General features: G+C 45.1%; 1 protein-coding gene across 1 annotated transcript; it reads right to left on the reverse strand.

The window, feature by feature from the left end:
* Positions 1-32,630: 32,630 nt before the first annotated feature.
* POLR2M (RNA polymerase II subunit M) lies at positions 32,631-57,184 on the reverse strand. Its single transcript, XM_073586980.1, has 4 exons — positions 56,951-57,184; positions 54,300-54,830; positions 45,222-45,432; positions 32,631-35,508 (listed from the first exon to the last, which is right to left on the reverse strand). The coding sequence occupies exons 1-4, from the start codon at positions 57,061-57,063 to the stop codon at positions 35,371-35,373; spliced, it is 993 nt and encodes a 330-aa protein (XP_073443081.1). The 5' UTR covers positions 57,064-57,184; the 3' UTR covers positions 32,631-35,370.
* Between the last annotated feature and the right edge of the window lie 14,905 nt (positions 57,185-72,089).

Raw genomic sequence — 72,089 nt, forward strand, 5'->3', positions numbered from 1 at the left:
AGACGTAGTATTTTTCTCATTGGTACAGCATACAGTGAACAAATGTCGACGAAACACGTGTCGGGGTTGAGGGACGTGGCACAGACCCTGCATTTGCTAAGTAAGTTACACAAGTAGGGCTTTTAGCCCACATGTATTAAGCCTTATGCACATTTTTTCTCTACCAGTGTTTCATGCTGCACTGGTTGTATATATAGTTCTCATTAATTCCTAGTTCCAAGTCCTACTATGACATTGTTCAATTTAGGATGGACATTTGCATTAATCATATATTTAGAATTATGACATAGCCCTGTGATCAGACACTCTTTCATCATGTTCTCACCTATATGTACTTCAATTGTATATTGATTGCTTATATTATAACTCCCCTTATATGCACAGGCACTTTTGAATACTTCATAATCCTTATGGATTAATTATTATTCTTTCTTGGGAAGATATTTATATTTAATATTTTTGCTATTTTTTCTGTACATGTTCAGCACCTTATTTTTCCAATAATTAGTTCTATTTTTCTTATGACAGGCAAAATTTTATGCGTTGAAAGTAAAATATAATAAAAGCATAAATAGTTCAAGATCCAATGACAAAAAATAGAAATTGCCATTAATAACAGAATACGCGCACAAACAAAAATGTATCAATACATGTATAAAACAAGCACACAGAGGAGATTGTAATATACACTGGTTCCTATTCAGAGATAAATATTGTAAGCAATCTGTCAGATTGCTCAGGCATTTACCTTAAAGTAGATCTGCTACTAAACAATAGGTAAAACAAGTAATGGTCCACTTAGACTAGTGACTGGCGGCTCTTGACAGTCAATCAGTTACCGGTTTACCAATTGCTCGTAAAATAGCAAATTTCAACACCACTTTTCAGGTCCGCATGGAACAATCTGTACAAGATCGTTGAGTGGACAGAGGCTGCCATTTTTTTTATTTTTTTATAGCAGCACAGGTCCTGTTTACAGGACGATCTGCTGCTTAAACCTAGGATTTTTATGGAGCCCAAACGATCATTTGACTCGATGAATGAGAGACAACCTGTTTGGACTTCAAGATTATCGTCAAAGGAGCGTTGTTAGGAAAGTTCAATAATTATTTTTTGGAGATTTACTGACAGCTTGTGTATTCTTTAAACAAATGTTTAGTAGGGTCCCTATCCATATGCGTCCCTCAAATTAGAGGCCTATGTTGTATTTTTGTGATAATTGTTCATAAATAAAGATTGTATACTATTATTTTAATATTATATATGGTCATTGTGTTCATTTCTGGCCACTCTGTATCTCCCGATGTGGAGTGACATAGTGACTCAGACTGGTTTATAATGTCTTAAGTAATACAATATAGTGTATGGATCACATCCCTTGTGATTTAACCCATTTCCGACATGTGGCGTAATAGTACTCCCATGTCTGATTCATCCTGTTTGGTGATCCTGCACCTTTCCGGGCACATGACAGCTGATCTATACAGCTGACATGTGCCCGCAACAGCCAAGGGTGGAATCTCTGACAGCAGCATTTTACTCATGCTTATAGAAAGTGCATCACTAGCCCCGCTCATTGGTGACCTCGGCACATGATTGCGGGTCACCGATGGGTTAGCATGACAACTAGAGGTCTGTATCAGACCTCTATACTTGTCATTGCCAGATTGCTATGAGCGCCGCTCCCTGGTCAGTGTTTATAGCAAGTGAGTATTTCTGCTACACACAGGCTATCTGATCATCGCCTGTGTGTAGCAGAGGCAATTAAAGCATTGCAGCTTCTAGTCTCCCATGGAAACTATTGAAGCATGCAAAAAGTAAAAAAAAGTTTTTAAAAATTAAAAAAAAAAAAAAAAAAATATAAAAGTTCAAATCACCCCCCTTTCACCCCATTCAAAATAAAATAATGACAAAAACCCCCAAATGTACACATATTTTGTATTGCCGCATTCAGAATCACCCGATCTATCAATATAAAAAATTAACCCAAATCACTAAACGGCATAACGAGAAAAAAATTCAAAATGCCAGAATTACATTTTTTGGTCGCCGCTACATGGCAATAAAATGCAATAATCAAAAGATCATATCTAAACCAATGTGCTGTAAAAAAATAAGCCATCACCCAGCCCCAGATCATGAAAAATGGAGATGCCACAGGTCTCGTAAAATGGGGCCATTTTTTTTAAAACAAATTTTGAATATGTTTTTCAACACTTAAATAAAAAAGAACCTAGACATGTTTGGTGTCTATTAACTTTTAATGACCTGGAGAGTCATAATGTCAGGTCAGTTTTAGCATTTAGTGAACATGGTAAAAAAAACAACTATGAAATTGCACTTTTTTGCAGTTTCAACGCACTTGGAATTCTTTTCCCGTTTTTCTAGTACCCGATATGTTAAAACCAATGATGTCATTCAAAAGTATAACTTATTCCACAAAAACAAGCTCTCACATGGCCATATTGACTAAAAAAGAAAAAAAGTTATGGCTCTGGGAAGAAGGGGAGCAAAAAACAGAAATTCAAAAACTGAAATACCACTGGTCGTTAAGGGGTTAAAGTCATATAGAGTGACTGCAAACTTGTAGCTTAGGACCAGACAATCCCTTTAAAAAAAAGGACCTAGTGAGCCAGGCAAGGCCTGCTAGGTTGCATGTCAAAGAATTTTGTCATAGTAGTACTTTAAAGGGACACCTTACCACCTGCTTGGTTTCCTGCTATCTCCATCCTTCTCTGGCCCTATGAAGCCAGCTGTCAATCAAAAAAGAGGGGGGTGGAAATAGAGGGAAAACAAGCAGTTGTGAAGGTGTATTTAAATATTTGAAATACAGTATATACTCGTGTATAAGCCGACCCATGTATAAGCCGACCCCCCTAACTTTGCCACAAAAAACTGGAAAAACTTATTGACTCGCGTATAAGCCTAGGATGGAAAATGCAGCAGCTACTGATAAATTTCAAAAATAAAAATAGATACCAATAAAAATAAAATTAATTGAGACATCAGTAGGTTAAATGTTTTTGAATATCCATTTTGAATCAGGAGCCCCATATAATGCTTCATACAGTTCATGATGGGCCCCATAAGATGCTCCATACAAAATACGCCCCATATATTGCTGCACAAAGGTTAATAATAGCCCCATAAGATGCTCCATAGAATATGCCCCATATGCTGCCCCATAAGATGCTCCATAGATTATGCCCCATAAAATGCTCCAATGATTATGCCCCATATGCTGCTCCATATATTATGCCCCATATGCTGCTCCATAGTTTATGCCACCATATGCTGCTCCATAGATTATGCCCCATATGCTGTTGCATAATTATGCCCCATATGCTACTCCATAGTTTATGCCCCCATATGCTGCTCTATAGATTATGCCCCCATATGCTTGCTCCATAATTATGCCCCCATATGCTTGCTCCATAGTTTATGCCCCCATATGCTGCTCCATAATTATGCCCCATAAGATGCTCCATACATTATGCCCCATATGCTGCCGCTGCAAATAAAAAAAATGACATTCTCACCTCTCGTCGCTGGGGGCCCAATGCCGGTGTTCTGAGCAGGTGGGGACAGGTGCTGGTGTCACCGCTGGCTCAGGACCCGGGCATTGGCGATATTTACTGATCCCCGCTCCAAGGCTGCACGTCGCTCTGTCTTCCAGGTCCTCTGTCAGTGACGTTCAGGCAGAGGGCGTGGCGTGCACTAACTACATCACTGCGCCCACCGACCTGAACATCACAGACAGAGAATGCGGAGGAGAGGACAGAGCAGCGCACAGCGATGGAGCAGGGAAAGGTGAATATCGCATATACTTACACCCTCCTGGCGCAGTCTCTGCAGCCCCCTTGCTTCTCCCGGTCTCCCTTCCTTCAGCATGTGGTACCGCTCATTAAAGTAATAAATATGCACATATTCATGACTTTAATGAGCGGTACCATGTGATCGCTGAAGGAAGGAGCCTGAGACTGGGAGAAGCAGGGGGCTGCAGAGACTGCACCAGGGGGGTAAGTATGACCTGACACCCTCGCTCCCCCGCTGACCCCCTGGTATTTGACTCGTGTATAAGCCGAGAGGGGGACTTTCAACCCCAAAAAATGGGCTGAAAATCTCGGCTTATACACAAGTATGTACAATAATTATAATTATAATTAGCCCTGCCATGAATCAGTGAGTGTAGGGACTTAGTTTGAACAGTCCTTTAAAAAAAAGACACAAACATTCTACATTGCTGCAATTCTCATGGATAGTAGAGTAAAAATAGACAAAAAAATACTTTGTTTGAGCCCTAAATATGAGTAAGTTAATTAGAGAGTTATTTATACCTCAAAAATGTTGCCAATGAAAATAATATCGGATCTCGCAAGAACAAAACTACATGCAGAAAAAAAAGTGACTTTAATAAAAAGTTATTTTACTGTGGAAAAGCTGTAAAACTTAAATGCCAGGCCTCAAGTATGCTGTTTCATTCAGTACAATAATTAGCCAAAAATGTATCCAGTTACCACTGTAATGTGGAAAAACTATGAATGATCTCTGGATAGGAAACAATTATCAAGTATTTCTGCCATATAAAGTGAATGCTGGATTTTAGCATTTTTTTTAATTGCAATTGTTTACTCACAGCCATTATATGAATCTCAGCATTGGTTACTGCCTTTCTCAATGATGACATGCAGGGATCGAGAAAACAAGATGAGAATGTACTTCTTTAATAAATAGTTGAGCAGGCAGTTCACTTTGTGACATCAGCTCTTCCTAATGTTCATTCATAAATAGTAAAAGGTAACTGTAATTGAACTTTTTGGCCACAACCATAAAAGTTACATTTTGGAGAGAGGCCAACAAGGCCTATGAAGAAAGGAACATCATTTCTATTGTAAAGCACGGAGGTGGATCACTGATGTTTTGGGGATGTGTGAGCTACAAGGACACAGGAAACTTGGTCAAAGTTGAAGGAAAGATGCAGCACATTATCAGCAAATACTGGAGGCAAATTTGCAATCATCAGCCTGGAAGCAGCGCATGGGATGTATTTGGATGTTCCAACATGACAACGATCCAAAACACAAGGCCAAGTCGACTTGTCATAGGCTACAGCAGGACAAAGTGAAGGTTCTGGAGTGGCCATCTCAGTCTCCTGACCTCAATATCATTGAGCCACTCTGAGGAGATCTCAAGCGCGCAGTTCATGCTAGACAGCCCAGGAATTTACAGGAACTGGAGGCTTTTTGCCAAGAAAAATGGGCAGCTTTTCCATCTAACAAAATAAGAACCTTATCCATAACTACCACAAAAGACTTCAAGCTGTCATTGATGTTAGAGGGGGCAATACACTGTATTAAGAACTGGGGTAAATGAACGTTTGATTTGGATGTCTTGGGTTGTCATTATGATTTAAAAAGAAAAAAATACAGTAGTTTGACAATAAATGGCTTCACTCAACCACTAACCATGAAGAAAAAAGGCAAAGGAAGGAAAAATTCTGCCTGGGTATGTAAACTTTTGAGCATAACTGTATGTATGTATGTATGTATGTATGTATACATACACAGCTCTTGCAAAAAAGAAACCACTGCAAAATTTTCAGTTTGTCTGATTTTTCTCTTTATAGGTATATTTTTGAGTAAAATGTAAATTGCTCATTTATTCTATAAACTACTGACAACATGTCTTCAAATTTCCAAGCACTAAATTTTGTATTTATTTACAGACCTCAAATAATGCTAAAAAAAACCAGTTCATAATCATTTAGAAACAACAATACTAATGTTTTAACTCAGGAAGAGTTAAGAAATCAGTATTTTGTGGAATAACAATGATTTTTAATCAAAGCTTTCATGTGTCTTGGCATGCTTTCCACCAGTCTTTCACACTGCTTTTGGATGACCCTATGCCACTCCTAGTACAAAAATTTCAGCAGTTCTTTGATGGCTTGTGACTATCTATCATCCTATTGATTATATTCCAGAGGTTTTCAATGGGGTTCAGGTCTGGAGATTCAGCTGGCCATGTCAGAGATTTGATGTGGTGGTCCTTCATCCACACATCGATTGACCTAGCTATGTGGCATGGCACATTGCTCTGTTGGAAAAACCAGTCCCCAGAGTTGGGGAACAGTTATGAATGGGTAACCGAGGAGGAAAAAAAAGACAACAAGCTAAGTCTCAGAAAACCAGAGAAGTTGGTAACTATGCAGATTGCAGATCCCTGAACTTAACCGCACAGCTAGCAGCAGTCGTGGAGCGTTCCTACGTTGGTCCTAGATGCCTCGTCACAACCGGAGAACTACATAAGCCTAAAGCAGGAAAAGAGGAAAACTAACTGCCCCAGAGCAGACCCCAAAGGAAAGATAGCCCCCCACATGTATTGACGGTGAAACAAGATGAAAATACAAACAAAGGCGGGAAAATAGGCTGAGCAAATGATGGGGCCCGGCTAACTAAAAAGGAAAGAAAAGGAAAGACACTGTCTGCAATCTGCCAAGAAAACCCTACAAAAATATTGTCCAACACTTCTGATAGCAAAATTAACCCTGAAGTCACTAGACTTCTAAACCTATATCAGCACTCTGAAATATTCTGAGACAGAGCAAAAAAGAGGCCAATCTAATAAGGGACAAAAAGCAGATTGGCAAATACTGATTAATAGGAGTGGAATTTCAGCATAGCCCCAGCAGGGGAAGGCTGATTACACAAAAAACTGAATTGACCAACAAGCGCAAGTGTGAACATTAGCAAAAAACAAGCTTAACTTGAGAAGACTGGAAGAGAGCTGAAGTCCAGGACCTGAGAAGCAGACTGAATCACCAGCACCCGGATAGGCCATATGCTGTCTTATATCCAGTCTGATACTCCAGAGATCCAATCGTTATCTTCCTCATCAGGTGGCAGATCACTACCACTTAAACCAACCGCACTACCTCCTGTCACCACCAGAGGGAGAACGGAAGGGGAACTCTCAACTGGTGGAGCAGAAAATGAGTTCATGACAGGGAACATTGCCTGAGCAGGAGGAATCAAGTGTTTTTCCAGGATAACTTTGTATGCGGCTTGATTCATATGTCCTTCGCAGATTAACCTGCCCAATTCCAGCCTTTCTGAAGCATCCACAGATCATCACCGATCCTCCACCAAATTTCACAGTAGGTGCAAGACACTGTGGCTTGTATGCCTCTCCAGGTCTACATCTAACCATTGGACGACCAGGTGTTGGGCAAAGTTGAAAATTAGACTCACCAGAGAAGATTACCTTACTCCAGTCCTCTATGGTCCAATCCTTATGGTCTTTGGCAAACTTCAGCATGGCTCTCCTTTGCTTCTCATTGATGAAAGGCTTTTTCTACCTATACATGACTTGAGCCCTGCCTCTAGGAACCTGATACGAACTGTCCTTGCCGTGCACTTCACCCCAGCTGCCATTTGCCATTCCTTTTGTAGGCCACTTGATGTCATCCTGCGGTTGCTGAGTGACATTCGAATAAGGTAATGGCCATCCCAGTCAGTGGAGAGTCGTTTTCGCCCTCTGCCGGTCTGTAGCTTTGTGTCCCCATTGTCTGCTGCTTGATCGTGTTGTAATGGACTGCCATCTTAGAAATTTTAAGGATGGTGGCAGAATTGAGCCCTTCTTTTCCTTACTCAAGACTTTTCTTTTCAACTCCTTTGGCATGGTTAAAAGTTATTTTTTCATTGCTCTTACTTTTGGGATATTACTAGCACTTGTTTTGCCATCCAGCTTGTCCTATTGCAAGAGGATTGTGAACGCCACAGCAGGGTTTTCTATACTTTCCTTCTTTAAATAAGATTTGGTTCAGGTGATCACCTAATTAGAAGCACATTAAGTAGAATGAGGTGTACTCTGGTTGGAATTCAACTGACACTGGAATGGAATGGCTGTCAGACATGTAGAGAAGCTGATTTTTATAAAACTGTGCAGTGGTCTCTTAATTTTTGCCAGAGCTGTATAATATATATATACATATACATATATATATATATATATATATATATATATATATATATATATATACAGTTGTGGCCAAAAGTATTGACACCCCTGCAATTCTGTCAGATAATACTCAGTTTCTTCCTGAAAATGATTGCAAACACAAATTCTTTGGTATTATTATCTTCATTTAATTTGTCTTAAATGAAAAAACACAAATGAGAATGAAGCAAAAAGCAAAACATTGATCATTTCACACAAAACTCCAAAAATGGGCCAGACAAAAGTATTGGCACCCTCAGTCTAATACTTGTTTGCACAACTTTTAGCCAAAATAACTGCGACCAACCGCTTCCAGTAACCATCAATGAGTTTCTTACAATGCTCTGCTGGAATTTTAGACCATTCTTCTTTGGCAAACTGCTCCAGGTCCCTGATATTTGAAGGGTGCCTTCTCCAAACTGCCATTTTTAGATCTCTCCACAGGTGTTCTATGGGATTCAGGTCTGGACTCATTGCTGGCCACCTTAGAAGTCTCCAGTGCTTTCTCTCAAACCATTTTCTAGTGCTTTTTGAAGTGTGTTTTGGGTCATTGTCCTGCTGGAAGAGCCATGACCCCTGAGGGAGACCCAGCTTTCTCACACTGGGCTCTACATTATGCTGCAAAATTTGTTGGTAGTCTTCAGACTTCATAATGCCATGCACACAGTCAAGCAGTCCAGTGCCAGAGGCAGGAAAGCAACCCCAAAACATCAGGGAACCTCCACCATGTTTGACTGTAGGGACCGTGCTCTTTTCTTTGAATGCCTCTTTTTTTCTCCTGTAAACTCTATGTTGATGCCTTTGCCCAAAAAGCTCTACTTTTGTCTCATCTGACCAGAGAACATTCTTCCAAAATGCTTTATGCTTTTTCAGGCAATTTTTGGCAAACTCCAGCCTGGCTTTTTTATGTCTCGGGGTAAGAAGTGGGGTCTTCCTGGGTCTCCTACCATGCAGTCCCTTTTCATTCAGACGCCGACGGATAGTACGGGTTGACACTGTTGTACCCTCGGACTGCAGGGCAGCTTGAACTTGTTTGGATGTTAGTCGAGGTTCTTTATCCAACATCCGCACAATCTTGCGTTGAAATCTCTTGTCAATTTTTCTTTTCCGTCCACATCTAGGGAGGTTAGCCACAGTGCCATGGGCTTTAAACTTCTTGATGACACTGCGCACGGTAGACACAGGAACATTCAGGCCCTTGGAGATGGACTTGCAGCCTTGAGATTGCTCATGCTTCCTCACAATTTGGTTTCTCAAGTCCTCAGACAGTTCTTTGGTCTTCTTTCTTTTCTCCATGCTTAATGTAGTACACACAAGGACACAGGACAGAGGTTGAGTCAACTTTAATCCATGTCAACTGGCTGCAAATGTGATTTAGTTATTGCCAACACCTGTTAGGTGCCACAGGTAAGTTACAGGTGCTGCTAATTACACAAATTAGAGAAGCATCACATGATTTTTCGAACAGTGCCAATACTTTTGTCCACCCTCTTTTTTATGTTTGGTGTGGAATTATATCCAATTTGGCTTTAGGACAATTCTTTTTGTGTTTTTTCATTTAAGACAAATTAAATGAAGATAATACCAAAGAATTTGTGTTTTGCAATCATTTTCAGGACAGAGGTTGAGTCAACTTTAATCCATGTCATGAAAAAACGGAGGAATAGAGTCTATGCTAGTTTACAAAAGTACCAAATTTTATTAATCATAAAATGTGACATAAAATGTCAATATATGCATAAAAGACACCATACACAATACATTAGTGAGCAGACTATATAGAAAGAGGGTACATGTATAATTTAAAGTGACCTCAATACCCTAGAACATAGCATAGGTAACCTGCCGTCACAGTTAGTACATGTGGGACAAAAAATGTGTGCTGCCACTAGTCATAACAGTCTCATGTAAACAAAAATAGTCCCAGATGTAACAAGCATGGTGCTAAACCTCAGTGTCCTCATGTATCCATGTTTTACACTTCTATTACTATAGCCGCACATCCTAAATCTGTTTTCCTAAGATTTTTTCTGGCTTGATGTTCAAACCTGAAGTCAGAAGAGCATACTCTTCTCAATCTTAAAATTTGTCTGTGGGAATTGCCCTGACAGTGGCCTCTGGGTGGCAGGAACTGGCGTGCAGTAATGAATTTACCGAGGTGGACTTCCGATATATATCTGTTTGCAGCTGTAGGTGTTCATCTACCAGAATCTTAATATCTAGGAAATCCACCTCGGGCTTGCTATAGATGTACGTCAGTTTGATGTTATAGGGATTTTGATTTAGCCTTCCATGAACCCATGTAATTGTTGTTCCGTGCCCTGCCAGACTATGAACACGTCGTCTATATATCTTAGCCAGCACTGCACAGTCCCTATTGGTGGGACTGTCTCTTCCGCCCACGGGGATTGGTTAACATGACTAATTTGGGCTAGTGCGATGTTTATAGGTGGATATACTGACGCCCATCTGCGTCACTATATCATGGCGATTTCATTGGCAAATTGACAAACAAGCAGGGTATTTAAATGGAAACCCGGGCACATTAAAGCCACGCCCCTTAAGAAGGTTAATACATCGAAACGTACGTTGGGGTCTATTTCTCCTGCCCTCACGGTTGGAAGCATGACGGGTAATTACTCATTAGAGTTGTATTTCTGCTGATTTATTTATTCCAACTCTTCTGCCATGTATTTCTATATGTAATTACTGAACTTGAGTCCTATATTACGCCTCAGTGTACGGTGCTCCTCATTTTGCTCGATGTTCCCAGGTTTACGTATGTAAAATAGTTTTTATTATGATTACACCTGGGGGAGCCCTGGACACTGAGGTTTAGCACCATGCTTGTTACATCTGGGACTATTTTTGTTCACATGAGACTTATGACTAGTGGCAGCACACATTTTTTTCCCACATGTACTAACTGTGACGGCAGGTTACCTATGCTACGTTCTAGGGTATTGAGGTCACTTTAAATTTTACATGTACCCTCTTTCTATATAGTCTGCTCACTAATGTATTGTGTATGGTGTCTTTTTTGCATATATTGACATTTTATGTCCCATTTTATGATTAATAAAATTTGGTACTTTTGTAAACTAGCATAGACTCTATTCCTCCGTTTTTTCATGATTTATCTTTGAGTCGCTGCTGTAATGCAATTTTTTTCTCTTAAGAAATGTGGTAATTATGCCACCAAAAAAGTAACTAACTATGGTTTGGAGACTTGTTATATTATTTAATCCATGTCAACTGGCTGCAAGTGTGATTTAGTTATTGCCAACACCTGTTAGGTGCCACAGGTAAGTTACTGGTGCTGTTAATTACACAAATTAGAGAAGCATCACATGATTTTTCGAACAGTGCCAATACTTTTGTCCACCCTCTTTTTTATGTTTGGTGTGGAATTATATCCAATTTGGCTTTAGGACAATTCTTTTTGTGTTTTTTCATTTAAGACAAATTAAATGAAGATAACAATACCAAAGAATTTGTGTTTGCAATCATTTTCAGGAAGAAACTGAGTATTATCTGACAGAATTGCAGGGGTGTCAATACTTTTGGCCACAACTGTGTATATATACAGTATATATATATATATATATATATATGCATATTTACAGTGGGGAAAAAAGTATTAAGTAAGCCACCAATTGTGCAAGTTCTCCCACTTAAAAAGAAGACAGAGGAATGAAATTAATGTGGTAAAGGAAATTGCTGACCAATGTACAGTGCCTTCCAGAAAAAAATAGTCCAATTTGTAAGGAAAAACTTTCAGGCACTGATTTCATGCATAAAATGGTAATTTATTAGAAAGTTCCAATGTAGTCACCCTTTACATGTCAAAAAATCTCTTCTTAAATCCCAATTTTGCCGTATAGATATAATAGTATCTGATAGCTCTGTTCGTACTATTCACCTTAATGAGATGAGAAAAAATTTTAAAGATCGAGGTTGTTAGCGCCGCTCCCGCTGCCATACTCACCGCTCCTGCTTCTGCCCCGACTCTCTCCTCTGACGCGTCCTGCGCGCGCGCCTCCGCTCTCCTTGCTTTCCGGCGGCCGGCGTCCCGACGTTCTCCTCCACTTCCCTCGGCCGCGCGCACTGTGCCTCTGCGCACGCGCCGGAGGGATAAGCCGCACGCTCCTACCGGCAGCCACCTGTCTGCCGTGACCTGACCCGGACCGGCCCCCCGACCTATCAGAGGCCACCACCAGGTATTTCAGGCCGCCCTCCCTTAGTGGAGGCGCCTGACTATTGAGTTGCCTCTCGGTTGTCTAGGCCGCGCTCCCTGCTGCTTGTTCCTTGCTAGCTGAGCTCTAGTTTATTCCTTGTGTCTTGTGCCTCCTGTTAGTTCCTGTGTCTTCTGCCTGTGTCCTCAGTGTTCCTCTGTCCCTCCGGTCCGTTCCTCCTGCCTAACCCCTGTGTCTCCTTCCTTTTCAGTTCGCCTCTTCCTGGACCCCCGCCTTCCTCCGTCCTTCTTCCTCTTCCGCAGCCTCTGGACCCTGGTCACCCTGGTTCCTCTCTGGACCTTCCTCTGTTCCTCATCACTTGTTCACCCTCCTGAGCCGACCCCTGGTCCTGGCTGCCGTGGCGCTAGAACTTCCCGAGTCTGTTCCCTAACGGTCCCTGTATAGGGGTCGGTCCACTTGGTGCGCTCGCTCGGGGAGAGCTCAGCGCCACGGTCCAGTGGGTCCACTCTCGTCACCTGTGTCCACAGCGTAACAGAGGTTATCCAGTGTTGAGACCATCAATATCTCCTAGACAGAAAAGTACCACACCTAGAACTGTTTTTGTTAACACCTTTCACCCATTTTTTAAATGCTTTAATGGCATTATTAAAAAACATTGGCCTATCCTTAAAGGATCTTAACTGAACATTCCTGAATTCTTGAATCCTCCTTTAATATGTTACAACAAACTTAATAACCTACGCAACTTATTGGTTCAAGCTGATATTGGATCAACATCACGCAGGGATATACAAACTTTTTTAAGTACACCACGTAAGGGAACATACCCATGCCTACATTGTCTTCAATGTTCTAATGTTATTAAAGGGGAATCTTTTTTTTAATCCGAGAACCGGTAAATGGTTTTCTATTAATGGTTTCCATACATGTGATTCATCATATGTTGTGTACTTTATCAAATGTCCATGCAGTCTCGGATATATGGGTGAGACCACCCAGCATATTCGAGACCGCATTTCCCAACATAAATCCACAATTCGATGTAAAAGATTGATGTTACCAATCCCTGCACATTTTATCGCAGCCAATTATAATATAACTCAGTTATGGTTCCAAGTTATTGAATCTGTACCTATATTAAGGAAAGGAGGGAATAGAATTTTGAGATTAAAACAACGCGAGGCGTTTTGGATTTATACGCTTAATACTATGGAACCTTATGGTCTCAACAGAGAATATGAGATATTCTATCAATAAAGTCAGTGGAGTTGGTTATGTGCTATTTTCCTCTCCCTCTTTGTATTAAAACTATGGGTATGATATATTTTTTGTTCTTGATTAGTGATTTGTATTAATTTACATATCTTTATATTTTGCAGGTCAATTAACTGGTTGACAGATACGTATATGTCGCAGCTCTTCATTCACTTCTTTTTTCACTTTTTGCTATCTCTGGATATCTTTTACATGGAGTCAGCAGCACTATAGGTTTTATATTTATTTTTATTTTTATAATTCTTGATTATATAAGTATATATGCGTCCCCCATCATATAGTCATATAAATATTTATTATATATGCTCACATCCGATATTTATGTACCGTACCTGTTTTCCCATGTAACACTTTCTTTGTTACATTTGTCTTTAAAGACATGAAGTGTATTCTTAGCTCTTCCACGCAGGCTCGGTTGCTATAACAACGTTGCTGACTCCTAGGACTCACACATGATACTCACAGCGCATGCGTGTGAACTTTTTCCTTTCCTTATCAGCATCAGGGCTGGCCCGAACGTATAGGCGACCTAGCTAACCCAAAGGGGGCGCCAGAGAAAAAATATAAAAAATATAAAAAATCTTTTCAAAAGGCAAAAAGTTTTAGGGATGGAAAGAAAAGTGTACATATTTAACGGCAAATATGACGCAAGAGAGGTTGGTTGGGTTGGCAACAATTTCGATAGAATCTGAAGTTGCTAAACAAATTAATCTCGGTGACTTAGTGTCATCCTTTTCAAAAAAAAGGCAAGGAAACAAAAATTTTATTTACCTATGGTCGTTTTTGTTTTGTGTTATTGATTACTTTGTATATATTTGTCCTATACAACTTCTCAGAAGATTAAAGAGATAGGAGGGAGTTAATTAATCATTGTTGTTGTGGTTTATTTTGCTCCTAAATTTATATCCCAAGTTTTCATCTACTGCCAAGAATAGTAGGGGCGCAACAAAATAGTTTCGCCTAGGGCACCGTAATCTCTCGGGCCGGCCCTGATCAGCATTTCGTCTACCCTGCAGTGCGCACCTCCCACAATTAACATAGCACAGCTGGCACTAATATAGCTCTGTTAAATAGACGCTTGTAGCCTCCTCAGCACACACTTTCCTGGAACGCTGGCAAGAGAGACACACCCATTCCCTGGTGACTCAGGTATATCCGTGTAGCATATTTTATTTAGCAGCCTGCTGTATGAATCTCTGCTGCACATTTCATCTGTGGTTTTTCCTCTTCTTCCTCTCAGCCCCCCCCTTTCCTGGTATGCATGGTCCTCTCACCCCCCCTTTCCTGGTATGCATGGTCCCCTCACCCCCCCTTTCCACGTATGCATGGTCCCCTCACTCCCCCCTTTCCATGTATGCATGGTCCCCTCACTCCCCCCTTTGCTTGTATGCATGGTCCCCTCACTCCCCCCTTTCCTCGTATGCATGGTCCTCTCACCCCCCTTTCCTGGTATGCATGGTCCCCTCACCCCCCCTTTTCTGCTCTGCATGGTCCCCTCACCCCTATTAAATTGCACACATACAAAAAAATTATACTCACCTTTCTTCCCTGTGTTCCAGCGCTGTCACATTCTGCTGGAGGCCGGGGGAGGAGTGCGGCACCGGAGTACGCGCATGCCCATACTGCGTGGTCTGGCGCCATATTGCTGAAGACACACTGCAAATGTGTCTTCAGTAAAATGGCGCCGGATAGTGCTATGTGCATGCGCGATACTCAAGCGCACTCTGGCCCCTTTCTCCGGCCGAAGAGAAGTGCTGCGGCAACGCTCCTCCCGGTCAAGGAAGTATGCAAGTATGGCGCCAGAAATCGCGGTATGCAGCGTGTACGGTACCGCCATCTCCGGCACCATACACACTCCTCACCGCTGGATGCCTCATTCTGTCTGGAGCCAGATTGCGCAGGTGCATCGCGCTTGTGCAGTCTATAAAGACTTCAGACAGAGTGATGCTCCCACGGTTATATTATAGATTATAAGGGTGGAATTTTGATAGCTGGTCATATTTTTCTAACATGAATCATGAAATTCTTATTTTTTAGATGTTGGTCCTTGAGGATAGAGGATTCTTGTTTCAAATATCAAGATGTCTAACATATCTGGAATATCATTATTTTTTGATATCATAATTTACTTATTATTAATATTGTGTATAACATGTGCTTAGTTATATTATTTTCTTTATGTTTAGATAAATCGTGAACAAGGCTTTTTTTGCCAAAACGTTGATTGATTTTGCTGTCATGTAAGCCAAGCGTATATGTGTAAACACATGAAATTGACTACATTGGAACTTTCTAATAAATTACCAGTTTATGCATGAAATCAGTGCCTGAAAGTTTTTCCTTACATAGAGGACTGAAATTGACATCATAGGTAGACCACAACTGTGAGAGTCAAAATGAGAAAACAAATCCAGAAAATCACCTTGTCTGATTTGAATCTGCAATAGGCAAGCAGCTTGGGGTGATGAAATCAACTGTGGGAGCTATAATAAGAAAATGGAAGGCATACAATACCTCTGATAATCTCCCTCAATCTGGGGCTCCACGCAAGATCTCACCCAGTGTGGCCAAAATGATCACAAGAATGGTGAGCAAAAATTCCAGAACCACACGGGGGGCCTAGTGAATGACCTGCATAGAGCTGGGACCACTGTAACAAAGGCTACCATCAGTAACACACTACGCCGCCAGGGACTCAGATCCTGCAGTGCCAGACATGTCCCCCTGTTTAAGCTAGTACATGTCCGGGCCCATCTGAAGTTTGCTAGAGAGCATATGGATTATCCAGAAGAGTATTGGAAGAATGTCATATGGACTGATGAAACTAAAGTATAACTGTTTGGTAGAAACAAAACTTGTCGTGTTTGGAGGAGGCAGAATTCTGAGTTTCATCCAAAGAACACCATACCTACTGTGAAGCATGGGGGTGGCAACATCATGCTTTGGGGCTGTTTCTCTGCAAAGGGACCAGGACGACTGAGCCGTGTACATGAAAGAATGAATGGGGCCATGTATCGTGAGATTTTGAGTGCAAACCTATCAGCAAGGGCATTGAAGATGAAATAGGTCTTTCTGCATGATATTGATCCCAAGCACACCGCCAGGGCAATGAAGGAGTGGCTTTGTAAGAAGCATATGAACGTCCTGGAGTAGCTTAGGCTGGTTTCACACTTGCGTTTTTTGCGCATAAATGCACATGCGTTTTTTTTTCCTATACTTAACATGGGTGCACATTGTCATGCGTTTGTACACGTTTGTATGCGCATGCGTTTTTTTGTAGTGTGCGCCCAGGCGCACAAAATGCATCCTGTTGCATTTTTGTGCGTCCGACCTGTCTCAAAAACACATGCGCACGCAATTCACACGAAATTCACCCAAAATCACATTAAAGTCTATGGGAGCGCTGACATGCCCATGGTCATGCGCACGTCATCGTTTAAAAACGCATGCTTTTTTTTGCAAAAACCATGCTCAAAAAACAAGAAAACGCATTAAAAACGCATGATGCGCTTTCTATGCACGTTTGCACTGCGCACGCAGCGCAACGCAAAAAAACGCAAGTGTGAAAGCCTTAGCCTTAGCCAGTCTCCAGATCTCAACCCCATAGAAAACATTTGGAGCGATTTGAAAGTCTGTGTTGTCCAGCGACAGGCCCAAGTCATCACTGCTCTAGAGGAGATCTGCATGGAGGAATGGGCCAACATACCACCAACAGTTTGTGCCAACCTTGTTAAGTCTTACAGAAAATGTTTGACCTCTGTCATTGCCAATAAAGGTTATATAACAAAATATTGAGATGAACTTTTGTTAATGACCAAATACTTATTCACCATCGAAAAATAAGTCTTGCCAAATCAGACAGTGTGAATTGTTGGCTGACTAAATACTACTTTCCCCACTGTGTATAATAAAAAATATATATATACATACACACACACTGCTCAAATAAATAAACGGAACACTAAGATACCACATAGTAGATATCACTGAATGAAATATCGCAGCTGCAAATCTTTATTCATTACATAGTGGCATGCGTTGAGAACAAGAAAACATAAAAAATGATCAATGTAAATCAAAATGAATATCCCATGGAGGTCTGGATTTGGAAGGATACTCAAAATCAAAATGGAAAATCGAATTACAGGCTGATCCAACTTCAGTAGAAATGCCTCAAGACAAGGAAATGATGCTCAGTAGTGTGTATGGCCTCTACGTGCCTGTTTGACCTCCCTACGACATCTGGGCATGCTCCTAATGAGTCAGCAGATGTTGTCATGAGGGATCTCCTCCCGGACCTGGTCTAAAGCATCCGACAACTCCTGGACAGTCTGTGGTGCAACGTGACGTTGGTGGATGGAGCAAGACATGATGTCCCAGATGTGTTCAATCTGATTCAGGTCTGGGGAACGGGCAGGCCAGTCCATAGCTTCAATGCCTTCATCTTGCAGGAACTGCTGACACACTCCAGCCACATGAGGTCTGGCATTGTCCTGCATTAGGAGGAACCCAGGGCCAACCGCACCAGCATATGGTCTCACAAGGGGTCTGAGGATCTCATCTTGGTGCCTAATGGCAGTCAGGTTACCTCTGACGAGCACATGGAAGGTTGTACGGCCCTCCAAAGAAATGCCACCCCACACCATTACTGACCCACTGCCAAACTGGTCATGCTGAATGATGTTACAGGCAGCAGGTCGCTTTCTATGGCATCTCCAGACTCTGACACATGTGCTCAGTGTGAACCTGCTTTCATCTGCGAAGAGCACAGGGCGCCAGTGGCGAATTTGTCAATCCTGGTGTTCTATGGCAAATGCCAAGCGTCCTGCACAGTGTTGGGATGTGAGCATAACCCCAATCTGTGGATGTCGGGCACTCAGACCATCCTCACGGAGTCGGTTTCTAACAGTTTGTGCAGACAAATGCACATTTGTGGCCTGCTGGAGGTCATTTTGCAGGGCTCTGGCAGTGCTCCTCCTGTTGCTCCTTGCACAAAGGCTGAGGTAGCGGTCCTGCTGCTGGGTTGTTGCCCTCATACGGCCACCTGCATGTCTCCTGCTAGCACCTCCAGCCTCTGGACACTGTGCTGACAGACACAGAAAGCTTTCTTGCCACAGCTCACATTGATGTGCCATCCTGGATGAACTGCACTACCTGAGCCACAACCAACATTCAAAAGTGACAAAAACATTGGTAATAAGTAGAGTTGAGCGACTTTGGTCAGATCGGGTTTCACGAAACAAAATTTGTTTCAGATGAAACTGGTCCAACTAGGGCAAAAAAAGTCGGAGTTTCGTCCGAAACCCGACCCCAATGCAAGTCAATGGGAAATAAGTCGGCATTGAGCGGATGACATTCATCCACTCAATGCCGACTTTTATTCCCCATTGACTTGCATTGGGGTCGGGTTTCGGACGAAACTCCGACTTTTTTTGCCCTAGTCGGACCAGTTACATCTGAAACAAATTTTGTTTCATGAAACCCGATCCGACCAAAGTCGCTCAACTCTAGTAATAAGATGTGGTCTGTGGTCCCCACCTGCAGAACCACTCCTTTATTTAGTGTGTCTTGATAATTACAAATAATTTCCATTTGTTTTCTATTCCATTTGCATAACAGCATGTGAAATTGATTGTCAATCAGTGTTGCTTCACAAGTGGACAGTTTGATTTCACAGAAGTTTGATTTACTTGGAGTTAGATTCTGTTGTTTATTTGTTCCCTTTATTTTTTTGAGCAGTGTATATATATAATTGGATGAACTCATCCAAATATATTTTTTCATCCAAATACCATCAAAGGGTAAGACAGGTCCTGAAAAGCCTGCTCAATGGGAAGAATGTAGTGCCCAGTGTATGAAACATGAGTTTGCATCCTAGGTCATGGGTCTTACTGCAAGACAATGACTCCAAACACATTTCAATAAGCACCCAGAAATGGATGGAATGAAAGCATCGCAGAGTTCTAAAGTGGCCAGCAATGAGTTCTGATCTAAATCCCATTGAACACCTACGGAGAAATCTTAAAATTGCTGTGGGGAGAAGGCACCCTTTCAAATATGAGAGCACCGGAGCAGTTTGCAAAAGAAGATTGCTCCAAAATTCTAGTTGCGAGGTGGAAGAAGTTTGATTGTTAAGGGAAGCGATAGATTGCATTTGTTTCTTCCAAAGCATGTGCAAGCAAATATTAAGTTGATGGTGCCAACAATTTTGTCCAGTCCATTTTTCTGGTTTTGCTGGAAATAATGTCCAATTTGCCTTTTTTCCCCCTCAGTTTTTTTTTTGTTGTTCAAAAACCACAAAGGAAATAAATGTGTATAATAAAACATGTTAAGCTGCAATTGTTTTCTGGAAGAAATACTTCATTTTCCGTAACAATTTCAAGGTTGCCAACTAGTGATGAGCAAGTATGCGCTTCAGGTGTTATCTGGGCATCTTGGGCACACTTGAAAGTAGTGGACAACCCCTTTAATTAACCCCCAATGTGTCACCCCGGGGCCCCTAATGAGATTTTGTAAATACCTTATGTTGACAGTACAGCCCCTGAGCGGCGCTACGCTGGTTGCTGAGTCCGGGTCACTTGACCCCCAGGCTGCAGCCGCCGCTAATATCCGCCGACGTCAGAAGTTCCTGACTCTGGAAATTGATGTGACGTCAGCCAGGCATGACCCAGCCTCCACAGACTGCTGTCACTCATCAAGAGTGACTGGGCTGTGGGCGGTGCTGCACCGCACGTCACAGCCCAGTATGGAGCGTGCACACTGCAGCCTGGGCTTTGGGCTGTGCGGGGGGGTATGTGTATGCAGGTATCGTCCAAGGGGACTACAAGTCCCATTGGGCTATGCCTGCTACACTGACAGTGAGTGACACATTAGCCAATAATGGGACAGTAGTAGTCCCATCATCTGGCTAATGTGTTGAATGTAAAAAAAAAAAAAACATACAGAACATATAACATACAACACAAAGTACATACTTACCACCTAATTCCCCTACGCCCTCGTCTCCTTTAACAAAAATAAAATAAACCAACCTATACTTCTCTTTCCGCCGTGGTCCAGTTAATAATGAGGGTCCCACGACGAACTCCGGTGTAGAACAATGACATCAGCACATCTTATAGATGTGCCATTTCTGGGGCGGATGAGGGCTGGTATTTGTAGCCAGGGAAGGGCCAATATCGATGGCCCCTTCCTAGGCTATGAATATCAGCCCGCAGCTGTTTGCATAGCCTTTCTGGCTATAAAATATAGGGGGACCCTATGTCTTTTTTGGGGGTCCCCCTATTTTAATAGCCAGTAAAGGCTATGCAGACAGCTGCGGGCTGATCAACATAGCCTGAGAAGGGGCCATGGGTATTACCCCCTTCCAAGGCTACAAATATTGGCCCCCGGCTTTCCCCTCTGGCACAGAAAATTGCGCGGGAGCCCACGCCATTTTTTTTTTTTAATGAAACATATCGTTTATTAATAGAGTTGAGTGAAACGGGTCGATAAATTTCAAAAGTCGCCGACTTTTGGTAAAGTCGGGTTTCATGAAACGAAACCCGACCCTAGGGTGAGGTCGGCCACGAGCTTGGCGACTTTAGCGCCAAAGTCGCGTTTCAAAAGTTTGTTTTCCGCCCTTTTTCAGCCAATCAGGATCCACGGACACTGTGGGCAACGTGATGACATAGGCAAGGGTCACCACCATCTTTGAGAAGGGCATGCAAGTGATTGGCTTGCTTTGGGGGGCGTCACAGGGGGTATAAAAGGGCGTGCACGCCGACCGCCATGTTACTCATGCTGATCTCAGAATACGGAGAGCTGCTGCTGCTGCTGATTCTGTAGGGAGAGCGTTAGGCAGGGAAGAAGACACCAAAAACTGCTTCTGCTGCTAGCGATTTTGCCTGTACAACACACCAGTCACTGTGTGTGCAGTGCAAGTGGAGGCTATATTTTGCTGGATCAGCTGTGTTGTTGTTAGGCTGCCTTATAAGGCTTCCTGATAGCTGCATTGCTGTTTCCCACTGCTCTGCAAACTGCTTTTTTAAAAGCAATCCAAATTTTTTTTTTGTCCTGGTGAGGTACTGAGCGTGCATTTTTTCACACCATACAGCGGTGTACGCTCCTCACACAGTACCGTGTAACGGCTGTTATCACGGCCACAGTGAAGCTATCTGTGTGTGACTCTGTAAGAATAAGTCGAGGACATGTTCCGTTCTTACAGACCTCCACCTTCTAGTTTTGTCTGCTTTTCAAACAGTTAAGTATATTTTCTGTTTGATCACATTCAAAACTATAGATAGACAGCGTGTGTCAGTCCGTATAATTAAAAAACACGGAGCTTGACAATTTTACGGACACCGAACAGTGGTGTACGTGCACGCTCCTCTCTCAGTACCGTGTAACGGCTGTTATCACGGCCACAGTGAAGCTATCTGTGTGTGACTCTGTAAGAATAAGTCGAGGACATGTTCCATTCTTACAGACCTCCACCTTCTAGTTTTGTCTGCTTTTCAAACAGTTAAGTATATTTGCTGTTTGATCACATTCAAAACTATAGAGAGACAGCGTGTGTCAGTCCGTATACTTAAAAAACACGGAGCTTGACAATTTTACGGGCACCGGTGTACGTGCACGCTCCTCTCTCAGTACCGTGTAACGGCTGTTATCACGGCCACAGTGAAGCTAACTGTGTGTGACTCTGTAAGAATAAGTCGAGGACATGTTCCGTTCTTACAGACCTCCACCTTCTAGTTTTGTCTGCTTTTCAAACAGTTAAGTATATTTGCTGTTTGATCACATTCAAAACTATAGAGAGACAGCGTGTGTCAGTCCGTATAATTAAAAAACACGGAGCTTGACACATTTACGGACACCGGACAGCGGTGTACATGCACGCTCCTCTCTCAGTACCGTGTAACGGCTGTTATCACGGCCACAGTGAAGCTATCTGTGTGTGACTCTGTAAGAATAAGTCGAGGACATGTTCCGTTCTTACAGACCTACACTCTAGGGAGATTCCTATTCTGCCCAATTCTATATACACCTTGTAGTTTGTCATACACTAGCCAATTTCTGCCTGTGACATAGCGGTGTGATATTCACTGGGCCTCACACAATCCAACAGTGTCCACAAATGTGTTCAGAAATTCTAAATCTCCCCTGTCCTATAGTGACATTTTTCACACCTGCGACATTGAGCCTGTGTCATAGCGGTGTGATATTAACTGGGCCTCACACAACAGTGTCCACAAGTGTGTTCAGAAATTCTACATCTCCCCTGTCCTATAGTGACATTTTTTACACCTGCGACATTGAGCCTGTGACATAGCGGTGTGATATTAACTGGGCCTCACACAATCCAACAGTGTCCACAAGTGTGTTCAGAAATTCTAAATCTCCCCTGTCCTATAGTGACATTTTTCACACCTGCGACATTGAGCCTGTGACATAGCGGTGTGATATTAACTGGGCCTCACACAATCCAACAGTGTCCACAAGTGTGTTCAGAAATTCTAAATCTCCCCTGTCCTATAGTGACATTTTTCACACCTACGACATTGAGCCTGTGATAACGGTGTGATATTAACTGGGCCTCACACAAGTGTCCACAAGTGTGTTCAGAAATTCTACATCTCCCCTGTCCTATAGTGACATTTTTCACACCTACGACATTGAGCCTGTGACATAGCGGTGTGATATTAACTGGGCCTCACACAATCCAACAGTGTGTTCAGAAATTCTACATCTCCCCTGTCCTATTAGTGACATTTTTCACACCTACGACATTGAGCCTGTGACATAGCGGTGTGATATTAACTGGGCATCACACAACAGTGTCCACAAGTGTGTTCAGAAATTCTACATCTCCCCTGTCCTATAGTGACATTTTTCACACCTGAGACATTGAGCCTGTGACATAGCGGTGTGATATTAACTGGGCCTCACACAATCCAACAGTGTCCACAAGTGTGTTCAGAAATTCTAAATCTCCCCTGTCCTATAGTGACATTTTTCACACCTGAGACATTGATCCTGTGACATAGCGGTGTGATATTAACTGGGCCTCACACAATCCAACAGTGTCCACAAGTGTGTTCAGAAATTCTACGTCTCCCCTGTCCTATATACAACTTGTACTTGTTTTACATTACTATATAGTTTGTGGGATTTTGTGTACATTTTTACCAAAAATGAGGAAGGCTGGTGGAAGAGGCCGTGGAATTGGGCGGAGGTTGCCAGCTGGTAATGACGGTGTTGGTGGTGGATCTGATGGTAGTGGCAAAAGCAAAATAGGACCGAATGCAGGAGGTGTTGAGCCTGCGTCATCATCTGGCTCCACAAGGCCTCGAAGGCTTAGTTTTCTAGGAGTTGGCAAACCGCTTTTAAAGCCAGAGCTTGAGGAAAAAGTTTTGGCTTACATTGCTGACTCAGCCTCCAGCTCTATCGCCTCCTCTTCTGAAGTTGTAAAAAATAAAAGCACTGAGTCGTCATTGGAGGGTCATGTCCATGAAGCACACCTTTCCTTGTGTCCTTCACCCCAACCAAGATTGAAGGATGACGCAGGCCATACTACTGATTACTCCATGGAGCTGTTTTCACATACCATGCCTGGGTTATCAAGTGAAATGGTGAATTACCCAGGCCAAGATGAATCTGACATGGAGTGCACTGATGCACAGCCACTGATAGATGATTCTGCTGGTACATTCAGTCAGAGCACTACATTATCCTCGCAGTGTAATGAGCCAGATTCTGACCCTGATGAGACTCAGGTGCCCCTTCCCGCATACTATACCACCATACACGGTGAGACAGAGGAAGGTGCACATGACATTGAAGAGGAGGTGATGGATGACCCAGTTGTTGACCCAGATTGGCATCCATTGGGGGAAGAGGGTGCTGCTTCCAATAGCTCAGATGAGGAGGAGGAGCATCCACAGCAGACATGGCAGGCCTGGAGCACTCCAAAGACAGGTTCCAAAAATCAAAAGAGTTGCTGGACAGCTTGTCCAGACGGTCAAAATAGCACAGCGTGCTAGGCCACAAAATGTCTTCCAAAGTAGGTAGAGTGCAGTGTGGCACTTTTTTGAACAAAATCCTCATGATCAGGCCAAGGTTATCTGTAAGAAGTGAGCAAAGACCTTTAGCCGAGGGAAAAATCTGAAAAATTTGAATACCAGTTGCATGCTTAGACATTTAACCAGCATGCACTTGCAAGCGTGGACACAACACCAAACCTCAAGTACCACATGTGCAACTGATCACAAAGAAGGTAGTCAGCAACCCTACATTGTTTCCCCCACTGTAAGCCCACCGGTTAGCACAGCAGCAAATGTTGAGGTGTCGTTGCAAGGCCAAAGCAGTCAGGGAATCCCACTGTTATATCAACGAAAGACTGAATCTAGGCCATCAGAAAGAACACCAACTCCATCACCATCATCAACCCTCTCTCAGTCCGCCCTGTCCACCGCTAGTTCCACCAAATGCAGCTCTCAAGTCCAGCTCACCCTCCCAGAGACTATGAGTAGGTCAAGAAAGTACTCAGTCTCTCATCCACGTACACTGGGTTTGAACACCCACATTGCCAAACTAATCTCGTTAGAGATGATGTCCTATCGGTTGGTGGAAAGCGCAGCTTTCCGCAAACTCATGGCCTATACAGTACCATGCTATGACCTACCCAGTCGCCACTTCTTCTCTCGCAAAGCCATCCCAGCCCTCCACCATCATGTGAAAGACCGCATTGTCCATGCACTCAAGCAGTCAGTGAGCGGAAAGGTGCACCTCACAACTGATGCATGGTCCAGTCGGCATGGCCAGGGCCGTTATGTGTCCATCACTGCGCACTGGGTTAATGTGGTGGATGCAGGGTTCACAGGGGACAGCGGTGGTGGGACAGTGCTGCCTAGCCCATGGTATAGGAAACAGTTGGCTGTAGGCGTTCGACCCTCCTCCTCCTCCTCCAGAAGCGAAAGCTCGCCCACAGAGCACAGTCGTACGAGCACTCCATCTGCAGCTGCCACTGTTGCACACGAGGTGTCCCCCTATCGAGCAGCTAGTGGAAAGCGTCAGCAGGCTGTGTTGCAGATGATGTGTTTGGGCGACAGACACACCGCGGAGGTGCTGGCCGAGTACTTTCAGCGACAAACTGAGTCATGGCTGGGCAGTATACATCTTGAGGCAGGCAAGGTAGTTAGTGATAACGGCCGTAATTTTGTGGCAGCCATAGCCCTTTCAAAACTCAGCCACATACCTTGCTTGGCTCACACCTTGAACCTGGTGGTGCAGTGCTTCCTCAATAATTATCCGGAGTTAACAGCCCTGCTCCAGAAGGTGCGAAGACTGTGCGCGCATATCCGCCGGTCGCCTGTACACTCCATTTGTATGCAGAAGCTGCTGCGATTGCTCCACCTTCCCAACCACCGCCTCATTATCGACATTGCAACAAGGTGGAGCTCCACCCTGCACATGGTTGAGCGGCTGTGCGAACAGAGGCAGGCCATAATGCATTTGTGGGAGGATACACGGCCAGGCACTTTGAGAGCAGACATGGAGTTGACAGGTGTGCAGTGGTCGAAGCTGAAAGACCTCTGTAAAGTCCTTCAGTGTTTTGAGGAATGCACACGACTGGTAAGCGCAGACGACGCCATCCTAAGCATGTCCTAAGCATGAGTATCCCACTTATGCGTCTGCTCATGCAAACTTTGACGCACCTTAAGGAGCAGGCGTCTGCAGCCAATGTTGATGAGGAAGAGGAGGGAATCCTTGATGACATTCAGCCATTGTCTGCTCAGGGACCTCTCCTGGACGAGGTGGAGGAAGAAGAGGAGGATGATGATGGGGATGATTACTTAGGGGAGGAGGATGCATCTCATGGGGCAAGTGAAAATGTTGGCGTGGCAAGGTCTGGTACAGGGTTTGTGCGTGACTGGAGGGATGTGGATTTGCCAGAAAGTGCTCCTCCAACCAGCACTCGCAGTCCATCATTGACACCAGGAACATTGGCCCACATGTCAGATAATGCCTTACAGATCCTAAAAAGGGACCCCCGCATTGCCAAAATGATGAACGATGATGACTACTGGTTGGCCAGCATCCTGGATCCACGCTATAAAGGAAAATTACAAAACATCATGCCACACGAGAACCTTGACCTAATATTGGCTAATAAACAAGCAACTCTGGTAAACCGGTTGGTTGAAGCATTCCCAGCACACAGCAGCGGTGATGGTTCTCACACGAGCCGTACGGGCCGGGGGAAGCTTGGCAGAGGTGTTCGTGGTGCACACAGCAGAAGTGGCGTTGGAGACAGGGGCTTCATGACAATGTTGTGGACTGATTTTCCAAGTACCGCTCACACAACTGGTAATACTGCATCAATGGAAAGTGACAGGAGACAGCAGTTGTCAACTATAGTTACAAACTACTTTTCCTCCCATATCGATGTTCTCCCGCACAGGCCATTCCCCTTTGACTATTGGGCCGCTAAACTGGACACCTGGCCTGAATTGGCACAATATGCCTTACAGGAGCTCGCTTGCCCAGCTGCAAGTGTGCTATCGGAAAGAGTCTTCAGTGCAGCTGGCTCAATCCTGACAGAAAAAAAGACCCGTCTGTCAACCCAAAATGTGGATGATCTAACCTTCATTAAAATGAACCACGCATGGGTTTCCAAGGATTTTGTCCCACCTTCCCCTGATGACACATAGGGTGACAGAAAAATGGCTTGCTTTGGTCCTCCTCTTCCTGGGACTTGAACAATTTCGCCTTTTGCATCAGCTGAATGTCCAACATCAACATATGCCACTTTCTAAAACTCCCTAACTGTGCTGCCTCCCCCCCCCAATTGGCCAGGGTCACCACCTAGCGCACGAAACCGTGCGAGTGCCGTTGCCCTGGACAGGTGGGTAGGCCGACTCTTGGGCGCGGGCACTGGCACAGGGTCCCTCATAGTGCAATTAAGTGTCTCTGATGGTGGTGGTGCACACTCGCCGTCAGACACACCGCCGTACTATGAGGGGCCCAGTGCCAGTACCGACGCCCACGAGTGGGCCCCCCTTGCTTGGGCAGGGCCCCAGCATTTGCAATCTTTACCTCTCCCTGCTCCTCCGCTGTGTAGTCTGGGCCGTCAAATCCATACTGGGCCTGACACCGTCTGAGCCTGCCTCCTGATCTATAGACATATATTTTGAATGTGTACACTATGCTATCCATACATGTTATCCGGTGATACGGTACCCTTTCTCACCTTTGTGCAATCACGTGTAATCCATACTGGGCCTGACGCCGTTTGAGCCTGCCTCCTGATCTATAGACATATATTTTGAATGTGTACATTATGCTATCCATACATGTTATCCGGGGATACGGTACCCTTTCTCACCTTTGTGCAATCAAGTGTAATCCATACTGGGCATGACACCGTCTGAGCCTGCCTCCTGATCTATAGACATATATTTTAAATGTGTACACTATGCTATCCATACATGTTATCTGGTGATACGGTAACCTTTCTCACCTTTGTGCAATCACGTGTAATCCATACTGGGCCTGACACTGTTTGAGCCTGCCTCCTCATCTATAGACATGTAGTTTGAATGTGTACACTATGCTATCCATACATGTTATCCGGGGATACGGTACCCTTTCTCATCTTTGTGCAATCACGTGTAATCCATACTGGGCCTGAGAACGGCTGGCGAGCTGTTAAGTAAGCTACAGCACCTGTGGTTTGCACACGTAAGTTTTTCATTTTTTCTGGAATGATGGTTAGGCCTAATTCCGGAACTGCGGTTGACCTGCACTTACTGGGAAATCATCGTTCGCGGGTAATAACTGTAATCCCAGATCCCCATCACTAACGTTGTTCAGTAATGCCACTGTGGCGACCGTACTCCTGGGGGCGACACAAGTGCACTGATGCCCAGCCACTGCTCGATGAATCTGCTGGTACATTGACCCAGATCACTACATTCCCCTCGCACGCTACACGGCCTGAATCTGACCCTGATGAAACTCAGGTTACCCTTCCCATATACAATTCCATCTTACACGGTGACAAAGAGGAAGCTGCAGATGAAAGTGCAGGTTCGGCCCACCCGCCGTCAGACACACCACCGTACTATCAGGGGCCCTGTGTCAGTGCCGTCGCCAACGAGTGGGCCCCCCCTGCTTGCTCAGGATAACAGCACTTGCAAGGCTGAAATACTGTGCAGTGAGATGGAAGATGGGGACGACGAGGAGTCCAGACTAGTACAGGGATTCCCTAGCGAGACTTATTTCATTGTTTTCAATGTTGGGACAGCAATTTTTGGGGAGCACTATACTCTGGAGAATGATAGATGGGGCCCACCATACACTGGAACATTCCAAAGGTGGACATCAGACACTGGAGCAGAATTTACAGGGCCCATTATACACTAGAGCATTAGAAATGGGGCCCATTATGTTTGGAGCATTATTTGGGCCCATAAGACAGTGGAGCTTCATCCATGGGGACCAACATATACTGTAGCATTATGTGGAGCTCATCATATACTGTTTCAAACATTATATGGGACCAATGATTCTGTATGGAGAAATAGATGGGCCTCGTCATGAGATGTAAAAAGTGAAGTATTTTTCATTGTACTATACCGCTATTTCTCTGCCGTATCGGAGCATCATGAGTTGTGGTATGTGTTAAAGGGGCGCTCTTTTGTCCAGGGCACATGAAAACCTGGAGCCAGCCCTACCCCCCCACAACTTTAGCCAAATGACCCCCATTTTTCAGTGCGTAACTAGTATTATGAAGTTAATTAAGGTTGACAAGCTTATGTAAGAAGAATTGATGCTTTTGGCATTCAAATGGGCACTGTAGGTGTGTTTCCTGTCCTCCTCTCACTGCCGATTTTAATTCCCCATTGACTTACATTGGGTTTCGTGTTTCCGTCGGACCCCCGACTTTTCCCTGTAGTCGGCCGATTTTGCTCGACCCGACTTTTGGAAAAGTCGGGTTTCATGAAACGAAACTCGACCCTAAAAAAGCAAAAGTCGCTCAACTCAATTCATTAATAATCATGGATATGGATCTATCCATCCCATATCTATCTGTGTGTGTAATGGAGTTTGGGTTGAACAAATGTAAAAGAGGAGGTTGGACAGAAATGACATCACAAATTTTTTTTTTGTTATTTTGTTAAATAACATCTTTATTTAGCTTACAAAAACGCATACAAATCCGTATGTAAAAACCGTATGTAAAAACCAACTGAAAAACGCATCAAAAACCCACCTGCGTTTTCTGCCAAGAGATGCGGATTTTATGCTGAAAAATCCGCACTAGAATCCACAACATGTGCACATACCCTTATAGCTTTCAGCACTATAAAGGTATGTACATGAGTACATATTCATTATGTTTTTTTTTAAAAAGAATGTCTGTGTTTGTGCTTGCTCGTGCGTGTGTGTGTTCATGATGCTTGCAATGTGTTACAATAAGATGAAGATAGAGGAGGGAGGGGTTTGGGTGTGTTTTGGAGTGGGTGTGCTAGGTGCTGGCTTACAGGCCAGTGCAATGCATCTTGGAACTTGTAGTATTAGAGCACAATTAGGCTACTTTCAGACTTACGTGAGGAGGCGCAGCGCAGGGCCGCTGCTAAGCTCCGCCCCCCCGGCTGTGCCTCCTCCGGTCAGCTCCTCCTATGGGCGCATGACACTGCATGCGATCAGTGTACCCTATATTTAGCGTTGGGTACGCTGGCATGTTTTTGCAGGCGCTTGCGCCCTTTTTGCGCTGCCCCGAGCGCACAAAAATGCAACACGGTGCGTTTGGCACAGTCGGCGCACTTAAATTAACCTCTTCACGCTGCAGCCCATTTTAGTTTTCATTTACGTTTTTCCTCATAGAACCATAACTCTTACTTTTCTGTCCACAGAGACATATGAAGGCTTGTTTTTGCAAGATGAGTTGAACTTTTGAATTGCACCATTTTACCACAGTGTACCCGAAAATGGGAAAAAAATTCCAAGTGCGGTGAATTTGTAGGGAAAAAAAAAATTCTGATTTGGGAATTGTTTTACGGTGTACATTTTGTGGTAAAAATGACCATGCAATATGATTCTCCCATCAATACGATTATGGCGATACTAGATATGATTGCAAAAAAAGTTTGGAATTGTGTGACCATTCTCCGAGTCTTGTAACATTTTTTTGATGGAGCTGTGATAGCTTATTTTTTTTGTGAGGTGAGACGACGCTTTCATTGGTACTATTTTGGGATAGATGTGACTTTTTGACTGCTTGTTACAGCATTTTTTGTGGAATTGTAGTGACCAAAAAAAAGTAATTTTGTTGTTCTTGAACTTTATGTTTACGGTTGTTTACCGACCGGATTAATTATATTTTGATAGATTTGACTTTTCTGAACTCTGCGCTATCACGTGTATTTTTTTAATATCTTTATTTTCACTGGCGGAAAGGGTGTTGATTTGAACTTTCATTTTTTTTAAACTTTCCACTGATTTGGTTAGCTTCAAGATGTAATCATCCAGTCGCTTGTGCTATATGCATTTATACTTCAGCATTAGTCACTTTGAAGCTCTGCCACATACAGTTTAAAAGGAGTTCAGGAATGGCAGTCACGGGGGTCATCAGCTGACCTCCGGCTGTTATGACAACTCATTGGCGACTCGTGATCATGACATGGGCGAGCCGATGTAAGTAAACAGGTGCGCTGGTTGGCGAGTGTTAAATAACCCTGTCAGATTGACCGTGGCACTTAACAGGTGAACGATTGCAGGCGGAGGTCCGCTGCACCTGTAATTGTTCGTGGCAGGTCCTGGCTGTAATACTCAGCCATTACTTGCTGGATATGGGGCAGGCTCGCTGTATGTCGTGAAAGGGTTAAGAAAGATAAAAGTTACGGTGCAAACAACCCTTTTATATGAATTTTTATAGCGGTAAAAGACAATATACACATTTCATAGAAAATACTTTATTGAAATACTAGATGGTGGCATGATTCTAACGCATCGGGTATTCTAGAATATATATGCAGTTTATTTTTTAAGATTTAATAATAATGCAATAATGCACCCCCCAATCGTGATATGTATGGTTCTCTCACCCCCTATCCTGGTATGCATGGTCCCCTGACCCCCCAATCCTGGCATGCATGGTCCTCTCACCTCTCTTTCCTGGTATGCATGGTCTTCTTACTCCCCTTTCGGGGTATGCATGGTGCCCTCACCCCCCACCCCCCATTCTTTGAATGCATGGTCCTCTCACCCCCCAATCCTGGTATGCATGGTCCTCTCACCCCTCTTTCCTGGTACGCATGGTCCTCTTACCCCCCTTTCGGGGTATGCATGGTTCCCTCACCCCGCAATCCTGGTATGCATGGTCCCCTCACCCCCCTATCCTGGTATGAATGGTCCTCTCACCCCCCTTTCTTGGTATGCATGGTCCCCTCAACCCCCTTTGCTGGTATGCATGGTCCTCATCCCAATCCTGGTATGTATGCTCACCGTCACCCCCCTTTCCTGGTATGTATGGTCCCCTCACCCCACAATCCTGGTATGCTTGGTATCCTCACCCCCCTTTCCTGGTATGCATGGTCCCCTCACCCCCCTTTCTTGGTATGCATGGTCCTAACACCCCAAATCCTGGTATGTATGCTCACCGTCACCCCCCCTTTCCTGGTATGTATGGTCCCCTCACCCCCCTTTCCTGATATGCATGGTCCCGTCACCCCCCCATCCTGGTATGCATGGTCCCCTCACCCCCCCATCCTGGTATGCATGGTCCCCTCACCCCCCCATCCTGGTATGCATGGTCCCCTCACCCCCCCATCCTGGTATGCATGGTCCCCTCACCCCCCCTATCCTGGTATGCATGGTCCCCTCACCCCCCCTATCCAGGTATGCATGGTCCCCTCACTTCCCTTTCCTGGTATGTATGGTCCCCTCACCCCCCTTTCCGTGTAGCCACGACCAATCAGCGTCGCAGCCCTCTATCCGCGACCAATCAGCAACGCGGCCCTGTACAAAAATAATATAAAAAAAAAAAAAAAAAAAAAGTTATTCTCACCTTCCGACGGCCTTCTGAAAGAAGACCGACGTCATCAGCGGTCTAAGCCGCAAAGCATTACTGGGAACGCGAGGCCGGGCGCGTGGAAAGAAGACAGGAGGCCGTCGGAAGGTGAGAATAACTTTATTTTAATTCTCTTTTTTACAGATTAAGGCCTGCGCCTGCCGCTGATCCAATCAGCGGCAGGCACAGCTTACCGTTACAAACAGCTGCGCCTGTCGCTGGAAATTTTTGACTGGGAAATAATTCGAATTTTTTTTTTTTTTAAGAATGTATGTAATATATTAATAAATGGAAAAATAAATCAGTTCACTAAAATTACTGAGCAAACTGTGTTGTGTGTGACTGAGGGTCTGTTCCCACGTTCAGGACTTTCTGCAGTTTTGACAATGCGTATTTATGCAGCGTCAAAAACGCAGCAGCCAGATGTTAGAGCAAAGTGGATGGGATTTCAAGAAATCCCACGTCTACTCTGCGTCTATGTGCACCTGCGGATCATTTGTGGACACTGATATGTGGCGCATCTTTCAGATCAGCAGCATGTCAATTTCTCTTGTGGGTACTCATGCGGATGTTCCCCATAGATCTGCATTAAGAATATCTGTATGTGTAAAACACGTAAATCCGTGTCCACTTATTTGCATAACAGGTGCAGACATTCTGCAGCGTCAAAACTGCCCATAACCCCATAAGAGCACAGAGCATTAACTGCTAAGGCTTAGCGGATATGGAAAGTTTACGTCAAGACGTGAATACAACGATGTTATACCAGTTATACAAAAAGAGAATGTATTCCTGTGTATGGTGGTTGGCACTTGGCAGGCAGTAAATGCAGGTTAAAATAGAACACTAATACATATTTTAGACTTCATTGCTTCATATGTAGTAAATAGTTTGCTCCGAGTGATGCCGACAAGCTAAATCGCTAGTGATTCACATATCTAGTCTGTGAAAGCCTTGGCTCTGATAGGAAGTGATGGTTTTCCAGGAAGCTTATCTTGCCCAACTACTGAAGACTAAGTCCACACGTACTGATGGTTTTCCTTACTTCCCTCCTTACTAGGAAGCACTATACCTTCAATTGCGCTTTCCAATTGGAAAGTAACAGGAGCCACCATTATTCAGTTTGTATCTCAGTCAACATCTGAAACCCACCAGCCCATATAGCAGGTTGTATCCTACAGGAACTATACCCACTTTAGACACTGCAGTACTGTCATAATTATTTTAGATATTTTTACCCACAATATTATGCTAGTAGAATATTTCTAAAAATAAGCTTTATTTTACAGCACATAATTAAGAAAAATAATAAAGCCTTACTCCACAAAAAATCTAAAAAGTCTCTAATCTTAAGCATGATGCACTCACAGCAATCCAGGAAGTTACACTATGAGGTGCTGGAGGATGGGACCATTAAAAAATGCCCTTCCTGACTGGGCTTTTTTTTTTCTCTTTCTTCTAAGTGCTGCATCCGATCACTTGTACTAAATACAGCAACACCAGTCTTGCTGTGCACAACAAAAATCACTCCTCTATGAATACCAACAACGGGGGTGGCTTCCATAGGAGTAACGTCATGAAGCACAGGGAGCCTACATATCGGGTCATGTCGGTAAGAGGGTAAAGAAAAAGAAATCAGTTTATGAACCAAATTTACAGGTTTTTAATCAAAATGTGCCATTTGCAATGAAAAACTTAAAACTACATTTCTCAGAATTCCCAAATGTCTCTGCAGTGAAGCCTTCTCCCTCCCAGCCTGTGTGCACCGCCACCCCAACCTCTTCCATTGTAACCTACTGAACACATATGGCACGCAAGTGGAGTAGGAGGAAGGCAACCCCCATATAACAGGGCGTCGATGTAGTTCTAACAGCAGGGCAATGGCATAAAGACTTTGAATGGAAGGTCATCACTTAAGGAGAATATCCATTTGACACAACAGGGCGTGAGCCCCTTTAACTCTGCCTGTGACATTGAGCGTGCAATCAGAAATTGTGTTTCACTGGCTAACACATACGTAACTTTTCAGGATAAATAATATATTAGCGTTGCCAGATTCAGTTATTTGGATAGAGAAGATGGTGATCACAGGCAGCATAATGGCAGATAAATCAGATCACCAGTATAAACAGCTCGGCGTTCCAAACCGTCAACATTGTGAAATTAGTGACGTCTGACGGAAAACAAACCTATTAAACCTTTAATGTAGCAATGTCAGAAGTTGTAAGGTTATAGTGTAAAATAGTTGGTACCAATGTGGATATGGATGCCTATAAAAAGTGGTATCACTAGCTAAGGGTGTGTGCACACGCTGCGGAATGCTCTGCGGAATTGTCCGCGCGGATTTAGTAAAATCCGCAGGTCAGAAGACCGGTTTATCTGCGGATTACCCCGCGGTTTATCATCTCTACAATGGAGCAGATGGTAAACCGCAGCGGAATCCGCAGAAAGATTTGACATGTCATTTCTTTCTGCTGATTGAAATTTGAAATTTTGTTTTCCATAGGTTATAATGCTACTGTACACCGCAGCAGAAACTACTGCGGAACCGCAGGACCAAAACCGCTGCAGATCCGCAGCATGTGCACACACCCTAAGAAGTCCATGTCTCGTTATGCCTTATAGTGGAGTCACCTTACATTTGTGAAAGCATTTCATTAGGTGGAAATCTCACACCGAATAACACAGTAGGAAAACAAAATTAAGCAGTGCATGCATTTGCCCAATCATACCTCCTACAGTACATTCTTGTACGGTGCATATAGCAATAATGGGTAATGTTACTGTATACAAGGGCGAAAAATCGATAACTGCACAGTCCATTCTTTGCTCGTCATCTGCAGGTTATTCTTCGGTCCCAAATTTGTCTTCGTCTCTGTGATCTCTGTATTTCACGTATGAATCTCCTTCAGGACTAAAAGGCTTCATTTCAATGTTCAGCTTCTGGAACAGTTTTTGTGCTGCAAGCTTAGCTTGTTTTTCCTATGGAGATATATAAAAAAAATAAAAAAAAATCACAGCAAGAATATGGCGTTTATTATAGGAGATATACAAGGAGGGCTCATATATTCACATATTCCCTACATGTGTGGGAGAGCATACAGCATACTAAAACACTGTCTGCAAACTGCACTGCAGTGAATTGACCAAAGGAAGAACGCAGCAGTCCTGCATGTGATAATATAGGATCAACATGCATGCAAGTTATACATATAGGTTTACGATACGCAATTCTCTCTATTTTTACAGTCTGACACTTGGCCAACCAACTTTTTTTTTCACGTGTTAATGCAAAATTACCCAAAAACGTGTCTAAGGGCTTGTTCACACTCTGAAAATTTGCCTCAGGAAAAAAAAAAAAAAAAGCAATGTTTTACAGTACCAGCAAGGTGAATGAAATTTCTGACGTCACATGCTGCTTTTTATTCCTTGCAAATTTGAACCAAAGTGTTCTTTCAAATGTGCAACATGTCAATTCTTTTGAGCCTTTTTACAGAGTTTTACACATATTCAAATTAATCGGAAATAATGTAAATAAAAACTCAAAAAACACGAGTATTTTATGCAGAGTTTTTCCTGCCAGCCAAAAAATCTGCTGCAAATACTAAATGTGAGCACACAGCTCTATGCGTAAAACAGCAAAGAAATAGTAGAATTTATTATTGCATAGGTTCAAGCATCACGGTCTGATAGGACAGTGTGACCAACTATGACAATTGTACTTTCCTTTTCTCTAGTCAAGGAACAATTGAGTGGATAGTACCTGCAATTGGCTCATGTATCGAAATGGTCAATATTCACACATTGTCTGTGATTAACCCCCTTAACCCCAGGCCATTATCCACTTTTGCATTTCCGTTTTTCGCTCCCCTACTTCCCAGAGCTATAACTTTTTTATTTTTAGGCCAAATGGCCATGTGAGGGCTTGTTTTTTTGCGGGACGAGTTGTACTTTTGGTGCGGTGAAATTGCAAAGATAGTGCAATCCCAGTTTTCGTTTTTTAGTACCATGCTCACTAAATGATAAAACTGACCTACCCTTATGAATCTCCAGGTCATTACGAGTTCGTAGACACCAAACATATCTAGGTTCTTTTTTAAGTAAGTGGTGAAAAAAAAAAAGGCATCATTTTATGAGACCCGTAGAGTTTCCATTTTTCGTGATTTGGGGCTGAGTGCGGGCTTATTTTTTTGGCACCGAGCTGATGTTTTATTGATACCATTTTGGTGTGTATATGATCTTTTGATCGCCCGTTACTGCAAAGTAGCAGCAACCAAAAGACATAATTCTGGCATTTTTAATTTTTTTCTTGTTATGCCGTTTACCGATCAGGTTAATTCTTTTTTTATATTGATAGATCAGGAGATTCTGAACACGCCAATTTCAAATATGTGTTTGTTTGATTTTTTTTTTTTTTTTTATTTTGAATGGGGAGAAAGGGGATGATCTAAACTTTTAAATATTTTTTTTAAACATTTTTTTTTTTTTTTTTTACATTTTGCACGCTTCAATAGTCTCCATGGGAGACTAGAAGCTGCAGTTGTCCGATCGTCTCTGCTACATACAGGCGATGATCAAATCGCTTGTATGTAGCAGAAATGCTCAATGCTGGGCGGCGCTCATAGCAATCTGGCTATGACAACCATAGAGGTCTGCGGAAAACCTCTGGTTGTCATGCCAAGCCATCGGTGACCCGCGATCAAGCGACGAGCAGGATTTCCGGCGCGCTTGCCTGAAGCGTAAGTTAAATGCCACTTTCACAGAGACTGACAGCGGCATTTAACAGGTTTTCAACGGCATTTATCGCGAATCCACCCGCAGCTGTTAGAGGCACATGTCAGCTGTTCAAAACATCAGAAAGGGGTTAAGAGCATCTCTGCTTGTCACGCTCCCTTGAAAAGCGTCAATGTGTTTGTCTGCATCCTGTCCTATTACACATAAGGCTTTTATGATGGAACAATAAAATGAAGTATTATCCACTTTTGGACTCGCCGGATTGTAGTATTCCGACCTCGTTACCTGTACCTAATTCTGCTGCTCTAGGCAGTCCAAGTTTAAAGAGGGGTGTGCTGTCATTTGCATTGCTATCTACTTACCATATATACTCGTGTATAAGCAAAACTTTTTCAGCACATTTTGTTGTGCTGAAAACATCCCCCTTGGCTTATACACGAGTAAATTGTCCCAGAAACCAGCGGGAGAGGGGGAGTGGCGGGTGACAGAGGCAGAAGTCGGCGGCTGTGGCTAAAGCCTGTGCTGCTGCTAAAGAGAAATGAATATTCATTTCTCTTATAGCGCACAGTGACACCCGCCGGCTTCCAGAAGACATCCTACTCACCCTCCTGTGCACCCTTGCAGCATCTCGCTGGTCCCGGCGTCCTCGCAGCATCTCGTTGCTTCCGGTGCCAGCAGCTCTTCCTGTGCTGAACGTGGCCCCCCTCATTTAGGTAATGAATATGCACGCCTCTCCACTCCCATAGGTGTGGAGGGAATATTCATTACCTTAATGAGGGGGGCCATGTGATCACTCGGCACAGGAAGAGCTGCCGGCGCCGGGACCAATGACATGCTGCGTGGTGCCGGGACCAACGAGATGCTGAGAGGGCGAGTGGAAGGTGAGCAGGATGTTTTTTTTTTTTTAAATGGGAACCATTCGTACAAGGATAGGGGATAAGGAGCTATGCATACCAGGACAGGATGGGGGAGCCATGCATACCAGGAAAGTGGAAAACAACAGGGACCACTTTTGCCCTGACCATATTTTGGGCCGAATGTGATCAGAGAAAACACTATCACACTCTGACTGATGGTATTTAATGGAGCCATGCACGTCAGATTCTTTCCTCAGATCGAGTCTGTCCAAGCAAAAAAAGGTCAGCGTGCACGATTTGCAATTGTAAATTGGATCGCACTAGGTCATGCAAATCAATGAGTCCGCTAAAATATAAATAAATAAATCGGACAGCATTCACATAACATCCAAGTGAAGTCCAATTTTCATGGACTGACAGAATAAAGATAACAGGATTTTTTGGGTTGCTTACCATAAAATCTGTTTCTCGGAGCCTTCATTGGGGGACACAGAGACCATGGGTGTATGCTGCTGCCACTAGGAGGCTGACACTATGCACAAAAAAAAGGTTAGCTCCTCCTCCACAGTGTACACCCACCGACCGGCAGGAAATTCCTCAGTTAGTGAGAAAGCAGTAGAAGTAACAGAATAGATTGAAAACAGGACAACTCAACTGTAAACAACCAACAAACATAACAGGAGTTGCAGAACATGGGAGGGTGCTGTGTCCCCCAATGAAGGCTCCGAGAAACAGATTTTACGGTAAGCAACCCAAAAAATCCTGTTTTCTCGTTCGCCTTATTGGGGGACACAGAGACCATGGGACGTCACAAAGCAGTCCCTGGGGTGGGAAAACAAACTTCCATCAGGCCAGCGGACTCACCACCGCCACCTGCAGAATCCTCCTACCTAGGCTGGCGTCCGCCGAAGCGTAGGTGTGGACATTGTAGAATTTCACAAACGTGTGAACCGACGACCAGGTTGCAGCTTTGCAAAGCTGCAGCGCGGAAGCCCTGTGGCGTACCGCCCAGGAGGCACCCACTGCCCGGGTAGAGTGCGCTCTGATCCCTGGAGGAGCCACTCGATGCTTAACTCGGTAGGCCTCCAAGATCCAGCGAGCAATAGTGGCCTTTGAAGCTGGGTGACCTTTCCGCGCCCCATCTGGAATGATGAAAAGAGACTCTGTCTTTCGCAAGGAAGTCATCCTGGATAGATAGACTCTCATCGCCCTGACCACATCCAGCTTGTTCAAGGACCGCTCCCTAGGATGAGTTGGACTCGGACAGAAGAACAATATCCTCATTGAGGTGGAAAGAGGACACCACCTTAGGCAGGAAAGAGGGCGGAAGCCGCAGAACTATCTTATCCTGGTGGAGTGCCAAAAAAGGGGAACGGCAAGAAAGAGCCGCCAATTCCGACACGCGCCGGATGGAAGTGATGGCCACCAGAAAGGCCACCTTCCAAGAAAGGAGAGAAAGGGAAACATCCCTGAGAGGTTCAAAAGGAGGACCCTGCAGAACCTCGAGAACCAGATTAAGATCCCAAGGATCTACGGGCGCTCAGAACGGAGGAGCCGTGTGAGCCACGCCTTGAAGAAAGGTCTTGACCTGAGGACGGGAGGCCAACGTCTTCTGAAATAAAATGGACAGCGCCGAAACCTGACCCTTCAAAGAGCTGAGGGCAAGCCCCGCATCCGGCCCTGCCTGAAGAAACGCCAGAACCGAAGGGAGGGAAAAGCACATGGGCGCGATGTCATTGGCCTCGCACCAAGTGAAATAGGTCTTCCAGACACGGTAATAAATTTTGGAAGATGATGGCTTTCTGGCTCGGATCATGGTATGAATTACTCGATCGGAAAATCCTGCCCGTTTCAAAACCTCGGACTCAACAGCCACGCCGTTAAATTGAGCGACCGAGAATTGGGGTGGCAAATCGGGCCTTGAGACAGCAGATCTGCCCTATCTGGAAGCTTCCAGGGGGCGTCCGCGAGAAGATTGACAATGTCCGCGAACCAAGACCTTCTGGGCCAATTTGGGGCGATGAGAATGACTGGGATTCCTTCTGCTTTGATCTTCTTCAACAGTTTGGGAAGAAGAGGCAGGGGAGGAAACAGGTAGGGGAGTTGGAACTGCGACCAAGGGATGGCCAGAGCGTCGGCGCCCACAGCCATAGGGTCTCGAGACCTGGATACAAACTGTGGGACTTTCCTGTTGAGGCGAGACGCCAGCAGATCTACGTCCGGGGTTCCCCATCAACGGCAGAGCAGATGAAACACCTCCGGATGTAGGGACCACTCTCCCACCGCGAGACCCTCGCGGCTGAGAAAATCGGCGGCCCAGTTGTCTACGCCGGGAATGTGTAACGCGGAAATCGTCGGCACGGAAACCTCTGCCCAATGAAGAATCTTGGACACTTCTGCTAGGGTTGAGACACTCCGTGTCCCTCCTTGGCGGTTGACATATGCCACAGCTGTGGCATTGTCTGTGTGAATCCGGACAGGCAGGCCCCTGAGGAGCCTCTCCCAGTGAACGAGAGCCAGATGAATCGCTCGTATCTCTAGGATGTTGATCGGCAGAGCCGATTCCTGAGACGACCATCGACCCTGAACAGTGTGATTGCGGAACACTGCCCCCCAGCCGAGGAGGCTGGCATCCGTTGTTACAATCTGCCAGTGAATGGGAAGAAAAGACCGTCCCAAGGAAATGAGAGGTGACGTCAACCACCAGTTGAGTGACCGTTTGATCCGGTGTGAAAGACGAACAGGACGATCCAGGGACAGAGCCGACCTGTTCCACCTCGACAGGATGGCGTGTTGGAGAGGTCTGGCGTGAAATTGGGCAAAGGGAACTGCCTCTATCGCCGCCACCATCTTTCCCAGGACCCTCATGGTTGTTCGGAGGGACGGAAATCGTGTGATCTGCAGCGATCGTACATCCTGCTGCAGGGAAAGAATCTTCTCTTGTGGGAGAAAGACCCTTGCCCGACGAGTGTCGAACAGTAGACCCAGAAACACAAGCCGCTGAGTAAGAACCAGACAGAACTTTTTCCTGTTGACGATCCACCCGAAATTGGAATGAGTGTCTAAGACGATCGTCAGACTTAGGCGAGCCTGTTGAAAAGAGGAAGCTTTGATCAGAATGTCGCCGAGGTACGGAAAAAGGACGAGACCTCTGATCCTAAACAAGGCCATCAACGCAGCCATGATCTTTGTGAAGACTCTGGGTGCGGTGGCGAGATCGAAGGGCAGCGCGACGAACTGGTAATGTTCCTGGCGAATCGCAAACCGCAGGAACTCCTGATGTCCGGAGAATATGGGAACATGTAGATAGGCATCTTAGATGTCTATTGAACACATGAATTCCTGCTCCTCCATGGAAGCGATTACCGAACGAACCGACTCCATCCGGAAGTGGCGGAGGCGGACTCTTTTGTTGAGTAGCTTGAGATCCAAGATTGGTCGGACCGCCCCGTCTTTTTTCGGCACCACAAAGATGTTCGAATAAAACCCTGTGAAACGCTCCGCCTCGGGAACGGGCACAATCACCCCGGAACTGAGGAGAGAGGCGATGGCTGTAAAGAACCCCGGGATCAAGGCTGGATCTTTTGGAGGGCGGGATTCGAAAAAACGATCTCACGGACGAGAAACAAACTCTATCTTGTATCCTGACGATACAACCTCCCTGACCCAAGCGTCCTCCACTGAGGCCAGTCAGACGTCCCTGAAGAAGAGGAGTCGACGCCCCAATTGGAAGGGACCCTCGGAAGTCCAACGATAGTCATGCTGATGTGGACCGTCCAGATCTGGATCTGGATGGTCTGCCCTGGGAAGAGTGTGATCGCCAGGAGGGGGTGGGTCTGAAGGAAACTTTCTTTCTATCCTGACGTGCCTGCGGTCTCTGTTGGTTGGAAGGGTTCTCCGCCGTATTGAAACGGCGGAAAGCCCGAAAGGGACGAAACTGACGCCTTAGTGGAGGTCTGCGAGGCTTCAACTGAGGGAGGAGGGAACTCATGCCTCCATTGGCATCCTTAATAATCTGATCCAATTGGGATCCAAAGAGGCGCACTCCCTGAACAGGCAGATTAGTAAGAGACTTCTTAGAAGACAAGTCCGCCTGCCAGGCCTTGAGCCAAATCGTACGTCGGATTGCCACTACGTTGCTTGACGCCTGAACCGCGCAGGATGCGTCATCCAAAGAAGCAGAAAGCATATAATCCCCCTTATGGGAGATCTGATTGGCGAGATCGGCCAAACGCTCTGGTTGTGCTTTATCTAGGATGCCCTTACGAAGATCCTCTGCCCAAGTAGCTATGGCCTTTGCTGCCCAAGATGAAGCAAAGATTGGACATACCACCGCTGAAGCCGCTTCGAATGCAGACTTTGCTAGGGATTCTATAATCCTATCATTAGAATCCTTTAAAGACGCCACACCTGAAAGCGGGAGAACCGTGTTATTAGAAAGTCTGGACACGGGTGGGTCCACCGAGGGAGAAGCAGACCAGTTGTCCGTGAGCTCTTTGGCAAACGGGTACAGCACGCCGAGATGCTTTCCTCTTTGAAAGAGTCTGGTCGGAGCTTCTCTTTCCTTGGTAAAAATCTTTCCAAACTCGGAATGGAAAGGAAATACCCTGGAGGGTATTTCCGCCCGTCTGAACGAAACCTGATCTGAGGATTTCGCAGGGGAGTCAGCAATGTCGAAGGTATGGTGAATCGCTGCAATGAGGTCCTGCACCGTAACCTTCATATTCGCATCCTGGTCCGAATCCAGCTCTAAAATCCCCTCAGGTGACCTGTCCGAGAACGCTTCACCTGACTCGGGAGAGGAGGCCCGGGAGGGAAGCTGCTGAGGACTATGCGGTGAGATGGGACAAGGAGAGGATTCCGGCTGGAGATCCTGCCTGGGTCTTTTGCGACTAACACTGGCTGGCTCAAATGGAATCTCTTGAGACCTGCTGGACCCTGCAGAAATGTCCAGGGGCAACTTATCGAAAACGACTACTAGGGACTGAGACACCTTAGTGAGGTCTGCCACTGATTGTGATAGAGACGAAGACCAGCTAGGAATGGGGGGTTCACTCTCGCATGGAGCAGTAGATGGCTCCTGGACGGCGTCAGGCTGAATCGGATTGCTGCAGTCTAGGCAGAGGGGAGTGGACTGATCTGAGGGAAGTTTGTGATTGCAAGAAGAGCACGCAAAGTACTTAACTAAGGTGCAAGAGGAGGCAGGAGGACGAGAGCGGTCAGACTTAGAATTAGACATACTGACGGACAGTCACTTAAGCAGTGCCGGAAGGTTGGGGGACAGGAGGCAGAGGAGGGTGTCAGTCTGCAGTCGCAGAGCTACTCACGGTCCGGTGTCCTGTCGCAGCTTCCAGCAAATGAAGATGCACGGCTCGTCTGGGCTTGCAGGGGGCACGGGAGATAGGACAGCGTCCGGCTGACAGGCTGCGAAAAAGGCGGCAGCCTGAGAACAGAGCAGGAAGCGCGCACTTCCCTGCAGAGACCGAGGAAGAAGATGGGCGAGACTAACCGCCGATGCTAAAAATGGCGCCATCCTATGGAATAGCCAGACTGGGAGTGGGTGGAGACAGCGCCGCCTCAGGGAGACCTAGAGTGAGGAGAGAAGGCGGTGGGCGGGCTTAAAGCGGGCGGGAGGAAAGCCCGCCCGAGAAAGGCGGCGGGGGGCGTGGCCGCGACGCAGGACAAGGCCCAAGATGAAGCCGGGGCCTGGATTAGATGAGGCGGCCGCCTGTCAGCGCGGGGCGGCGCGGAGGCCCCGCAGCACTGCCGCGGTGACCACTCCCGAGGATCACTGGGGCCGGGCAGGAGAAAAACCCGCCTATGAATGCAGTGGGGGCGAAGTTGCGGCAGAACAGGCCGTTAACAAGCGGGGGCCTAAATTAAATGTGGCGGCCGCCTTAAGGCACGGGGCGGCGCGGAGGCGTCGCAGCACTGCCACAGTGACCTCTCCCGAAGGATCCGTGTCTGGAGCTGCTGAGGAGAATGGGACTCGGGGCCTCATACTTACCCTGCCTGATCCGTCTCTGATGTAACCTGTGAATAAAGGTACCTTCATCCAGTGTGTTGTCATTCCTGTAGAAGAGTATCCGCGCCTCATCCGACCGACAGGCTCTGGTAGGCGAGTGGGTGGGAACGAGGACCATCTGGATCGCCTGGCACACATCCGTGTTAGGGGGCTCTTGGTCCTGCTGTAGAGACCTATGAGGATACGGGGTGGTAGTACACGCCGTACTCATAGTCTCTTTGTGGGACTACAGATGTGACTCTTCACTCTGTATCCCTCCGGATTACCTGAAAGAAAAAACGACGCACATTGAGGTAGATAAGGGTCTAAGAAAGACCCGTGTCCACCTCCTACTGACACTAAGCTAAAACTGAGGAATTTCCTGCCGGTCGGTGGGGTGTACACTGCGGAGGAGGAGCTAACCTTCTTTTGTGCATAGTGTCAGCCTCCTAGTGGCAGCAGCATACACCCATGGTCTCTGTGTCCCCCAATAAGGCGAACGAGAAAGAGAAATGTTTTGTTCCCATCTTCTCATCTGAGAAAATTGGATGACATTTTGTTCAAACTCTGATCAGAGTGTGATTAGCATAGTCAGACCGATTGTCTCGGATAATAGAAAATACGGTCTTGTGATCCTAGACTTAAAGAGACACACTGTTCAAACCAAGAACAGGCGCTCGGTGCATCATGGCGTGGTTAACCATTTATCTACACCATGCCACCTTTTCCATCTATGTCCAGCCTTCTCTGGCTCCATCAAGCCATAACTATCAAAGGTGGGGGGGGGGGTGGAGATAGAGGAAAAACAAGCAATTAGGAAGGAGTATATAAAATGATTGGCCCCGTCATTAAGCACCAAGCGCAAGGCAAATTTGATATTTACGCAATAAAGGCAATTTTTTAATTTGTATTGGCCAGTGTGACCAATATGCTACAAGGCCTTGTCACTCATGGGCTGCAATAAAGATACTTCTGCTCTTTTATGAGATCTACAAACTCAGTGACATGAGTGATCACACTGCTGTTTTGATTTCCTGCACTAGGATATGCCATCGCCTTCAATTTTTAGAAGCCTTGCTGTCTGGAGAAAAAAAAAATACCTCATAAATATTTTTTTGATCTATCTGAAGTGTGAGAGATTCCTCTAGAGGTAGTAACTGGGCTGGAGAGTGATGAAGTGGAGGAAGTCTAGCGGCAGTGATGTCATCCAGATGTTTCCGGTCATGTAATTTTCTCTGTTCTGCAGACAATGTAAGTGCTTTATCTCCTGGTGATTGATTTGGAGTTGAGCTGTTTGAGTCTGATGGCAATCTAAAAAAAAAAAATAAAATAATGGCTTTGGTTACAAAGATCTTAAAGGAATAACACTGCTTTACGGCGCCCAACAAAAATACCTAGCCTGACATTTGTGATTTGAAAACTATAATCTGGTAAGTGTCAAAGGCAGTCCCATGTTAGCTTATCCGGGTTATCCGGGCCGGCCTTGTTTTTCTGCAGTCTATTTGACTGCAGTTTGTCGAATCCTAATAGTGTGCAATGTGAGTCCGCTCTATTTGATGACCTCCTCAGCAGACACTCATTTGGGATTTGTATACTTGAGATCATGTGCCAAACTACTTTTCCTGCTAGAAGTAGGAAGATAAGCTTGTGGCACATGATCGCAGGTCCTCAAATCGCAAATGAGCAGTCATGTGACGACAGCACCAGGAGACTAATGGAGCAGAATCACGCTGCACACTGTTAGAAACATGTGTGAATATGGCCTATTATACTTGTCCTCTGATTTTTTCACTCCTAATTTTGGCTTACATATACTGCCCAAATACAAAATTTGTGCACATGGCCTTAGGGGTCAGCAAGCTGCAGTCATATGCGCATACAATGTCTAAAATCCAATTGGCTTCGCTGGCAGTTTTGCGGTCATTTTTTGTCTTTTCCATATACTTTCAACTATAAGAAGTGTGTAGTTTCCAAATGAAGCCACTTGAGAAATGAACATGTTGGTTCTTTCAACCACTTCACAGTTTCCAAACACTGAAGTGGTTAAAAGTATCAAAAGACTGAACATATCCACAACAATGTTGTTTTTACATTGCTGTGCCTTACAATCATTTTTTGTAGAAATTTTTGGCTGCTTTCTGAGGAAGAATCCTCATGGAAAATCACTTCCTCAAGGGGTGCAAAGATGAAGGGGAGGTTGAAGAACCCCCAGATGAAGCAATTGCAAAACATGAGTCTAGGGAACTCTGCAAGTTACACCCCATTATAGGTAATACTATTCATGCTGTAAACATGTCAAAGAGGTATCTATACTATTAATACATATTTTATGGATGTTATGGTCATTATTAGTGATGAGCGAGCATACTCGTTGCTTGGGTGTACGCCGAGTATTTTGGCGTGCTCGGAGATTTAGTTTTTGTCGAAGTAGCTGCATGATTTGTGGCTGCTGGACAGCCTGAATACATGTGAGGAATGCCTGTTTGTTGAGGAATCCCCTCATGTATTCAGGCTGTCTAGCAGCCATAAATCATGCAGCTACTTCGACAAAAACTAAATCTCTGAGTACGCCAAAATACTCTGAGGACACTAGCGCATGCTTGGAAAAACCCGAGCAATGAGTATACTCGCTCATCGCTAGTCATTATGCTTTACAAATCATACCCATGTTACAGTGTGATATGCACCTACATTGTCATCTATGAAACACTGCAAAGAGCCCTGGATGAAGCTGCACCTCCTACACATAAAAACTTGGCACAGATAGCGTCAACCTGGCACATGCTGCAAACACGTTTTCTCGAGCGGTGCACCAGGAACACTGAATGTCTATGGAAAAAATCCAATCTGGCTGAAGATTTCATCCATTATAAGTTTATGCTAAAAACATACAACTCCACCCTTCACCTCTTCAAACAAACCTACTTTAACACCCTCATTACCTCATTATCCAATACCTCTAATGGACTCTGACACTTTTCTGTTATGAATGAGTCACCGAGGAGGAAAAACAAAAAGCAAGCTAAGCCCAGAAAACCGGAGGTTGGTAACTAGCGGATTGCAGACCCCTGATCTTATCCACAACAACTAGCAGTAGCCGTGGAGCGTGCCTACAGTGGTCCTAGATGCCTTGTCACGGCCGGAGAACTAAATAAGCCTAAAGAAAGAAAAGGGAAAATCTAAACTGCCCCAGAGCAGACCCCAAAGCAATAGACAACCCCCAACATGTATTGTCGGTGAAACAAGATGAAAACACAAACACAGATAGAGAGATAGGTTGAGCAAACGATGGGGCCCACACTAACTAGAAAGGATAGGAAAGGAAAGCTGCTGTCTGCAATCCGAAAAAACCCTGCCAAAAAGATGTCCAACACGTCTGATAGAAAAAAGCCCTGAAGTCGCTAGACTTCAAATCCCTATATCAGCACTCAGGTATATTCTGAGACAGCGCAAAAGAGATCAACTGATCAGGGACAAAAACAAACTGAAATAATCAGAGACAAACATGGGAATTCAGCACAGCCCCAGCTGGGACTGGCTGAACACAGAAAACTAAGTAACCAGACCAAAACTCATATGAACAATAGCAGGGCAAACTTAGCTTTGAGAAGGCAGGAACCGAACTGGAAACCAGAAGCCAGAGGCAGGAGAAATCACCAGCAAGAAAATAGGGAGTCGGCTGCCTTAAATCCAGTCAGAGACTCCTGATGTCCAATCGCAGTCCACCTCCACAGGTGGCAGGTCTCTGCCATTTAGATCAGCTTCATTACCTCCTTTCACCAACAGAGGGAGTCCAGATAGAGAACTCACTACTCCTCTGTCAGCACAGCCAGCTCCATCACCTCACCAGAAGCCAAAGGTGAACCAGAAAATGCATTCACAACACTTTTCACTCTCTCCTCAAACAGCACAGGCCGCCACCCCATCCATCGCTGATGATCTGACCAATTATTTAAAAGAAAAAAAAATGTACTATATCCGACAGGAAATTTTTTCCTAATCACTTATTGCTATGCATTCTCCTCCCTTCTGCACTGCATCTTGCTCACTTCCTGTCTTTGAACAAGTCACACGAGAAGAAGTGACCAGGCACCTTGCATCTTCTCGCCCTACTACCTGAAAGAGTGTCCCTATTCACTCACATCTCCTCCAGTCCCTTTCACCTGCTGTCACCACTCACCTAACCAAAATATTTAAAGTCTCCCTCTAATTTGGTATTTTTCCCTCCTCATTTAAACATGCCAACATACATCCAATACTTAAAATAAAAAAAAAATCCCTTGACCAGAACTGCACTGCTAACTACAGACCTGTCTCCAAACTTCCCTTCATCTCTAAGCTCCTGGAACGTTTGGTCCACTCCCATCTAACCCGTTATCTCTCAGAAATCTCTCTTCTTGACCCTTTACAATCTGGTTTCTGCTCTTTACATTCTACTGAAACTGTCCTACTAACACCAAACTCTAAAGGTCACTAGTCCCTGCTGATTCTTCTGTACCTTTCTGCAGCATTTGACACGGTGGGTCACCAGCTCCTCCTCACTATGCTCTGCTCTATCGGGCTCAAGCACACTGTTCTATCCTGGTTCTCCTCCTACCTCTCTGACTGCTCCTTCACTGCACCTTTTTTCTGGCTACTTTTCCTCTCCCCTTACTGTCAGGGTTCCTCAAGGTTCAGTCCTAGGCCCCCTCCTTTTCTCTTTGTACACCACCCCTATTGGACAAACAACCAGTAGATTTGATTTTCAGTACCATCTCTATGCTGATGAGACCCAACTGTATACCTCATCTCCTGACAATCACCCTGTATTACTACAAAATACCACTGCTGGTCTTTCCGCTGTCTCTAATATTATGTCCTCCCTCCTTTTAAAACTCAATCTGTCAAAAACTGAACTCATGTTTCTTCCCTCCACTGACCTACTTATGGCCGATATTGCCATTCCCGTGTGTGGCTTCACCATTACTTCCCAGCAACATGCCTGCTGACTTGGTGTTATCTTTGATTCAGATGTTTCCTTCACTCCCCACATCCGGTCACTCGACGCTCATGTTACCTACACCTCAAGAAACATCTCTAGAATTAAGCCTTTTATTACCTTTGACTCGGCAAAAACTCTTACTGTAGCACTTATTCATTCTCATCTGGACTATTGCAACTCTTTACTACTCGGTCTCCCTCTTACTAAACTATTCCCTTTCCAATCCATCCTGAATGCAGCAGCCTATAACATTTGTTTCCATCCGCTACACCGATGCCTCTTCCATGTGCCAGTCGTTGCACTGGTTGCCCATCCGATAAAGAGTACAATATAAAGTTATCATTCTCACCCACAAAGCACTCCATGCTTCCACATCACTTTACATCTCCTCCCTCGTCTCAGTCTATCACCCTACCCATGCCCTACGTTCTTCTAAAATGCTGCGGAATATGTTGGCGCTATAAAAATAAACATTGTTATTATCTATGATCGACCAATTCATCTCTCTCCTTGCTACTCCTCCACTTCCCCCCTTTGCAAATCCCATCATTGGCTCCTAATTCCCCAGCATATCCAGTTCAAACTACTAACACTGGCCTACAAGGCCATCTGTAATCTTTCTCCTCCGTACATCTCCAAACAAATCTCCAGATATCTTCCCTTACATAATCTCTGGTCATCCTAAGACCTCCTCCACACTTATTCGTTCCTCCCCCAATTGCCTCGAAGACTTCTCCCGAATATCCCCCATCCTCAAGAATTCCGTGCCCCAACAAGTCTGATCAGCCACCTCATTTGGATCCTTCAGAGGGAACCTAAAAGCCTATCTCTTCAATAAAGCTTACAACCTGCAATGACCACAATGCCACCTCACCACCACCGGAGCTACTGTCTCTTTCCCCATAATCCTGTAGAATGTAAGCCCGTCTACCATTGTTAGCTTGTTTACTGTAAGTGATCTGTATTTTGTATACAGATCACGCAGGAAAACGATGAAGAAATACATCAGGATAAGACTTTGCCAACAAACAGCAACCTTGTACGCCTTCAGAGTCCTCCTGGATGGAGAAAGAAAAATGTTGTGAAGAAGAAACGGAGAGTGGTGGTCATGGGGGATTCCCTGTTGAGAGGAACAGAGGCCGCTATCTGCAGACCGGATATAACTTCAAGAGAAATGTGCTGTCTTCCAGGTGCAAAAATTAAAGATGTGTCTGACAGGATATCAGGACTCTTCAGACCTACAGATGACTACCCATTCCTGCTACTACATGTGGGGACAAATGACACCGCAAGAAACAACCTGGAAACCATCTGCAGAGACTTTGAAGACTTAGGCAAGAAAGTGAAAGAACTGGGAGCGCAGGTGGTCTTCTCTTCCATCCTCCCAGTGGATGGCCATGGAACAAGGAGGTGGAATAAGATTCTGCAGGTGAACAACTGGCTACGTCGATGGTGCCGTCAGCAACGATTTGGATTTCTGGATCACGGAGTGAACTACTTATACGATGGACTACTTGCTAGAGATGGGGTGCACCTTACGAAGACTGGAAAGCAGGTATTTGGAAGTCGCCTTGCTACACTTGTAAGGAGAGCTTTAAACTAGAACAACATGGGAAGGGAAGCAAAAGACCAGAAAAAGCCATACACCTGACAAATACTACTGAGAACTCTGCTATTAGAAGTGGAAAGGAAGAACAAAGACGAAAGAATCTAATTAAAAAAAATATTGGAGAAAGAGAAACCAATCACAAACTAAAATGTTTCTATACTAATGCACAAAGCATGGGCAACAAACAAGGAGAATTGGAACTACTAACACAGGAAAAGAAATATGATGTCATTGGAATCACTGAAACTTGGTGGGACAATACACATGATTGGAAAACAAGACTAGAAGGATACAACTTATTTGCAAGAAACAGACTTGATAAACGAGGAGGGGGTGTCGCATTGTATGTTAGAAATGCGTATATCTGCACAGAGATTGAAGCTTCAGAGACTGGGAGTTCTGTGGAAACTGTTTGGGTAAGAATACAAGGACAGAACAATGGAAAGGACACCATTGTAGGCATTTACTACAGGCCGCTTGTGCAAGCTGAAGATATGGATGAACTCTTTATGCATCAAATGGCCAAGTTCTCCAAAAAATATGACATAGTTGTCATGGGAGATTTCAACTATCCAGACATTTGTTGGGAATCTCTCTCAGGCAAAACTAACAGGTCAAGGAAATTCTTATCCTCTCTTGCTGACAACTTTATCTTCCAAAAGGTAAAGGAGAAAACAAGGGGAACTGCTACCTTGGATCTAATCCTTATAAACAGGGAGGAAATGGTTGAGGAGGTAAAAGTGGCTGGGACCCTAGGAGGTAGCGACCATGCTATTTTAGAATTTTGGATAACTAGAGGCGGAAGACCTGTGAAGACTCAGACGTCAAGGTTAGATTTCAGAAAGGCAGATTTTAAGGGATTCAGAAAGAGAATTGGAGGGATCCAATGGCTGGATATCCTTAAAGACAAAAATGTCCAGGAAGGATGGGAAATCTTGAAAAATGAAATTCTCAAAGCACAGTTGTTAACAATTCCAAAAAGAGGGAAGAATAGGAAGCATTTAAGGAAACCAGGATGGATGAACACAGAACTTAAGCACATGCTAAAAAGGAAGCAAAAAATGTTTATAAAATGGAAAGAAGGAGGCATATCTAAAGAAGAATAGAATGCTGTCTGCAGAACCTGCAAGGCACAAATCAGATTATCTAAAGCTGAAAATGAATTGAGGCTTGCAAGAGATGTCAAAAGCAATAATAAAGTATTTTGGGGATATGTCAAAAGTAAAAGAAAAGTCAAAGATGCTATAGGATTTTTACAGGATGAAAATGATGAAATGGTAAGACAGGATGTTGAGAAGGCTGAACTTTTAAATTCCTATTTTGCATCTGTTTTCTCTCAGAAAGGAAATGTAACATCAACTGTTATTCACTGTCCTATTAAGGGAATAGAAGAATCCAGGATATCTATAAACAGAAAGATAGTGAGGAAACACTTAGCTAACCTAAATGTATTCAAGTCTCCAGGTCCAGATGAATTACACCCCAGAGTACTGAAGGAGATAGCAGAAGAAATTTTTGAACCCCTCTCCATAATCTTTGAAAATTCTTGGAGAACAGGAGAAGTGCCAGAAGACTGGAGAAGAGCAAATGTTGTTCCTATCTTCAAAAAGGGGAAGAAGGTGGACCCAGGCAACTATAGGCCGGTGAGTCTGACTTCTATACCAGGAAAGATCTTTGAACAAATTATTAAACAACATGTATGTCAATACCTGGATAAGAATGAAGTGATTAAACAGAGTCAGCATGGGTTTGTAACTAATAAGTCATGTCAGACTAATTTAATTTCCTTCTATGATGGTATTACTGATTGGGTGGATCAAGGAAATGCTGTAGATATAGTATATCTTGACTTCAGCAAAGCATTTGACAAAGTCTCTCATACAATCCTTATTGAAAAAATGACTAAGTATGGAATGGACAAGGCAACTGTTAGGTGGATTCATAACTGGCTTAGTGATCGGACCCAAAGAGTGGTCGTAAATGGCTGCACATCCAGTTGGAAGAATGTCTCAAGTGGGGTACCACAGGGCTCTGTCCTGGGCCCTGTATTGTTCAACATCTTTATCAACGATTTAGATGAAGGAATTGAGGGTAAACTGATTAAATTTGCTGATGACACAAAGCTAGGAGGGATAGCTAATACTAGAGAAGAGAGAGAGAGGATTCAAAAAGATTTAAATAAACTGGAGAAGTGGGCAGCAACTAACAGAATGGTTTTTAACAGGGAGAAATGCAAAGTACTACATCTGGGCAATAAAAATGAAAAAAGCATATATAGAATGGGAGGAATAGGGCTAAGTGACAGCACATGTGAAAAAGACTTGGGTATACTAATAGATCACAGACTGAATATGAGTCAACAGTGTGATGCAGCAGCAAAAAAGGCAAATGCAATTCTAGGATGTATTAACAGAAGCATACAGTCTAGATCACGTGAAGTAATTATTTCCCTCTACTCCTCTTTGGTCAGACCTCATCTGGAATATTGTGTCCAATTTTGGGCACCACATTTTAAAAAAGACATCAACAAACTGGAGCAAGTTCAGAAAAGAGCGACCAGAATGGTGACCGGTCTGCAAACCCTGTCTTATGAGGAAAGGTTGCAGGATTTGGGAATGTTTAGTTTGCAAAAGAGAAGACTGAGAGGAGACTTAATAGCTGTCTACAAATATCTAAAGGGCTGTCACATTGTAGAAGGATCAACTTTATTCTCATTTGCACAAGGAAAGACTAGAAGCAATGGGATGAAGCTGAATGGGAGGAGACACAGATTAGATATTAGAAAAAACTTTTTGACAGTTAGAGTGATCAATGAGTGGAACAGGCTGCCACGAGAAGTGGTGAGTTCTCCTTCAATGGAAGTCTTCAAACAGAGGCTGGACAGACATCTAACTGGGATGATTTAGCGAATCCTGCTTTGAGCAGGGGGTTGGACCAGATGGCCCAGGAGGTCCCTTCCAACTCTACGATTCTATGATTCTATGATTCTATGTATGTAACCCCTTCTCATTACAGAACTATGGAATCAATGGTGTTGTATAAATAAATAATAATCTGGGATTGTAGACTTGTAATTCTTAGCATTAGAATAGTCTACAATAGTCTACAGATCATATACGATAAAACACAACTTTAGCTAAAATCTCATTTTGCCTTTTTTGTTCAAAGTTGCTAATGGTTACGACTATAGCTATGAAATAATGAAATAGGCCGTTTTCATGTTGGACTGGCTTAGATCTTAAATTTGACTTTGTACCAAGTAGATTTTAGTTTTTTTTAATGAGTTTGCCAATTCTAGTAGTGGAGAGAACTGGTGTGTTAGTAACACAAAACTGGCTCTCCTGCATTATAAAATCTCTGTCCCATCACTGGTCCCATCACTTTGATTAATTTGGGATCCAGCTGCTAGGACCATTTCGGCACCAAAAGTTCCTGCACAACAGTGCTCCCAACACTTTTAACGGCATTTAAGTAATGTCTCATCCCTATCAATCAGAAAGTGACATAAAATTAAGAAATTGACTGAAGGTTTTTAATTTAAACCATTTAAGTGTCTGGCTACTCATTTTGTCTCCAAAATGTTCATACCTGTTTGTTCGGAATCTTTCCTTTCTCTGGACTGGGCTCATTGACCTTTTTTCTATAACTTCAACATAATGAGATTTCTGGGCTCCACTTGCTCCTAAAGAGGAGTTGGTCACCTTATCCCCACCTTCTTTAATACTAATCATCTTCAGACTATTTGCCAGAGCGTCTGCCGAATTTTCATCTGTGTGACAGTCATCATTGTGGGTCTCATCATTGATTATAACAGAAGAAAGAGATCTGTGTGTATCCAGGGCATGTGCAGCCTCGGCATCATTCACATTAGCACGCCTGGATGAGTTCTCTTCACCCTGTGTCACAATCGGGGACACTTCTGTTACCGTCTCCATCTGTTCTCGGGAGGTTTCAGCAGTCTCTTTCATGTTATGTTGTTGTTCCTGAAATTGTGACTTGAATGATGAAAGGAGATCTGCGGTTTTTTTCCATTTATAATATTCAGCAATGGCTGCTCGTACTTTTTCAGCGTAATCTGAAATCTTTTTTCCTTGGTCTGGAAGTTTTGCAATGAATTTCCTGTGAGACGTAAAAATAGATAAAATCAAACAAATGCAAGCCTTACAATTGTTATGCAAATCATGAATCAAAACAACTGTGGCAGCCAAAACATATTAAGGTACTGTCACACTTAGCGATGCACCAGCGATCCCGACCAGCGATATGACACGGTCAAGATCGCTGGTGCATCGCTAAGTGGTCGCTAGTGAGCTGCCACACAGGCAGATCTCACCAGTGACATCGCAGAGGACGGGGGTTGCTACTTACCTGTCACACTAGGCAATCCTGCGTCCTCCCACCCGGCTCCACGCTCGTCTCTCCACAGGAAGCCCAGCAGGAAGCTGACGACGAGAAACGGTCCAGGACGTTCTCGCGCGATCAGCGATAATCAGCGGGGGAGACGGTCGGAGGTAAGTATCACACACAGCGATATCGCTGATACGTCACAAAAACCAGTGACGTTATAGCGATATTGCTAGTGATATCGCTTAGTGTGACGGGCCCTTTAGGGTGCTTGAGAGGGAAAGGTCTCACATACTGTGGATTTCAGACTATTACACTGAGGTGACGGGGGATATCTATGGCTAAAATTTGCTACAACATAATGTGATGTAGACATAAGCAGGGGGTTTGTTCTTCCCTCCAGTATTTTTTGCACTACATGTAAATGGTGTTTTTCAAAATCCCAACCACAGCAAATATATAATGGCTTGAAAGTTAAGTACCACTTGGGCTAAAAAAAAAAAAAAGCCTATTTTTCATGTTAGGTTTGAGGAAGGTAAACTTAGTGCCAGACTGTCAGTGTCTATAATACTGTCCTGTGTATCTACATAGATGTCACCATGATGTGGGCTGATAAAGTTTAGTGTCAAAAAAAAAAAGTCCTTAGTGATGAGCGCGTATACTCGTTACTCAAGATTTCCCGAGCATGTTTGGGTGATCTACGAGTATTTGGATGTGCTCAGACATTTAGTTTCTGTCGCCAAAGCTGCATGATTTGTGGCTGCTAGACAGCCTGAATACATGTGGGGATTCATTTTCTGAGCGGCTGTAAGTCAGAAGTTCTGTCACAAGGGCTCAATGTAAATCTATGAGTGTCAGAAAGAGGCCAGAGCGAGGCTCTCATAGACTTGGATTGAAAAGTGATCTCCTGAGCTGCCAGGTCACTTTTCGATGGAGACCATCGGGGGCGACACTGGAAAGGCAGCCACAGGTGACTATGAGACAGAGGGCAGGGGAAGTACATTTAAAGCGAACCTGTCGGCAGGTTTGGCCGATATAAGATGCTGCCACCGCCTTTCACGGCTTACCTACAGCATTCTATAATGCCCCCGATCCGACCTGAAAGAACTCAAAAATAACTTTTATTATACTCACTCGGGGGCGGTCTGGTCCAATGAGTGTCGCAGGTCTGGCGCCTCCCATCTTCTTGTGATGCCGCCCTCCTACCTGCTTCATGGTCCCCGGCATCGCGCTCCTATGCAGGCGTACTTATCTGTCCTATTGAGGGCAGAGCAAAGTACTGCAGTGCGCAGGCGCTGGAAAAGGTCAGGGAGACCCAGCGCACGGCAGGAATTTGCTCTGCCCTCAATAGGGAAGATACGTGCGCCTGCATAGGAGCGCGATACCGATGAACCATGAAGCAAGTAGGAGGGCGGCATCACAAGAAGATGGGAGACGCCGGACCCGTGACACCCATCGGACCGGACCACCCCCCCGGGTGAGTATAATACAACTTATTCTTCTTATCTTTCAGGTCGGATCAGGGGCTTATCTACAGCATTATAGAATGCTGTAGATAAGCTCTGAAAGGCGGTGGCCGCATCTTATAGCGGCCAAACCTGGTGGCAGGTTCCCTTTAAAGCATTCAGCGGCGCAATTAAGAAAAAAACCAGGAACGGTGCTTTAAAGAATTGGAAAAGTCATAAAAGTCTAATGACATATATGTTTAATAAAGAATATGTAGTGGCAACCAGCAGCCACGGAATAGCCCCCCTGTGGGCAGTCACTAAATACTGCTGAGGACGTGAAGCAGGGTGTGCCAGCCACCATGTATACCTGGCACTGAGCTCTGGGGCTGCCCCATGCACACGGCACACGCTGTGCTGCCCCCATTACTAGCAATGGACGCCTCATACTTGTTACTCAGCAGCTTCTCCTGTCGCGCCAGGATTTCGGCGAGTTCCCCTAAACTCTTCCCGCGCAGCTTCCCCGCGGCCTCGGTGCTGCCTCTATCCACCGGGGCAGACATGCCGTTCTATCCCGCAGGGTTTCCAGCCGCTCACACACATTCTCTGCAGGACCTGCATGACGTCACGGTCACATGACTCTGACACGGTCTTGTGACCTTCCGTTTAGGAATAATGGCGCCGGATTTCCGGGGTCTGATATTGGGCGCGTGTTACATGACGATTAAGGAGCATTGGGGAGATACAGTGGGGAGCACGTAGATAGACGTTTTGGGGCAGAGGGTCAGTCACACGAGATTAGCCCATGTGCTGCCCAGGGGGGCGACTATGCGCTCTCTGGGGCTCTGGCCGCGCCTTTAACCCCTCCCTCCCCGAGCCTGTCTGCTCCTTGCTCTCCAGGCCATATTTTAATTTTACATTTCTGACCACTGTCACTTTGTCAGGTAGTAGCTCTGGAATGCTTCACCACCTGCGGGTGATACAGAGACTGTTTTATCGTGACATATCGCACTTCGTGACCGTGGTAAATTGATATTTTTTGCATTTATTTGTAAATATTGCAATTTTTAAAGTTTCAATTTTATATCCTTTATTAAATAGTTAATAAATAACATTTCCCACATGTCTGCATCATTTTTTAAACTTTTTTTTTTGTTAGGAAATTCTAAGGGTTAAAAGTTGACCATTGATTTTTCATTTTTCCAACAAAATTTACAAAACCATTTTTTTAGGGACCACCTCACATTTGAAGTGACTTTGAGGGGTCAATATGACAAAATACCCCAAAGTTACACCATTCTAAAAACTGCACCCCCAAGGTGCTCAAAACCGCATTCAACCACATTTATTAACCCCTTTCTGCCAGCAGACGTACTGTCCCGTCCATGTGCCCTGGGACTTAATTCCCAGGGACGGGATAGTATGTCATAGCGATCAGCGGTACCCATGTGGTGAGCGCCGCTGATCGCGGCTGGGTGTCAGCTGATTATCACAGCTGACACCCGGCACAATGTGCCAGGGGTGGTCACGGACCGTCCCTGACACGTTAACCCCTTGTACACCGCGATCAAACACGATCGCGGTGTACCGGGGGTTAAAGGGAAGCATCGTCAAGGAGGGGGCTCCCTCCGTGCTTCCCTGAGCCCCCCCCACAGCAGTGCAATGTGCAGCGCTGCTGCGGGGGACTCCTTACCTACAGGCCCCCGGATCCAAGCTGGCGACGGGGGCCTGTAGGGAGCTGACTTCCTCACTGCCTGCAAAGCGCAGGCATGAGGAAGTCTGCAGCAGTGCCTGTGACAGATCACTGATCTGTCACAGTGATCTGTGATGTGACAGATCAGCGATCTGTCACAGGACAGTGATGTCCCACCTGGGACTATGTAATAAAGTTAAAAAAAAAAAAGTGTAAAAATTTTTAAAAAATCGCTAAATAAATTAGTAAAAAAAAAAAAAATATTCCCCAATAAATTCTTTTTTTGAAAATAAAAAAAAAAACAATAAAAGTACACATATTTCATATCGCCGCGTCCGTAACGACCCGCCCTATAAAACTGTCCCGTTAGTTAACCCCTTTAACGAACCCCTTAAAAATAAAAAACGAAGCAAAAAATAATGATTTATTATCATACCACCGAATAAAAAGTGCAATAAGGTGCGATCAAAAAGACGCATATAAATATCCATGGTACCGCTGAAAACGTCAGCTTGTCCCGCAAAAAACGAGCCGCCATACAGCGTCATCAGCAAAAAAATAAAAAGTTATAGCTCGCAGAATAAAGCGATGCAAAAATAATTTTTTATAAAAAAATAGTTTTCATTGCATAAAACTGACAAAACAAAAAAACGACCTAAATGAGGTATCGCTGTAACCGTACTGACCCGAAGAATAAAACCGCTTTATCAATTTTACCGCACGTGGAACAGTGTAAACGCACCCCCCAAAAGAAATTCATGAAACGCTGGTTTTTGTTCATTCTGCGTCCCAAAAATCGGAATAAAAAGCGATCAAAAGATGTCACGTGCCCGAAAATGGTACCAATAAAAACCTCAACTCGTCCGCAAAAAATAAGACCTCACATGACTCGGGTCAAAATCCATAAAAATTATAGCTTTCAATATGTGGTGATGCAAAAACTATTTTTACAATAAAAAGCGTCTTTTAGCGTGCGACAGCTGCCAAACATAAAAACCACCATAAATAGTAAATCAAACCCCCCCCGTTATCACCCCCTTAGTTGGGGAAAAATAATAAAATAAAAAAAATGTATTTATTTCCATTTTTCCATTAGGGCTAGGGTCTAGAGTTAGGGCTGAGATTAGGGTTAGGGGTGTGTTGGAGTTAGGGTTGGAGTTAGAATTGGGGGGTTTCCACTGATTGGTCACATCAGGTTCTCTCCAAATGCAACATGGCGTCTGATCTCAATTCCAGCCAATTCTGCGTTGAAAAAGTCAAACGGTGGCCCTTCCCTTCCAAGCTCTGCCATGCGCCCAAACAGTGTTTTACCCTCACATATAGGGTATCAGCATACTCACGACAAATTGCAAAACAACTTTTGGGGTCCAATTTCTCCTGTTACCCTTAGAAAAATAAAAAATTGGGGGCAAAAATATCATTTTTGTGGAAAAAAATGATTTTTTTATTTTCACGCCCAGGCGTTATAAACTTCTGTGAAGCACTTGGGGGTTCAAAGTGCTCACCACACATCTAGATAAGTTCCGGGGGGGGTCTAGTTTCCAAAATGGGGTCACTTTTGGCGAGTTTCAATAGTTTAGGTACATCAGGGGCTGTCCAAACGCACGACACCCGCAGACCAATCCATCAAAGTCTGCATTCCAAAACATCACTACTTCCCTTCCGAGCCCCGACGTGTGCCCATACAGTAGTTTTCTCCCACATATGAGATATCAGTGTACTCAGGACAAATTGGACAACAATTTTTGGGGTCTAATTTCTCCTGTTACCCTTGGGAAAATAAAATAATTGGAGACTAATTGATCATGTTTGTGGAAAAAATACGATTTTTTTATTTTCATGCCTGGGCATTATAAACTTCTGTGAAGCCCTTGGCGGTTCAAAGTGCTCACCACACATCTAGATAAGTTCCTTAGGGGGTCTAGTTTCCAAAGTGGGGTCATTTGTGGGGGGTTTCCACTGTTTAGGTACATTAGGGGCTCTCCAAAGGCAACATGACACCTGCAGACCATTCCATCAAAGTCTGCATTCCAAAACGTCACTACTTCCCTTCCGAGCCACGACGTGTGCCCATACAGTAGTTTTCACCCACATATGGGGTGTCAGTGTACTCAGGACAAATTGGATAACAACTTTTGGGGTCCAATTTCTCCTGGTACCCTTGGGAAAATAAAAAAAATGGGGACTAAAAGATGATGTTTGTTGAAAAAATACGATATTATTATTTTCACGCCCGGTCGGTATAAACTTCTGTGAAGCACTGGGGGGGTTCAAAGTGCTCACCACACATCTAGATAAGTTCCTTAGGGGGTCTAGTTTCCAAAATGTGGTCACTTGTGGGGGAGTCTCCACTGTTTAGGTACATTAGGGGCTCTCCAAAGGCAACATGACACCTGCAGACCATTCCATCAAAGTCTGCATTCCAAAACGTCACTACTTCCCTTCCGAGCCCCGACGTGTGCCCATACAGTAGTTTTCTCCCACATATGGGGAATCAGCATACACAGGACAAATTGGACAACAACTTTTGGGGTCCAATTTCTCCTTGTACCCTTGGGAAAATAAAAAAATTGGTGACTAAAAGATCATGTTTGTGGAAAAAATACGATTTTTTTATTTTCACGCCCGGGCGTTATAAACTTCTGTGAAGCACTGGGGGGTTCAAAGTGCTCACCACACATCTAGATAAGTTCCTTGGTGGGTCTAGTTTCCAAAATGGTGTCATTTGTGGGGAGTTTCCACTGTTTTGGTACATCAGGGGTTTTTCAATCGCGACATGGTGTCCGATCTCAATTCCAGCCAAAAACGTCAAATGGCGCTGCTTCCCTTCCGAGCTCTGCCATGCACCCAAATAGTCATTTACACCCACATATGGGGTATCAGCGTACTCAGGACAAATTGCACAATAACTTTTAGGGTCCTGTTACCCTTGGAAAAATAAAAATTGGGGGTGAAAAGATCATTTTTGTTGAAAAAATATGATTTTTTAATTGTACCGCTGTACGTTATAAACTTCTGTGAAGCCCTTGTTGGTTCAAAGCTCTCACCACATATCTACATAAGTTCCTTGGGTGGTCTAGTTTCCAAAATGGGGTCACTTGTGGTGTGTTTCCACTGTTTAGGTACATCAGGGGCTCTCCAAACGCGACATGGCGTCCGATCTGAATTCCAGCCTATTTGCATTGAAAAAGTCAAACGGCGCTCCTTCCCTTCTGAAGTCTGCCATGCGCTGAAACAGTGGTTCCCCCCCACATATCAGGTATCAGCGTACTCAGGACAAGTTGCACAATAACTTTTGCAGTCCAATTTCTCCTGTTACCCTTGGTAAAATAAAAAAAAATTGAACCTGAAGTATTTTTTTATGAAAAAAAGTTACATGTTCATTTTTTTTTAAATATTCAAAAAATTCCTGTGATGCACCTAAAGGGTTAATAAACTTCTTGAATGTGGTTTTGAGCACCTTAAGGGGTGCAGTTTTTAGAATAGTGTCACTTTTGGGTATTTTCTATCATATAGACCCCTCAAAGTGGCTTCAAATGTGATGTGGTCCTAAAAATAAAATGGTGTTGCAAAAATGAGAAATCACTGGTCAATTTTTAACTCATAACTTCCTAACAAAAAAAAATTTTGGTTCCAAAATTGTGCTGATGTAAAGTAAACATGTGGGAAATGTTATTTATTAAGTTTTTTGTGTGCCGTATCTCTGCGATTTAAGGGCATAAAAATTCAAATTTGGAAAATTGCAAAATTGTCAAAATTTTCGCCAAATTTCCATTTTTTTCACAAATAAACACAAGTTATATGAATGAAATTTTACCACTAACATGAAGTACAATATGTCACGAGAAAACAATGTCAGAATCACCGTGATCCATGGAAGTGTTTCAGAGTTCTAACCTCATAAAGGGACAGTGGTCAGAATTGTAAAAATTGGCTCGGTCATGAACGTGCAAACCACCCTTGGGGCTTAAGGGGTTAACCCTTACGGTGCTTCACAGGAACTGAAGCAGTGTGGAAGGAAAAATGTGAAAATTTTACTTTTACCCCACACAAATTTTGGATTTTCGCAAGGCTAATAGGAGAAAATGGATGATACAATTTGTTGTGCAATTTCCCCTGAGCACTGGGATACCCCACATGTGGAGGAAAACAACTGTTTGGGCGCACGGCAGGGCTCAGAAGGGAATGGCGCGCCATTTGATTTTTGGAGCGCAAAATTGGCTGGAATAGATAGTGGATGCCATGTTGCATTGGCAGAGCCCCTGATGTGCATAAACAGTGAAACCCCCCCACAAGTGACCTTATTTTGGAAACTACACCCCTCATGGAATTTATCTAGAGTTGTGGTGCGTGTCACGCTGTGCTCACCTGGGGGCGGGACCTCGGTCCCGACGTCATCTCTTCCGGAGCCACGGTCACTCCGGGGGTCCCGTCGGGTGCGCACGCGCAGCTCTCGTCCCCGGGTCTCCTCCTACATGTCGCGTTTGCGCTTGCGCACTCCTGTCAGTGCTGTATAGGGCTCGGTCCTCTCTATGGTAATGGAGGACCTGACCTGGAACCTGTAGTGGTCATGTGCTTTCTGGCTAGGTCCTGACCCGGAACCAGTAGTAGTCATGTGCTATATCAGACGACCTCCCCCTAGGGGAGGTGCCTGATTATTGTTGTGCTTCCTGGCTTGGTCTGCCGTGTCCCTGCCTGGCTGTGCGCTGTACTCAGGTCCCCTGCCTTGCACTCTGTTGTGCCTCTTGGCACACGCTCTGAATCTGCACTCTGCTTTGTACTTGGTTGTGCCTCCTGGCACACACTCTGACCCTGTGCTCTGTCTCGTACTCGGTTGTGCCTCCTGGCACATGCTCTGACCCTGTACTCTGTCTCATACTCGGTTGTGCCTCCAGGCACACGCTCTGATCCTGTACTCAGTCTCTTACTCTGTTGTGCCTCCTGGCACACGTACCAATCCTGCGTGCGCTCTGTCTTATGCTCAGTTGTGCCCTCTGGCACACACCCTGCTCCTGTACTCTGTTACACCTCCTGGCACACCTGCTGCCTGACTCAGTGCTCTGACGTGCTCCTTGCATGCATCCTGCTTCACTCACACTGGGACGAACGAAGTCTCTGTATACCACGTGTTCCCGTGTCCACGATTTACACGTTCCTGCAGACACACTCACCCACTCGTGTCTCCTGTGAGCCGGCCGCCTGGTGCCAGCAGTCGTGGTGCCTCACCCCCTGGGGCTTGCCCCTGACACTCCCTGTATAGGGGGTGGTCTTCACTAGGTCAGCTCGCCCTAGGAGGGCTGGTGTCACAACCCAGAGGGTCCACTCCAGGAGACGTCACAGTATAATCAGGCCTTGGACCCCACTGGTACCACCACCTCCATCCAAAAGGAACTGGTGTTCCTACGGGAGAGTCAGACCAGGATTATGGCCTTTTTGATATCCATGGAGTCCCGTTTGTCGGCCATACAATCCGTTTCTGCCCAGTCCTCGGCCCCGCACCCGATGCCGCGCCTCGGCAAGCCACCCCGATATAGCGGGGACCCTAAGTTTTGTCGAGGATTTCTGAACCAATGCCGGTTACATTTTGAGCTTTTGCCGCAGCACTATCCCACTGAGCGCGCCGAAATTGCCTTTATTGTTTCACACTTAGAGGGGGAGGCGTTAGCATGGGTGAACCCCCTCTGGGAGCGCAATGACCCACTCGTCTCTCAGCTTTCCACCTTTTTGGACACCTTCCGCAAGGTGTTCGACGAGCCGGGTCGGCTGGCCTCTATCACCGAGTCCCTCTTTAACCTCCATCAGGGTACGCTACCGATGGGACAGTATGCCATCCGTTTTCGTACCTTGGCCTCCGAACTCGGTTGGAACAACGAGGCTCTCGTAGGGATCTTTTGGCGTGGCCTGTCCGGTCGGATCAAAGACGTACTGGCAGGTCGGGATACCCCCACCTCTTTAGAGGATCTGAAATCTCTGGCGACACGCATTGACCTGCGGTTTCAGGAACGTGCCCGTGAATTAGCCAGAGAGAGGAGCTCCTCTCACCTCCTTCGTTCCTACTTCAAGAAGCCGGGAAACTTCTCCGCCTAGGGTTGATAGGAGAGGCCTCCCTAGGTGTACGTGATTCCTCTCCTCCCCTGCTCGTGTCCGTATTATTGAATCTTGGTGCCAAGCGTTATTCTGAGGAGGCTTTTCTGGATTCTGGCGCGGAGGGGAATTTTATCACACTCGAGGCGGTTAAAAAATACCGGATTCCTGTCAGATCCCTGGAGACTCCTCGGTCGATTGTTTCGGTCAATGGTACGTCTGTGCAGGAAACCGTTACCCAGGCCACCGAAGAGATCGAGCTGCAGATCGGAGCCCTGCACCTGGAGAAGATCTCCTTCCTCATCTTGTCTACCATGTCTTACACACTTCTTCTAGGCCTCCCTTGGCTACGGACTCATGAGCCAACCCTGGACTGGCGGTCGGGCGAGATACTCCGGTGGGGACCGTTCTGTCAGGAGAAGTGCCTGTTGCCCGTCCGTCCGATGAACTCTGCCGGTCCATCCCTGGCACCTACAGGTCTGCCGTCGGCTTACTGGTCCATTGCAGATGTCTTCGACAAGAAGGAGGCCGAGACTCTGCCCCTCCATCGGCCATATGACTGTCCGATTGACCTCATTCCTGGTTCTACGCCACCCAGGGGTAGGATATACCCGCTATCCCCTGCTGAGACCCAAGCTATGTCTGACTATATCCAGGAGAACCTTGCAAGAGGTTTTATCCGTAAGTCCTCCTCGCCCGCGGGAGCGGGATTTTTCTTTGTAAAAAAGAAGGATGTCTCCCTCCGTCCTTGCATAGACTACCGAGGCCTGAACGATATCACGGTCAAGAACAAGTACCCATTGCCATTGATCCCGGAGCTCTTTGACCGACTTAGAGGAGCTCGAATTTTCACCAAACTGGATCTTCGTGGGGCCTACGACTTGATCCGCATTCGTTCCGGGGATGAGTGGAAGACCGCCTTTAACACCAGAGACGTCACTATGAGTACTTGGTCATGCCCTTCGGCCTCTGCAATGCCCCAGCGGTGTTCCAGGAGTTCGTAAATGACGTCTTCCGGGATATGCTGTACTCCTGCGTGGTAGTCTATCTGGATGACATCCTCGTTTTTTCTCCAGACCTCTCCGCCCACAGAAAGAACGTGCGTCAAGTCCTCCAGCGCTTGAGGGAGAACCGCCTTTATGCCAAGCTCGAGAAATGTGCCTTCGAGCAAACGTCCCTGCCATTCTTGGGGTACATTATCTCAGAATCAGGTCTACGCATGGATCCGGCAAAGGTGTCCGCCGTCCTCGATTGGCCACAACCCCATGGGGTGAAGGCAATCCAACGCTTCCTTGGTTTTGCGAACTACTACCGACAGTTCGTTCCTCATTTCTCCTCGTTGGTTCGCCCCATCTTGTCCCTTATCTGCAAGGTAGCTAACCCAAAGGCTTGGCCCTCTGAGGCTGAAGAGGCCTTCCAGTCGTTGAAACAAGCCTTCGCCGCTGCTCCGGCGCTTCACCGACCTGAGGTTAGTAGACCTTTCACTCTCGAGGTGGATGCATCCTCTACTGGGGCTGGCGCAGTCCTTCTGCAGAAATCTGCAAATATATAAGCCGCGGAGACACCATCACATGTTTCTCAACGCAAGCAATGACTAGCCAGGTCTTTCACCGGGAAGGAACAACCACGGGAAGGGCAGTCTCCAATGAAGGAAACCACCTATGCCAAAACATGGTATCCATCCACAGACAGCTGTTTCGGGGTATTGCCCCTCATAAGTGTGGAGTAGGAAACTGGCTAGTAGGAGCAATGCCTAGTAGCAGACTATGAAAAAATGAGGATGATTAACCTCATGGAGATCAACATCCAACACTGCGGAGACACCATCACGTGTTTCTCAACGCAGTGATTCTAGAGCACTGCTCCCATCCCTTATGGGAAATATGTAAAACATGCAAATATATAAGCCGCGGAGACACCATTACATGTTTCTCAACGCAAGCAATGACTAGCCAGGTCTTTCACTGGGAAGGAACAACCACGGGAAGGGCAGTCTCCAATGAAGGAAACCATCTATGCCAAAACATGGTATCCATCCACAGACAGCTGTTTCGGGGTATTGCCCCTCATCAGTGTGGAGTAGGAAACTGGCTAGTAGGAGCAATGCCTAGTAGCAGACTATGAAAAAAGGGATGGGAGCAGTGCTCTAGAATCACTGGGTTGAGAAACACGTGATGGTGTCTCCGCAGTGTCGGATGTTGATCTCCATGAGGTCAATCATCCTCATTTTTTCACACTTCTGCAGAAATCGTCTTCTGGACGTTTTGTCACCTGTGGCTTCTTTTCTAAATTATTTTCCTCCACTGAGCAGAACTACTCCATTGGCGACAAAGAGCTATTGGCCATTAAGTTGGCCTTGGAGGAGTGGAGGTACTTACTGGAAGGTGCCATACATCCATTCAAGATCTTCACGGACCATAAGAACCTGGCGTACATCCAGTCCGCACAGAGGCTCAATCCTCGGCAAGCCAGGTGGTCCCTATTCTTCGCCCGCTTTGACTTTGAGCTACATTTTCGGTCCGGCGATAAGAACGTTAGAGCGGATGCGTTGTCAAGATCATTCCTGTCTTCTGATGCAGAGGAAGAACCCTCTCATATCATTGATATATCCAAAGTAATTACTGTGGCTCCTGTCAAGTTAACCACGTTACCTCCAGGAAGAACCTTTGTGGCTGAGAATAACCGAAAACAAGTGCTAAATTGAGGACATTCGTCCAAGATTGCCGGCCACGTTGGTGTAAAAAAGACTTTGGACTTAATCTCTCGCCATTATTGGTGGCCTTCACTCTCCCAGGATGTTAAAGACTTTGTAGCATCTTGCCCGTCCTGTGCCCAGAACAAGATACCCAGACAACCACCCTCCGGTCTTCTGTTCCCGCTTCCCGTTCCGTCGGCTCCATGGCAGCACATAGCCATGGATTTCATTACTGATCTGCCATGTTCTTCCGGTTGTACTGTGGTCTTGGTGGTTGTAGACCGATTTTCAAAGATGGCCCACTTCATTCCTCTTCTCGGACTACCCTCTGCTCCTGACTTGGCGAAGATCTTCATTTCCCATATCTTCAGGATTCAAGGCTTCCCCCAGCACATCGTGTCAGACAGAGGGGTCCAATTCACCTCCCGATTCTGGAGAGCTCTATGCGGACTCATGAAAGTGTCATTGGATTTCTCTTCCGCCTATCACCCCCAAACCAATGGGCAGGTGGAACGTACCAACCAGATCCTTACATCCTACCTCCGGCATTTTTCTAATGCTCATCAGAATAACTGGGTCGGTCTACTTCCTTGGGCTGAGTTCGCCTACAATAATCACTCCAGTGAATCGTCTACCAAGTCTCCTTTCTTCATCGTCTTTGGACAGCATCCCAATGTGCCTCTACCGGTACTTCCTGTCTCGGGGGTACCTGCTGCCGATTCTCTGTCTGTGGAGTTCTCCAGGGTATGGCAGGAGACCAAAACCGCTCTCGAGAAAGCACGGGACAGAATGAAATTACACGCTGACAAGAGGCGCCTGGACGTTCCTCCATTTCTCCCTGGCGACAAGGTGTGGCTCTCCACCAAATACGTCCGCCTTAAGGTACCATCTTACAAACTGGGTCCCCGTTACATTGGTCCTTTTGAGGTCCTCAGGCGGATTAATGATGTTGCTTACAAATTGAAGCTGCCTCCTTCACTCCGTATTCCCAATTCCTTCCATGTATCTCTCCTAAAACCTGTGGTTCTTAACCGATTTCATCCTTCTCCAGGCCACACACCCCAGCCTGTTGGCTTGGGGGATGAGTTTGAGGTGAATGACATTTTGGCCATGAAGAAGGTAAGAGGGAGAACCATGTTCTTGGTCGATTGTAAGGGTTTTGGCCCCGAGGAGAGGTCATGGGAACCCAGGGAGAATATCCATGCACCCCAGATTTTGTCTAAGTTCCTCTCCAGTTTTAGAAAAAGGGGGCGTAAAGGGGGGGTACTGTCACGCTGTGCTCACCTGGGGGCGGGACCTCGGTCCCGACGTCATCTCTTCCGGAGCCGCGGTCACTCCGGGGGTCCCGTCGGGTGCGCACGCGCAGCTCTCGTCCCCGGGTCTCCTCCTACATGTCACGTTTGCGCTTGCGCACTCCTGTCAGTGCTGTATAGGGCTCGGACCTCTCTATGGTAATGGAGGACCTGACCCGGAACCTGTAGTGGTCATGTGCTTTCTGGCTAGGTCCTGACCCGGAACCAGTAGTAGTCATGTGCTATATCAGACGACCTCCCCCTAGGGGAGGTGCCTGATTATTGTTGTGCTTCCTGGCTTGGTCTGCCGTGTCCCTGCCTGGCTGTGCGCTGCATTCAGGTCCCCTGCCTTGCACTTTGTTGTGCCTCTTGGCACACGCTCTGAATCTGCACTCTGCTTTGTACTTGGTTGTGCCTCCTGGCACACACTCTGACCCTGTGCTCTGTCTCATACTCGGTTGTGCCTCCTGGCACATGCTCTGACCCTGTACTCTGTCTCATACTAGGTTGTGCCTCCAGGCACACGCTCTGATCCTGTACTCAGTCTCTTACTCTGTTGTGCCTCCTGGCACACGTACCAATCCTGCGCTCTGTCTTATGCTCAGTTGTGCTCTCTGTCACACACCCTGCTCCTGTACTCTGTTACACCTCCTGGCACACCTGCTGCCTGACTCAGTGCTCTGACGTGCTCCTTGCACACATCCTGCTTCACTCACACCGGGACGAGCGAAGTCTCTGTATACCACGTGTTCCCGTGTCCACACTTTACACGTTCCTGCAGACACACCCGCTCGTGTCTCCTGTGAGCCGGCCGCCTGGTGCCAGCAGTCGTGGTGCCTCACCCCCTGGGGCTTGCCCCTGACACTCCCTGTATAGGGGGTGGTCTTCACTAGGTCAGCTCGCCCTGGGAGGGTTGGTGTCACAACCTAGAGGGTCCACTCCAGGAGTCGTCACAGTGCGCACCTTGAACCCCTAGGTGCTTCACAGAATTTTAAAACATCGAGCCATGAAAGTTAAAAATTAAATTTTTCGCGTAAAAATGTTGCTCCAGCCCCAAATTTTTCCTTTTCACAACAGTATCAGAAGAAAATGGACCCTAAAATTTGTTGTGGAGTAAAACTACTGTTTCAGCGCATTCCAGGGCTCAGAAGAGAAGGAGCGCCAATTGAATTCATGAGCACAATTTTGGAGCAGATTGTGGATGCCTTGTCACATTTGAAAAGCCAAAACAGCGGAAACCCCCACAAATGACCTGATTTTGGAAACTACACCTCTTGAGGAATTAATTTAGGGGTGTAGTGAGCATTTTTAACCCTCCGGCGATTCACAGAATTGTATAACATTGGGCTGTGTCAATGGAAAATTACCATTTTTTCCACTACAATGTTGCTTTAGCCCTAAGGTTTTAATTTTCTAAAGGAATAATATAAGAAAATGAAAGGTACAATTTGTTACACAATTTTTCCTGACTACACCAATACTCCATACAGTTGTGGCCAAAAGTATTGACACCCCTGCAATTCTGTCAGATAATACTCAGTTTCTTCCTGAAAATGATTGCAAACACAAATTCTTTGGTATTATTATCTTCATTTAATTTGTCTTCAATAAAAAACACAAAAAGAATTGTCCTAAAGCCAAATTGGATATAATTCCACACCAAACATAAAAAAGAGGGTGGACAAAAGTATTGGCACTGTTCGAAAAATCATGTGATGCTTCTCTAATTTGTGTAATTAGCAGCACCTGTAACTTACCTGTGGCACCTAACAGGTGTTGGCAATAACTAAATCACACTTGCAGCCAGTTGACATGGATTAAAGTTGACTCAACCTCTGTCTTGTGTCCTTGTGTGTACCACATTGAGCATGGAGAAAAGAAAGAAGACCAAAGAACTGTCTGAGGACTTGAGAAACCAAATTGTGAGGAAGCATGAGCAATCTTAAGGCTACAAGTCCATCTCCAAAGACCTGAATGTTCCTGTGTCTACCGTACGCAGTGTCATCAAGAAGTTTAAATCCCATGGTACTGCGGCTATCCTCCCCAGATGTGGACAGAAAAGAAAAATTGACAAGAGATTTCAACGCACGATTGTGCGGATGTTGGATAAAGAACCTCGACTAACATCCAAACAAGTTCAAGCTGCCCTGCAGTCCGAGGGTACAGCAGTGTCAACCCGTACTATCCGTCGGCGTCTGAATGAAAAGGGACTATATGGTAGGAGACCCAGGAAGACCCCACTTCTTACCCCGAGACATAAAAAAGCCAGGCTGGAGTTTGCCAAAAATTACCTGAAAAAGCCTAAAACGTTTTAGAAGAATGTTCTCTGGTCAGATGAGACAAAAGTAGAGCTTTTTGGGCAAAGGCATCAACATAGAGTTTACAGGAGAAAAAAAGAGGCATTCAAAGAAAAGAACACGGTCCCTACAGTCAAACATGGCGGAGGTTCCCTGATGTTTTGGGGTTGCTTTGCTGCCTCTGGCACTGGACTGCTTGACCGTGTGCATGGCATTATGAAGTCTGAAGACTAGCAACAAATTTTGCAGCATAATGTAGGGCCCAGTGTGAGAAAGCTGGGTCTCCCTCAGAGGTCATGGGTCTAACAGCAGGACAATGACCCAAAACACACTTCAAAAAGCACTAGAAAATGGTTTGAGAGAAAGCACTGGAGACTTCTAAGGTGGCCAGCAATGAGTCCAGACCTGAATCCCATAGAACACCTGTGGAGAGATCTAAAAATGGCAGTTTGGAGAAGGCACCCTTCAAATATCAGGGACCTGGAGCAGTTTGCCAAAGAATGATGGTCTAAAATTCCAGCAGAGCATTGTAAGAAGCTCATTGATGGTTACCGGAAGCGGTTGGTCGCAGTTATTATGGCTAAAGGTTGTGCAACCAAGTATTAGGCTGAGGGTGCCAATACTTTTGTCTGGCCCATTTTTGGAGTTTTGTGTGAAATGATCAATGTTTTGCTTTTTGCTTCATTCTCTTTTGTGTTTTTTCATTTAAGACAAATTAAATGAAGATATTAATACCAAAGAATTTGTTTTTGCAATCATTTTCAGAAAGAAACTGAGTATTATCTGACAGAATTGCAGGGGTGTCAATACTTTTGGCCACAACTGTATGTGATCAAAAACTATTTTTGAGGGTGTAGTGCAAAAGCTCAGAAGGGACAAAGCACATATTTTAGTTCAGATTTTGCTAGAATGCTTTCAGAGTACCGTGTCACATTGGCAAGTGGCCTGAGGTGCCAGAACAGCGGAACACCCCCCACAAGTGATGCCACTTTACAAACTACACCTCAATGAATTCATTTAAGGGTGCAGTCCGCATATTGACACCACATGTGCCTAACAGAATTTTATACTATTGGGTGATGAGAGAAACAAAAATTACATTTTTTTACACTAAAATGTTTTAGCCTCAAGTTTTTAATTTTTCAAGTGTTATTGGGAAATATTGGACCTCAAGGTATGTAATCGGGAAATAGTTTCAGGCACAGTGGAAAGCTCAGAAAGGAAGGAGCGAAATATAGTGCAGATTTTGTAGTTATGGTTTGCAGGTGCCATGTCACAATGGCAGAACCCCCTCTTAGGGATAAGTGAACAACAACTGGATAGTGCAGGATCCGTACCAGACACCTAGTGTACGCTACTGAACACAGACTTTTTCCTGTTCGGGTTCGCCAGTCTAATAACACTGGCAACTCAACCAATCACCATGCTTTTAGACTGGGCACTTCCGGAGCCATCACAGCCATGACAAGTATTGACATGACTATGATTTACCAGCGCAGCATGTGACCTGGCCTGTATCAAGGCCGGC

Source organism: Dendrobates tinctorius, unplaced genomic scaffold, assembly GCF_039654945.1.
Source record: "Dendrobates tinctorius isolate UK_male_01 unplaced genomic scaffold, ASM3965494v1 ptg000097l, whole genome shotgun sequence".
Classification (NCBI taxonomy): domain Eukaryota; kingdom Metazoa; phylum Chordata; class Amphibia; order Anura; family Dendrobatidae; genus Dendrobates; species Dendrobates tinctorius.

Coding starts and splice junctions, on each gene's coding strand:
- POLR2M (XM_073586980.1), bottom strand. CDS start 57,063: ATGTCTGCCCCGGTGGATAGAGGCAGCACCGAGGCCGCGGGGAAGCTG. Junction 54,831..56,950: donor GAGAAGCTGCTGAGTAACAA/GTATGAGGCGTC, acceptor TACGTCTCACAG/GAAATTCATTGCAAAACTTC. Junction 35,509..45,221: donor ATCAAAAAAATATTTATGAG/GTATTTTTTTTT, acceptor ATATCTCCATAG/GAAAAACAAGCTAAGCTTGC.